The sequence below is a fragment of the Bidens hawaiensis genome, unplaced genomic scaffold, assembly GCF_021521415.1.
Source record: "Bidens hawaiensis isolate Kalapana, Puna unplaced genomic scaffold, B.hawaiensis_p1.1 tig00006395_1, whole genome shotgun sequence".
Lineage (NCBI taxonomy): Eukaryota > Viridiplantae > Streptophyta > Magnoliopsida > Asterales > Asteraceae > Bidens > Bidens hawaiensis.
In genome coordinates this window covers 1,354,096-1,426,184 of record NW_027491433.1, presented here as the reverse complement: position 1 = coordinate 1,426,184, position 72,089 = coordinate 1,354,096, and the positions used below count along the sequence as shown (strand labels likewise).

General features: G+C 36.2%; 2 protein-coding genes across 2 annotated transcripts; one reads left to right on the top strand and one right to left on the bottom strand.

Moving 5' to 3' along the window:
- Positions 1-22,791: 22,791 nt before the first annotated feature.
- Positions 22,792-25,609, top strand: LOC143632523 (uncharacterized). The gene is made up of 8 exons (XM_077101022.1): positions 22,792-23,015; positions 23,299-23,387; positions 23,495-23,633; positions 23,728-23,802; positions 23,894-24,015; positions 24,886-24,961; positions 25,054-25,113; positions 25,271-25,609. The coding sequence occupies exons 1-8, from the start codon at positions 22,878-22,880 to the stop codon at positions 25,397-25,399; spliced, it is 828 nt and encodes a 275-aa protein (XP_076957137.1). The 5' UTR covers positions 22,792-22,877; the 3' UTR covers positions 25,400-25,609.
- Positions 25,610-25,655: 46 nt separating this feature from the next.
- On the bottom strand, positions 25,656-28,271 carry LOC143632522 (protein TRIGALACTOSYLDIACYLGLYCEROL 2, chloroplastic-like). The gene is made up of 5 exons (XM_077101021.1): positions 27,663-28,271; positions 27,226-27,555; positions 26,785-26,900; positions 26,618-26,708; positions 25,656-25,926 (listed from the first exon to the last, which is right to left on the bottom strand). The coding sequence occupies exons 1-5, from the start codon at positions 28,149-28,151 to the stop codon at positions 25,834-25,836; spliced, it is 1,119 nt and encodes a 372-aa protein (XP_076957136.1). The 5' UTR covers positions 28,152-28,271; the 3' UTR covers positions 25,656-25,833.
- Between the last annotated feature and the right edge of the window lie 43,818 nt (positions 28,272-72,089).

Below are 72,089 nucleotides of genomic sequence, written 5' to 3'. Positions count from 1 at the left end.
TTGTAACTGTTTTGAATAGTTGTGTAAATTGTAAATTATGTAAGTTTTATACACTTTAGATGTTTGATGAAATGCTTGAGTGAATGCAATGTGATGTTTTTTTTTAATTTGTTGTTGTGGTTAATTAGATGCTGAGGTTGTCGTACCAAAACATGTTCTTTATCTTATGCAAACATCATTGCTTTCAAGTACTTAGTTTAATAAGTTTGTTAACAAATTTAACAAGTTCATAAATAAAAATATAAAATGGCAAGACTTAAGTCATAATTGTTTAGTACCACATGATTTTGCAATTTGGGTTTAATTAATCAATATATGTTGAAGTTATGATATACTTTTGTGTATTTTAAATTGTTTTTATATGATAGAGTGCAAAATTGAATATGACTGTTAGACTAAGTTTGGGTCATATTTGTTTGTCAGTTCATTGCTGATAGTTTATTGAAACGTGCCAAAACGAACCTGAATTGCAGCAAAACTAGTAAAAAACGCGCTGAAACGAGCCATTTTAAATGCTGAAACGAGTTGAAATCTGCCAGAACCTGAGCCTGATGATTCGTTGTTGATTTGTTGTTAAAACTGCTGCAACACATTGTTTAAGTGTTGAACTGCTGATAATCGAAGTGTTTTCTTGCTTAAACGAGCTGAAAACGCATCGAAACTGCTAATTTTGCTGATAAACGTGTTGAAATGAACAGTTTTAAGTGCTGTAACATGTTTAAAAGTGCTGAAGTACACGGACTTTCAGCTGAATGTTGCTGAAACAAGTTGTTTAACGTGCTGAAACGTACCGAACTGTTGAAACGAACTGATAAACTTGTTGTTTTTGCACCGAGTATGCTGAATTTGCTGTTAACAAGCTGTTGTTTGCAATCGTTCGCGTTCTGAAGTTGTTTGAAGTTTGTTGGTTGACCAGAAAACACAAACGAGCCTAAACGAAGAAAAGTCTGACATTTTATGTAATACAAAACCATAAATGTATGATAACGGATTAATGGACACCACCAAAGGCATATTAATGTTGTTTAAGGAGCTCTAAGGACCAAATAAGAAATGAATAATTTTAGTTTTTTTGCTTTGCATATCGTATGCAATTTCGAACCATGTATTACATTCGAGTTTTAAGACACTTTATGATATCTAATGTTTTTCTTTTCTTATTACTGCTATAAAATATGAAACGTTAGCATTTTAAACGAAAATACGTAACTCAAGTGATATAAACATAGAATGAATTTAAGTAGGTATTAAGTGGACAATGACTTACCTCATATTCACATGATCAAAATATTAACATTCAAATAAGAGTTTTATATAAAAGCCCACTAGCATAAAAAAAACAATCCCAAAAAGTTCTAAGCCCAAATATATAAAAGCCCACAAACATAAAAACACTTCTTAACAAACTTAAAAAATATATAACTTAAAACCATGAAGTTAAAAGACATCTTCTCAACCTCCTTAGAAATATGCTATGTATGGAACTCGAGCAAACCATGCACTTCGAGCAAGGTATTTATTCGAGTAAGGTTATCTTCAAGATATGTTATGGAACTTGGGCAACCAGACACTTCGAGCAAGATATTTAGTTATTCGAGCAAGGTATCTTATTGTAGTAAGGTTAAGTGTCAAGCTTCGACCAAGCTGCACTTAGTCGAGCAAAGTTGTTCTTCAGTCGAGCACAGTTTGTGTTAGAGAAAACATTTTACATATCCAAGCTTAAGCCAAGTTTTCAAGTGATTTGGTCGGTCGAGAAAAGATACAATAAGACCTCAAGCATACTTGTGATAAGTTAAATAAGGACTTCTACGAGCATAGTTCAATTTCAAATAAACTACAGTACCCGAGTATACTATGCTTGTTGAAATAAGTCTTTATATTTTGATTTAAATTTTAATTAGTTTTGTGACAATCGTCAATTTCAGGTTAACTCCGTTAACTCAACTCCGTCAATTCAAACTTAAGATCACTGAATCTATAACGCACACCTCATTACATTTAAACTAGGGTTTAAATGACGCTTAACACTTACTACATGTGTAGTCTTTCGGGAATTACACCGAAACGCAAACGAGTTGACGCAAACAATTGGTGAATAAACGAAAAACGTCAAAACAGTAATTATGTGATAATTATGTGTTAGACTTATGTGTTGTGTGATAACATCGTTATAAACACTAACTCAAGATGTAAACAAGTTAGTTTAAGCTAGATAAGTAATACTTAGAAGTGGAGGGGCCTAAGTGTAACATAGTATTATTATAAATAATAATAATAATAATAAACCCTAACTTATTCTTTCTCTCCCCACACAATCCCGATCGGACCTTCTTCCCTTGGCTCCCTTGGCTGCCGCCACTCATACACACACATACAACCAAGATTTCAAGCCTTTGATTGAAGATTAAGGTGCTAGGAAGGTATAAACGACTATCCTATGCATCCTTTATACTTAATTTCGATGTTTAATGGGTTAATTGAAAACCCTAGAGGCCGATTTATGTGTGTATGTAATTCATATGATTGTTGTTGATTTGATGATGATTTGATAACTAGATTGGATATTGTTACATGTTAATTGCTTGTGTCTTTGATTTGAGTTCAAACAAAAACCCTAATCATGTATGTAATGTGTAATTGATGTGCATGGATAGTGATTATGGAGTCTAGAGTGTTATATGAATGAATGATGGTCCGTAGATAGTTAATATGTTGAGTTTGGATGCAAACAGTTTCTGGACAGATTGTGTTATTGATGTTTAATTGACTGTAACGAGGTGTAAATGTGAAAATTGGTTGAGATTATTGATACTACAGTAAACTAGGTTGAGTCTAGTTTCTAAAGAATATAAATTTGCAATTTTTGGACGTGAAAAAGTTAACTTTTATGATTTTACAAAAACGTTGTGCAAAGCTGAGTTGTTAGACCTGCTGTTAGGTTGTTTTGTAAATATTACATCTCATGAACTACGAGACCAATTGGGTTGGTTCCACTTCTGGAAGTTTAATTATTGAGTTAGGAACCTAACCCAAGTGGTCTTGCATTTATTGGATTTTTAGTTTAACGGGAATTTTAAATAACATTCTGTTGCGCATGAATTTGACTGTTATGAGTTTGCTGTAATGATTTGATGATTGTGAGAAACTTATGTGGAATAAAAATATAATAAAATATGTTCAGGAAACCTAAGACATATATGCTTTTGTGATGATTTTTGGTAAATTAATTGTGATGCTATGATCGGTGAGATAGTACAATCTTTCAAGTAGAATTTCTGTCTCGGTGAAACTAGCTGCTGAATTTTGTGAAAATGCATGAAACATGATACTTGCTATATAATTGTTATGTGTTGACCAAATTGCCCTTGCGGGGAGTAATTGCTAGTGATGTAATTTATGAATACATGACACGTAAATAATTGCTTACACATGTAACGTATCACAAATACATTTGTTAAAGTCACACACGATTCACAAACGAAACACGAAACATGTTATGTGCATAGGTATTATGTGCCGGGTCTAGAGACTCGATAATATTCCGACACTTAGAAAAAATCTCTTTGTTGTTTTAGAACGCTAGATAGAGTTTTTCTGTGACGCGCATCTTGGTGAATTATTTTGGGAATACTTCGCAAACAGTGAGTTTCACTTTCCCCTTTTAAACTTTTTAAACGCTTTTCACTTGGGGGAGATAACATACTCCGAAACGCATTTAAGATTTTGTTAATATAGATTATATATCACTTGTAAAGACTAAGTGGCAAACGCAATAACTAAAGTCCTTCATTCACATCGAACCGTTTAATATTGGATAATAGCGAGTCATTGTTGAGTAGTACTACTGGGTTTGACAAACCCCACCCAACGCTAAACTCGACTGGAGGTCGAGTGGGTGTAATCTTGGCTAAACACATACCATGGTCGGGATAGACCTGGTGGCAAGGCAAATGATAAACAGTCAGCTTCGGTGTCGAACACTTAGTGATACTTGTTTTATAGGCTAGCTACCTATAGATATATAATTGACATAACACTATCTGGTAACGCAAAACGCTGTAACGCAAAACGCTGTAACGCAAAACGCTTAACGCAAAACGCTGAACGCAAACGTAAACGCTTTATTTTATATAAACTTGTGAACTCACCAACCTTGTGTTGACACTTTTAGTATGTTATTCTCAGGTAGCCGAGGCGGGCGCGCGGTTTAGGATCATGCATTGCTTGAAACACTTTTAACTATGCAAACTTATTTTTAACTGTTATCATTGGGTTTTAAGTCGTCATGCGTGACGTAACATTGTTTTCTATGGTTTTACACTTCCGCATTTAATTACTCGTAAACGTTTTCATGGTTTTGAAACTTTGTTTTATGGTTTGATTATAACTAATGATTCCGATCCTGTTAGTTCACACCCTCTGACGGTAAAACTCCGTTATTGGATTTTGAGGGTGTGACAGATTGGTATCAGAGCCATTGGTTATAGCGAACTAGAAGCTGCATGCATACTAGACTATAACCGCGACGACCCATTAGTTATAATGATACGCACTGCATAGATTTGTGTAGTCTTTGTTATCCTATCTCTTTACCTCTTTCACTCATACGCGCGCGCATACACGGCTTACCTGTAGGAATGTCGACGCCGCCATCATCATCATCATCCGATCCGATGACTCATGCTCACGGGAAGGAACCGCAGTTACCTACCGCATCGCCACCCCGTGTAGTCCCGGAACTCGAAGCTCCCGCACCGAAGAGGTACCGCTTATCCGGAGACATGTACGAAAACGAAGTTAGCTGGGATTGGTACCCTAATATGATCAGACGTATGGTCTATCTAGAACAAGTTCCCCCGTTACCTCACCCGAACCACCCTGCTTATCCCAACACCCTACCACCCATAACCGAACCTGTAGAGCGAGTTCTCGCAGCTGTTGTTTCATGTTTGGAGCGTGATGTGGGTTACATGCGCTATACGAGAGCCAATGTTTCCGGACTGTTAAAAGACGGAACCGAGACTTAGGAGGAAATTGCCCGCATGGCAGCGGCAATGAAGGAAATGCAAGAGACTAGTGATCAACAGATAAAGATTATGAGAAAGATGCAAGCCGAGATGATAGACTTGCAAGAGCAACTCCAAGTAGCAAGGACCCGAACCGAGATAGCTCTAGAGCGTTGCGATGTCTTACAAATGCAACTTGCTCAGAACACAGCCGAAGCTGAGGCAGAGCCTGAGGCAGAGCCTGAGGCCGAGCCTGAGGCAGATCCCGAAGAGGAGCCTGAGGAGGACCCCGAGGAAGATCCCGAGGAGGAACCTGAAGAAGAACCAGAGGAAGAACCGGCTGAGGAGGAGGCACACTCAGAGGTGTCCTCAGATGATGACATCTAGTGATGATAACACCTAGATGGAGGGGTTGTCTCCATCCGAACTATTATTTTCTATGATTTTAAGGATTGATTGGAAATACTTTGTAGCGAATACAATGGTTTTAATCATGAATTATTAATTAGATTAATATATGGTTGTGATGTGATGTTGTTTCTTATTTCTTTCTTACTTATCTTTTTATTACATGTATGGTGTGTTGTATATGAAAGAAAAATTCATGTTTAACATTTTATACTGTGATTCTAGGAAATGGCTGGAAGAAACGCTGGACACGGACGTGTTAACATCAACTTGACTGCAGCTGAACTCCAAACTCTGCTGAACGACCATGCGGCGGCCGCTCTAGCCGCACACGTTCAGAATCAAGCTGGAGGTCCAACTGGAACGTGTACTTTCAAGAATTACCTTGACTGCAAGCCCAGTACGTTTAAGGGCATCGAGGGAGCTATAGGCTTCCTGCGTTGGGCTGAGAAGGCCGAGTCGGCATTTGAGATGTGTAATTGTCCCCCTGCCAGTAGGGTCAAATTCGCTGCTGGAACACTTGAGGATTCTGCCCTCACTTGGTGGAATTCAAACGTGCAGATCCTTAGATTGGAACTGGCTAACGCGATGAACTGGGAGGAGTTCAAAAACATGATGCGAGAAGAGTACTGTCCGAGAGAAGAGATTTCAAAGTTAGAGTCAGAATTTTGGTCACTGAAGATGGTGGGCTCAGAAATCGAAGCCTATACTACCCGTTCTCACGAGTTAGCTGTGATGTGTCCGCGGATGGTGGATCCGCCGAGTAAGAGGATTGAAATGTATCTTGATGGGTTAGCACCGCAAATTCAGGGCATGGTGACGTCTTCCAGACCAGCCACGATTCAACAAGCGATCCGTTTAGCTCACAAACTGACGGATCAAGCAGTGACCCAAGGTGCGCTACCACCAAGGGGTTCAACCGCTAAAGCCCGTGACAACCCGAGTAATGACAACAACAGCAACAGCAACCCGAGTAGCGGAAAGAGAAAGTTTGACAACACCAGATCCTCATCCTCGAACCTCCCACAGCAACAACACTACCGTAAGCCCGAATTCACTCGGAGCTTTAACAATCAGAGTCACAACAACAATAACAACGGTAGTGGGCAGGGTTCGAGCGGATATGCTGGGAAATATCCGAAGTGCAATAGGTGCAACTATCATCATATTGGCCCATGTGACCGTGTCAAGTGTCAGAGATGCGGAAAGATGGGTCACCAGGCGAAGGAATGCAGAGGAGACCTTGCGGCAAAGGGTGCTCCTAAACCACCTATGACGACGAAGGGATGTTTCGAATGTGGGCAGGAAGGTCATTTCAGGAAAGATTGTCCCAAGCTGAAACAGAACGACAACAATGGAGGTAATGGAAGTGGCAGTAGTGGTGGAAACAATGGCAAAGGAAGAGCTTTTGTAATTGGGTCGGGTCAAGCCCGCAATGATCCGTGCGTGGTGACTGGTAAGTTCTCTGTGAACGATTGTTTTGCTTCTGTATTGTTTGACACTGGAGCTTATAGGAGTTTTGTGTCGAAAGCCTTTAGCCAACTCTTAGACTTACCTCCAACTCCGTTAGATGCTAAGTTTCCTGTTGAATTAGCTGACGGTAAGACTATAGTAACGACTCATGTACTTGCGGGATGTAAGTTAAAACTGTCAGGTCATGTCTTTGATATCGACCTTATTCCTTTTACGCTTAGTAGTTTCGATGTCGTGGTCGGCATGGACTGGTTATCCGAGAACCGAGCGGAGATTATATGTCACGACAAGATAGTCCACATTACTACCCCTTCCGGCGAGATCATTTCAATTCGAGGTGAGAGAAGCGGCATGACCACCAGCGTCATTACCCTTATGAAGGCGCAGAAGTACCTACGAAAGGGTCATCCGGCAATTTTGGCGCAGATTGTTGAGAAACCCGCGGAGGAGAAGCGAATTGAAGATATACCGATTGTGCGAGAATTTTCGGAAGTTTTCCCGGAGGATTTGCCTGGACTCCCTCCTATACGACAAGTCGAATTCCAAATCGAGTTGACACCCGGTGCAGCACCCATAGCACGAGCCCCGTATCGGCTCGCACCGGCGGAGCTTCAGGAACTGTCCACTCAGTTGCAAGATTTGTTGGATAAGGGTTTTATCCGACCTAGCTCATCGCCATGGGGAGCCCCTGTCTTATTTGTCAGAAAGAAGGACGGGACTTTCCGAATGTGTATCGACTACCGGGAGTTGAACAAGGTGACGGTCAAGAACCGTTATCCTTTACCCCGAATTGATGATTTGTTTGACCAGCTTCAAGGATCGAGTTACTACTCGAAGATCGATCTGCGATCTGGTTATCACCAATTAAGCGTGCGCGAAGAAGATATCTCAAAGACGGCTTTCAGAACACGGTATGGTCACTACGAGTTTTCGGTTATGCCTTTTGGCCTAACCAACGCACCAGCCGTATTTATGGATCTCATGAATCGAGTATGCAAGGCGTACCTCGACAAGTTTGTGATTGTTTTCATTGATGATATTCTCGTCTACTCCAAGAACGAAGCTGACCATGAAGAACACTTAAGGGTAATTCTGGAATTGTTGAAGAAGGAACAACTGTATGCTAAACTCTCGAAATGTGAGTTTTGGCTTCGCGAGGTTCACTTTTTAGGACATGTGATCAACGAGAATGGTATCCATGTCGATCCCGGTAAGGTAGAGGCCATCAAAAACTGGGAAGCACCTAAGACTCCGACTGAGGTGCGGCAATTCCTAGGACTGGCCGGCTACTACCGACGTTTCATCGAGGGATTTTCAAAGATTGCTCAACCCCTCACCGCTTTGACTCACAAAGGCACTAAGTACAATTGGGGTGACACGCAAGAATCCGCTTTTCAACTGTTGAAAACCAAACTCTGCAGCGCCCCTATTCTAGCCCTCCCCGAGGGAACGGAAAATTTTGAGGTACACTGTGACGCATCGATACAAGGTCTCGGTTGTGTGCTGATGCAACTCGAGAAGGTTATAGCTTACGCCTCTCGACAACTACGGGTTCACGAGAAGAACTACACGACCCATGATTTGGAACTCGGAGCTATGGTGTTTGCCCTTAAGATATGGAGGCATTACTTGTACGGTACCAAGTTTACCATTTACACCGACCACAAGAGTCTCCAACATATCTACGATCAGAAGGAGCTGAACATGCGATAGCGTCGTTGGGTCGAGCTTCTCAAGGATTATGATTGTGCCATCAAGTATCACCCTGGCAAGGCCAATGTAGTGGCCGATGCCCTCAGCAAAAAGAAACAGATAAACCCAGACGAGTGCGAGCATTGCAACTCACGATTCATGCAAACTTACCCGACCAGATTCGCGAGGCGCAACACGAAGCTTTGAAAGATGATAATCTTCCATCGGAACTCATGCGGGGCATGAACAAGCAACTTGAAACCAGATCGGACGGGGTCCGATATTTTGAGAACCGGATTTGGGTTCCACGGTTCGGAGAGTTGAGAACTCTGGTGATGGACGAAGCACACAAGTCCCGATATTCTATCCACCCTGGCTCAGATAAAATGTATCATGATTTAAAGGCACTTTACTGGTGGCCGAACATGAAAGCCGACATTGCCACCTACGTGAGCAAATGCTTGACTTGTGCCAGAGTCAAAATAGAATACCAGAAACCATCTGGTCTACTGCAACAACCGGAACTCCCAATGTGGAAATGGGAACACATCTCAATGGATTTTATCACGGGTTTACCTAAGACACCGACGGGATGCGATACCATCTGGGTGATCGTTGACCGGTTGACTAAGTCTGCACACTTCTTAGCGATTAAGGAATCGGTCAAAATGGAAAGACTGACTCGCGTCTACATGAAGGAAGTAGTGTCTAGACACGGAGTGCCTGTCTCAATCATTTTTGATCGAGATTCTCGTTTCACTTCGCACTTTTGGAAGTCGCTGCAAAGCGCACTAGGCACCCGTCTTGATATGAGCACAGCATACCATCCTCAGACGGATGGGCAAAGTGAACGAACTATTCAGACCCTGGAGGATATGTTGCGTGCATGCGTGTTGGATTTCGGAAAAAGTTGGGAACCTCACTTACCTTTGGTAGAGTTTTCGTATAATAACAGCTACCACGCAAGTATTAAAGCAGCGCCGTTTGAAGCGCTGTACGGACGGAAGTGTCGATCACCACTCTGTTGGGCAGAGGTGGGTGACAGCCAAATCACTGGTCCAGAACTGGTACTCGAAACTTCGGAAAAGATTGTTCAAATCCGAAATCTCATGGCAGCAGCACGAGATCGCCAAAAGAGTTACGCCGACAAGCGCCGAAAACCTCTCGAATTTCAAGTGAACGATCGAGTGTTACTCAAAGTCTCACCTTGGAAAGGTGTGGTTCGCTTTGGTAAGCGAAACAAACTCAACCCACGATACGTTGGCCCTTATCGAATAACTGAGCGCATTGGTCCGGTGGCGTACCGACTGGGCCTACCAACGGAACTCAGTGGCGTACACAATGTATTCCACGTATCCAATTTGAAGAAATTCCTAACCGATGAGACTCAAGTAGTCCCTTTGGATGAACTGCAAGTTGATGAACAGTTACGTTTCATTGAGGAACCAGTCGAGGTTTTGGATTGGGAAACCAAAACGCTCAAGCACAACAAAATTCCAATCGTTAAGGTTCGTTGGAACTCGAGACGTGGACCAGAGTTCACGTGGGAACGCGAGGATCAAATGATGAAAAAGTATCCTCATCTTTTTGAAGGGCTGACCAAACACAGAAAACCGCGAAACCCGGCAAACCGTCAGAAATCACTGGAGGTATGAATTAAACTTCGGGACGAAATTTCTTTCTACTAGGGGATGATATGACAAACTGAAAATTTTTCTTACTTTTTCAGACACTCATCACGACTTGACTCAAATTTTCGGGACGAAAATTCTTTAACATGGGAATGATGTGACAATCGTCAATTTCAGGTTAACTCCGTTAACTCAACTCCGTCAATTCAAACTTAAGATCACTGAATCTATAACGCACACCTCATTACATTTAAACTAGGGTTTAAATGACGCTTAACACTTACTACATGTGTAGTCTTTCGGGAATTACACCGAAACGCAAACGAGTTGACGCAAACAATTGGTGAATAAACGAAAAACGTCAAAACAGTAATTAAATTATGTGTTAGACTTATGTGTTGTGTGATAACATCGTTATAAACACTAACTCAAGATGTAAACAAGTTAGTTTAAGCTAGATAAGTAATACTTAGAAGTGGAGGGGCCTAAGTGTAACATAGTATTATTATAAATAATAATAATAATAATAATAATAAACCCTAACTTATTCTTTCTCTCCCCACACAATCCCGATCGGACCTTCTTCCCTTGGCTCCCTTGGCTGCCGCCACTCATACACACACATACAACCAAGATTTCAAGCCTTTGATTGAAGATTAAGGTGCTAGGAAGGTATAAACGACTATCCTATGCATCCTTTATACTTAATTTCGATGTTTAATGGGTTAATTGAAAACCCTAGAGGCTGATTTATGTGTGTATGTAATTCATATGATTGTTGTTGATTTGATGATGATTTGATAACTAGATTGGATATTGTTACATGTTAATTGCTTGTGTCTTTGATTTGAGTTCAAACAAAAACCCTAATCATGTATGTAATGTGTAATTGATGTGCATGGATAGTGATTATGGAGTCTAGAGTGTTATATGAATGAATGATGGTCCGTAGATAGTTAATATGTTGAGTTTGGATGCAAACAGTTTCTGGACAGATTGTGTTATTGATGTTTAATTGACTGTAACGAGGTGTAAATGTGAAAATTGGTTGAGATTATTGATACTACAGTAAACTAGGTTGAGTCTAGTTTCTAAAGAATATAAATTTGCAATTTTTGGACGTGAAAAAGTTAACTTTTATGATTTTACAAAAACGTTGTGCAAAGCTGAGTTGTTAGACCTGCTGTTAGGTTGTTTTGTAAATATTACATCTCATGAACTACGAGACCAATTGGGTTGGTTCCACTTCTGGAAGTTTAATTATTGAGTTAGGAACCTAACCCAAGTGGTCTTGCATTTATTGGATTTTTCGTTTAACAGGAATTTTAAATAAAATTCTGTTGCGCATGAATTTGACTGTTATGAGTTTGCTGTAATGATTTGATGATTGTGAGAAACTTATGTGGAATAAAAATATAATAAAATATGTTCAGGAAACCTAAGACATATATGCTTTTGTGATGATTTTTGGTAAATTAATTGTGATGCTATGATCGGTGAGATAGTACAATCTTTCAAGTAGAATTTCTGTCTCGGTGAAACTAGCTGCTGAATTTTGTGAAAATGCATGAAACATGATACTTGCTATATAATTGTTATGTGTTGACCAAATTGCCCTTACGGGGAGTAATTGCTAGTGATGTACTTTATGAATACATGACACGTAAATAATTGCTTACACATGTAACGTATCACAAATACATTTGTTAAAGTCACACACGATTCACAAACGAAACACGAAACATGTTATGTGCATAGGTATTATGTGCCGGGTCTAGAGACTCGATAATATTCCGACACTTAGAAAAAATCTCTTTGTTGTTTTAGAACGCTAGAGAGAGTTTTTCTGTGACGCGCATCTTGGTGAATTATTTTGGGAATACTTCGCAAACAGTGAGTTTCACTTTCCCCTTTTAAACTTTTTAAACGCTTTTCACTTGGGGGAGATAACATACTCCGAGACGCATTTAAGATTTTGTTAATATAGATTATATATCACTTGTAAAGACTAAGTGGCAAACGCAATAACTAAAGTCCTTCATTCACATCGAACCGTTTAATATTGGATAATAGCGAGTCATTGTTGAGTAGTACTACTGGGTTTGACAAACCCCACCCAACGCTAAACTCGACTGGAGGTCGAGTGGGTGTAATCTTGGCTAAACACATACCATGGTCGGGATAGACCTGGTGGCAAGGCAAATGATAAACAGTCAGCTTCGGTGTCGAACACTTAGTGATACTTGTTTTATAGGCTAGCTACCTATAGATATATAATTGACATAACACTATCTGGTAATGCAAAATGCTGTAAAGCAAAACGCTGTAACGCAAAACGCTTAACGCAAAACGCTGAACGCAAACGTAAACGCTTTATTTTATATAAACTTGTGAACTCACCAACCTTGTGTTGACACTTTTAGTATGTTATTCTCAGGTAGCCGAGGCGGGCGCGCGGTTTAGGATCATGCATTGCTTGAAACACTTTTAACTATGCAAACTTATTTTTAACTGTTATCATTGGGTTTTAAGTCGTCCTGCGTGACGTAACATTGTTTTCTATGGTTTTACGCTTCCGAATTTAATTACTCGTAAACGTTTTCATGGTTTTGAAACTTTGTTTTATGGTTTGATTATAACTAATGATTCCGATCCTGTTAGTTCACACCCTCTGACGGTAAAACTCCGTTAGTGGATTTTGAGGGTGTGACAAGTTTTCTGTCACATCCCAACTTAGGGCCTAGGCATGTGACCACAAGTTGGCACCTGTTTTGTAAATATATCAGAGTTTACGGGTTAACTTTAGCGGAAGACTTAGGTTACCTATAATATTAATTTACATTGAAAACATACTTGGGAATTAAATACCCAAGTATCGGTTTACAAAATATATGTTTCATATTACAAGGGTTATATTTCAAAATGGAGCCATCTCGTCACGCGCTTCTATCTTCAATATAGACTTCAATCCTTGTTATTGTTACTTATGCTTAATTACCTGCAATGGGTTGGAAAAATACGTCAGCAATGTGCTGGTGAACACGTATGACTCAATAAAATATTTTGAATGACGATTACAATACAAATATAGTTTTCTTGACAAACTCAGCGGAAGCATTTCTACTTCTAGTATATGTACCACTGCCCTACACACATAACGGTATTCTCCGAGCCACACGGCCCTAAATAGAAAACTAGTCATGACCGTTTAACTCGCGGCTACCTTGCCTTTGATTGAATGATTGGGTTTAACAGTTATGTTTGGATCAAGACACATGCGTATTTGGTCTGAGTTGATTTTATTCTCTACTTTGTATTATAACGTTTTAGAGATCACATAATCTCATATAGACTTTGATTGACTCGTTAAGACAAACACCCGTTCGTCTCATTGAGTATAAATAAGTTTTGACTGATTGAAAAGGTTAACGTATTCACCTGTACAGTCGGTGTTGAAAACCTTAACTGATTGATTGAGAATGATATTTAACCTATACATAAATAGGTTTGTATAAATGTTTTGAATGGTGTTTCTTGATTAAGCTATGATTGTAAGCTTAATCTTGAAATTGTTTATCTTTGATTATGAATGAAAACACTTAGTTTTATGTGATGTTTGATGTAGCATGCTTTGGCTTAATAGGTTCTATCACGTTGGTAAGTTTCTCCAGGTAAGTAAACGGGTCCCTCGGTTGATTGAGATTTGTACGAATTACTTTTCCTTAGTCAAGAAATTTACTACTAGTGATATCCTCCTTACAGGTACTACATGCCCATCAAAATATATCTTTTGTTTAGCATTACTTCATCATGAAGTAACGTTTATGAAAACTTGATTGTGAATGTTTATAAAATGTGATCAAGGTTAAAAACCATAGATTGATTAGTCTAAGCTATAATTCAAATAACTTAAATGCAACTCCTACCTTAACTCGGATTCTTAGATTGATAATAATAAGAAAAAGGCAGGATCTTGATCTACTCGATTGTATGATTACTAGCTTGATTATAACTTCATTCCTTGTACGAACTACGAAAAAAATGACACGTCGGCTTGGCACGGCAATAGGGCACGCCTTTCTAGGTTAAGTGTGTGTAAATGGAGGTGTGTTTGGGATGAGAAGACCTCAAACCCGTCATCCCCTTTTATAGGCTGATTCAGGACCCCATCGCGATACGCGATGGGTTCCTTGTGACCCGTCGCGTATCGCGACGCTGCAATGTGACGCCTCCTTATCTGCTCGTGACACGTGGCCTGTCATGTTGTGCCACGTGTTGACACGTGGTTGGACATGTGTCCACGTTACTTAGCCCGATCATCGCCTTGGTAGTTAAGCAGTAGCGTATCGCTACACCACCCATTTCTGGGTTTATGTGCAAGGCCATCGCGCTACGCGATGGGCTTATGTTTGCCCCGTCACGTATCGCGATGGGTGAAGTTTTCAGAATACTCATTTTTGGTTCTTATACTTTCTAAGTTAATATATTAGGCCTAAATTGTACAGGGTAAAAGACGCGGTGTTACATTTTCTTTTGTAACCATTTTATATAATAATGACATGTTTTGCTACAAGTAAGTCGGCTTATGGAGAAAACAAAAAAACTAAAAGCAACCCGCCTAACACGCGAGGATTAAACTAGTATACACTATTTACTTCAAACAACAAGATTATCTAGATCTAGCTCGAGTTCGTAAAAGATACGTTCTCTTGTTATGGTAGATTGGGCCCTCTGGATCGTTCAAGTAGCAAACTTGAGTTTAAGTCAGCATAGATAAGAGATCTCACAAAAAATAAAACCCGCACCTAAGTTCCATTATGAAATTGAGTTCAATAATGAAAATAGTTTATCATGTAAAATAGGGTCAAAATAGGGAATTAAGTTGATACTGTAAAAAGGTTCAGCTTTTAAAAGAATGTCATCTTGCAAATTGGGGTTCATCTGCGAGAAAGGGTCCAGCTTGCTAGAAATAACCTTTTTCCAAGACGAACTGTTTTGCGAGATATAAATTGTTTTGCTACAGGCCAGCCTTTTTGCGAGACATGAACTTATGCTAGATGAGGGTTCATTTGCGATATAAGAACGGTAAGAACCTCCTATGAGATAGTGTTCATCTACAAGATGACCCTAGCCCACGAGACCTTCTGACCCGAACATGCACCGAGCCCAACCCATCCAAATAGCATACCTTTTTATCAATGTTTCAAAGTAGCGGTGATTATATACCATGCACAATGCGAAAACAAAACAGACACCAAAACATTATCACATTTAGTTTTACTAATTGATTACGGTTAAAACAACACCATGTTAATATATAAAAGGTAAAACGAAACTCAATTATGTTCCTAGGTTTCGATTTTCACAGGTCGGGTTGTTTGGGTTTCGGACTCTGGTATTGTTTTATCAGTTTTTTGTGTAAGTGGGATGTTGCTTACTCAGGTCTCTGGTGGCATCAGCTGGGTTCGGGATTCAAATATTTAGGTCATTACTGTAATAAAAATAATAGCAAATGAATTATTTTCTAATGATAATTAGCAGATTAATTAACTGTCATGGGTCAGCCATTTTATTTATGAAGTGTCTAGTGTAACATTACACGGAAATATACATGTAATATAATTTTCAACACTTGTTTTTGTACGTAATGTGTTTGTCCGACTCTCGAATTACACAGATTCATTCACATTTGTCCATCATGTTAGCAGTATATATCAGCCAATAATAATATCGGCACTTGTTTTTTTATGTAATGTATGTATCCGACCCTCGAATTACACAGATTCATGCACATTTGCTTTCACATTTTTACATACTCGTTTTTCTTAACATCAATTAATAGCAATAAAAATTAGCCAATAATAATATCATCAACGCTTGTTTTTGTAAGTAATGTATGTATCTGACTCTCGAATCACACGGATTCATGCGCATTTTCCCGTCACATATTTGCATACTCGTTTTTCTTAACATCAACTATTAGCAATAAAAAATAGCCATTAATAATGACCAAATGTAACTCAAACTGTACCAAGTTAGAAACTTTTTCCTAAAACAGTGTCCACGTGTCCTTCACATTCCAACCATCTGATTATTTTCACATAATACCCGAAATCCCGATTATCGCACTCTTCCGGTTCATCCTCATCAAGATTCTTTTTTGATGACTTTGTTCGTGTTTTTCTTGCCAAGATCGAATCTTTAACACTTTCCGTCTTGCAGGGGATGATTGGTAATTTAGCAGAAGTAGTGGGGGCAAAAGGGCCATAATCTTTTTCGTTATTTTCATCATTTATTGAATCTTTAAATACTTTTCTTGATGTTTACAACATCAGTGGTTACAATCACCTCTTTATCCGTCTGTTTATTATTATTATTATTATTATTATTATTATTATTATTATTATTATTATTAGGTAGTGTTTGTTATGGAGGAATGGAATGTGGAATGTAATGAGTCATTTCAAAGGAATGCAAAAAAACTTGTTTTGTTACCATGCATGAATGGAATAGATCATTTCACAAGGAATGAAACTTCTTCCTTTTTTAGGATTTTCATTCTTTTAGGTATGAGTGTTTTTTTTCATTCCTTCAATAAATGAAAAAGTCAAAAGAGTTAACAATCATTATTTGTATTATATAACTATAATGATATTATTATTATTATTATTTTTCATTTATAGTTATTAATTATATTATTATATAATTATTCATTATTTTTTTGTATATTTTAATATAACTATTATTATATTAGAACTATTACTACATTATTAATATTAGTTATTTTTTTAAATTTGACGAGTTAACATTTCACAACGCACATACATGATTCAACGTTGTTATGATTATTTTTATTCCGTTTAAAGATCCCGTTGTAGCACGAGGGTCCAAAAATTAGTTATTATGAATATTCATATTATTATTAAAATTATTTATTTATTTTATTATTATTACTAATAAAAATATTAATAATAATAATAATAATAAAGTGATTAATCATTCCATTCTTACATGATAACCAAACATGACAATGGAATGATAATGATCTATTTCATTCATTTGTCGATTCCATTACCATGTTCATTCCATTCCCTCATCTATTATATTATCATCTATCAAACATGCCCTTATTGTTTTCATCTTCAATTGATGAGAGATTCGAAAGGTTGCTAGAATTCGTTAGTGGGCTTTTTTTTATCATCAGTTGTCGTTTGAAACAACATATCATTTATTCCAAGTTCGTGTGTTTCCAAAGTGAACAACTTTTAGAACATATTGTGTTGATGAAGTTAAACCCGAGAGTAAGAACTTAGTACAATTTGGTGCGGATAATGTATATGCCGGCTTTGTAGGGTATTCTGTTACTTTGGCTTTTCGGTGCCATAATATGTGTTGTGGCATTATCTGTAACGGGTTTATCTCAGGTTCCCATAATTATAGAAATTGACGTGGGATAAATGTTTTCAAATTTGACATATGGTGTCAAGATTTTGGGATATGTTGTAATCGCAAAAAGAACATCAATGAATCGGGTAACGAGTCAATATGTGTCAAATGGATTAGGTTGAGTCGACCTTAAAAGCTTTTCGTCAAATAAGTTAAATTTCTAATTAATAATTCGTATACCGAATATGAACACAAAATAATTAATTGTTAATCATCTTTAGGATACTTTCGACCCATTTTACCCTTTTCCATTTAGAAGTAAAGAAAATAATATTTTAAAAAGCATACAATTTTTAACTTTGCAAACTTTTAAAGAACATAATGTAATATATTAGAAGTTCAAGATCAAATGAACCAATTCCTAAAAGAGAACTTATGTGAAAATTGTAATTTTCATTGTCGAAAACTCAAAATATTGGATTAATAACTTATACCGGTTTGACTTCAAAGGTCAAACTTTGTGCCTTTAGTGGGGTGAATAACACATAGCCTAAAAACATAGACTCAAATGAGGAAAATATCTAAAACACATTATAAATTAGGAAGAAAATGGACCAAGTAATGAGTCAAAAAGTGCCAAATTCGGTGCATGCCAAAACGGGTCGGGTAAAGATAACCTTAAAATATTTTTTCTGAAAACTATTTAGTGTGTCAAATATTATCATAACTGAAGAAACGTGGATCTACTCACTGGTAGCAGATCTACTTTCCTCGGGTTTGATTATACTATTTCACCGATGGTTCTTCTGGATCAGTGTTCTTCCACCTACAAAATGAACAGCGCCGTTACTTACCCCTCAGAAAGGGACAGAGGGGTCCTCTTTGGGGTAACCCTCCGGCGTGAGAATCAGTATATTTGTGGAGAAGATAATAATGTGTGTCAGAGAATCTCAAGAGTATTGCTTAATTGCTCAATACCCTTTGGTTGTGAGACTCTGTGATTGTATGTAACTGACTGTGCATGAATGTGATTCAATATGATTGAATATGTGATCACTGCTTGTAACTGTCAATGATTGAGTATGAATGTATCATCAAAGTGGAGTTGATGCTGTATTTATAGTGCTAGGGTTACCACCGGTTGGGCTCAACCTCGTTGGCTTCCTCCAATCGCACTGCGCCACGTGTCCTCTGGGACACCTGGCGCTTTCTCGTTGGTTGTAATCACGTGGTAACACATGTGTCATGCTGAGTTGTCGACCTTTCATTTGGCAGCTATCAACATCAGCATATCCTTTCTCCTTAAAAAGATACCTTCTGGAAGGTTGTCTGACGTGCACAATCAAGGTTGCCCTAATCCTGATTTGGATAAGGACGAGGTTGATTATGCGCACGTGTGATATGCGCCCATCCTGAGGATGCGCGAGGTCTTCTCTTTATTCTCACGCGCAGATATTTCATGCGCAGATGTGATATGCACGAGCATGTGATATGCGCCGCGCGCTGATGCGCTGCGCGCATATGTGATGCGCGAGCATGTGTGTCTGGGCAGATGTGATATGCACGAGCATGTGATACGCGCCGCGCGCTGATGCGCCGCGCGCATATGTGATGCGCTAGCATATGTGTGCCTGGGCATATGATGCCTGAGGATGTTTTGTATGCGTCATGCGCATAGGTTTTGGCTTTGTGCCTTCATAATGTCTTTATCTTGTGGGTTGACCCGCCTTGCTCGGTGTTGAGGCGGGTACATACCTCTTCAATAACATTTTAACAATTTAATCATCATTCGATTTAAACTACTATTAAGATCAACCATCTAACTCATAAGTTCAAAGTCAACAGTTTCTTTTTTGTTAAAATTCCATTAACATGAAATGTTGAGTTGAATGTAAAGACAAATCCATATCAAGTTTGACAATGAGCAATTCGGATTGAGAAAAACATCCAAAATATATATAAAAAGGGAGGGAAACGTACCACTAAATGCCATGTTAGAGAGAAATGAATCGAGTGATTCGACTGCAAAAGTACAAGGTTTTTGAACCTCTTGTCCGGAAGAGAACCGGTGTACCTTAGCCCGTTTGACCGGCAAAACAGAACATATGTTATTTTTATAAAAATATCATTTAATTATTGTAACCCATATATTTATAACAAAAAACAAATTCAGTTGTCAAAATCCAACACTTTTGCTGTTGATTCAGTCACTCGATCCTTTGCCGGAAGCCTAACATCAGCGACACCAATGGTGCTAGAATTAACTTTGACAAGTACAAATGACTCGGTTACTTTGACCCTTTCTTGATCCATCTATGGTTAACATGGTAAGGGCTTTTGGACTTGGTTTGAAAGAATTAACAACTTGTAAGGCCCCGTTACCGGTGCCTCACATTTGGACGTTGGTTTTACTCATTCACATAGTTCTAGTCATCAGAGTTAATAAAAACATTCGCGGAATATAAAAACTTTCATAAATTATTACATAACGACCCATAACATGTCTTAAACACCCATCTTGTATTTAGAAAACTAAGTAATTAAACATAAACTGATAAACGTCGTGAGTCTTCGGATGCCAGCCTCTTATCCAATGCCACGTGTTCCCCTCAAGCGAGCTGCCTCATCTTACTCACATGCGTGCATACTAAAAGTCAGCTACGCTGAGTGAGTTCTAGTTAATCATACAACATACAATCGGTTCACATACTTGCACACATGCCAGAAGGGGTGTACATTATTCATACTTATTTTTCATGCATAACGATCCATCCTATTTAAAGAGCCTTCCCCCCTATAACCTCACAGATATTATAAGGGTCTGGTCCCTAACATCACAGATATTATAAGGGTCTGGTCCCTAACATCACAGATATTATAAAGGGTCTGGCCCCATCATCACAAATATTATGAGGGCCTGGTCCCTATCCTCACAGATATTATGAGGGTCTGGTCCCTATCCTCACAGAAATTATTAGGGTCTGATCCCTATCCTCACAGATATTATAAGGGTCTGGTCCCTATCCTCACAGATATTACTAGGGTCTGGTCCCTATCCTCACAGATATTATAAGGGTCTGATCCCTATCCTCACAGATATTATTAGGGTTTGGTCCCTTTGTTTCGTGCAACTGTACCATACCTGTATTTACATACTTTCCATGACAACACGTGCAATATCCGAAGATCGTTCACGTGCCATCAACATATCATACATACATCATATACATTTATACATTCATCATTCATACATCATATATGTTCATACATATATCATTTATACATCTTATATATTTATCATATCTTTAACTTCCACCTGACGGTACGTTCAATATCCGAAGATCGTTCACGCACTGTCAGGAAATCATCATACATAAATCATGCAAGGCATACACTTACCACTCAAGGTAAGTGTATTAACTATCACATCGAGTATTGACTATAAAATCAATATAGTCAATAACAATAGAATCTACACACCAAACATCAATAAAAACATGTACTAAACCCTATAAATCGGAACATGTGTAAAGGATTTTGAGACCTAAAATAAACAAAGTTGAATTAGACAATATATAGTGCTGAATGAATCTGACCTTGCCCGAAGAATTCATCAACAACCTGCACACACACCGGTTTGATCTCAGGTCATCAATAACCTACAAACCCTTCGGTTCAAAACCCGTACAGCCGCATGGAAGGAAGAAGATGATTAGAATCTGGATTCGACCTAGATATATGGACATGATGAGAAGTTGAAACTGATTATCTTTGATTGCTCATTCATTGGAATTTGTTGTTTGTTCCCCCCCCCATTGAGTGGGGAGAAGATAACCGATTATGCACAATTTATTGGCGTCTTAAACACAAGCATTTGCATTCAATTTCAATTCAATGGCTTCATCTTAAAAAATATGGATAGATATTTCAATCTCAAAGGATTAAATAGTAATTTTAAAGTTTGTGAAGCTTTATGAAGTTGTATAAGACGCTTGAAGAACGAATCGAGGTATTGAATGATTACTTTTTCTGCCAAATTATGAAATGACGTTTTTACCCTCGACCTCTAATTGTGAAATTACATTTTCGTCCATCACTCCTCCTTAATGATATAATATAATATAATATAGATTTTGGGCTGGTGTGCATATGTGTTAGGTAAGATATAGTTAGATAGTTATTATATATTAAAGCGATTAGTCTATCTTTGTGGTGTGTGCCAATAATTGCAATTACGTACGTAGATGACTTTGATCATGTCATGGTAAGGAATGTTATATAAATTGACAAGATTGGATTGACTTGCTTTAGACACGATGAAGGAAAGATTATGTTTTGTGCTCGGCCTTCAAATGTTATTATTTTAATATAATAACTATTATGAATGTTAAGCTAGATTATGAATTTTTTAAAAGAAGTTTTTAAGAAAATGTTAGGATTGACTTATGTGTTATGGAAAGCCAAAATGACTAAAAATGACACTCTTTTAAATATAATATCTTTGTGGTTTTGAGGGTTCGTATGGTGTAATAGGTAAATCAAACTCATTAAGTTAATAAGTTAGAGAAACCTAACTTTTCAAAACCCCTTTATTTTGACTTATTCATAAGTTAAAATCGATAAGGCCTTATAATTTGTCATACACCTTATATGACTTTTCAAAAATTTTATAAGTTATAAGTTGATGAAAATAAGAAATCTCGAACACCCCAACATGTTTAGGTTATTAATTTAGGGCTAGTAAATGCAAAAGTGTCCTAAAAAGCCGAAAGGAAGGAAGTTGTATAGATTTGTTTTGCTATATGCTTAATCAACTTGTACCATACAATGAAAACATATATTTATTATGTTATATTCCACTGGCTGGCCTTTGTGTCACCAGAATCTTGATTCTTCTCTTTGACGCCAAATACAAATACTCCGTTGAACTAATATCAATCAGCGTTTAAATTACATTAACTGATTGATTGATTATTGCAATCACTCATCACCGGATTTGATACTAATACTAATAATAATAAAGGTATTACATTTTGTCTACTTCCGATTGTATGTGTTTTGCCCTAACTATATCACTGCCTTATTGTTTGTGGATCTTGACTATTTAGGTGATTATTATTTGTATTTGTATTTATTTACGACGTTGATCTAATCCAAATACATATGTGTATATATATATATATATATATATAAAGATTTGCAGGATTATATTATGGATACACCAAGATCTGATTTATTATTCACACAATAATCAAATCAAATCAAGATCTAAATAATCAATATGGTGGTTTCCAAGAAGACATCATTGGCTTTCAAGTCCTACCAAAACCAGGCTCAAGTGCTTGTTAAAACCTACCTTTTAGCTGAGGCTTTTATGCCATACACTTCTGTTCTTGGTGGCGCATTCGCTTCCAAATTGGTTCGTATTCCTTTTCCGAATACTAACTTCTCTAAAATTCTTTAAAAATTTAGCACTTCTTAAAATGATTTTATTCAAAGATTTAGGTTATCATTGTAGTAATATTGTAATTGTGATCACAATTAGCACATTAATTATACTATAACGTGTACACCTAAAGATTTTGATTATTATTGTTACATTATTGTCTTTTAATCATAATTATTCAGATTTTTGAACTTTAGCCTGTTACATTTAGAAAAAAATTAGAATAACCACAAAATAATAATATGATTTTCTTCAGGTTTATGATCTTACACAATTGATAAGCACTTTTTACTTCAGAACGTATGCGGGCCTTACAAAAATTCAGCGGATTGAGTGGAACAATCGGTAAATGCAATTTTGTTCTCTTTATTTTCTCATAAGGTTTTACTGTCTATTATTTCCTTCTCATTTTGTTATGTCTTTACGCCTCTTCGTATTGTTTTTTCATTCAGGGGTATGTCTTCTGTTCATGCCATTTTCATTACAGCAATGTCTTTGTACTTTGTGTTCTGGTCAGATCTTTATTCTGATCGGTACACTGCGGGTCCCATTACTTTCAGAAGCTCACCACTCTCTACATTTGCATTAGGGGTAAGTGTTAATAATATAATGATTTAATAATTTTTTAGGAACAAGATCCGGCAATCGGTCTCTCCTAATTTTTTTCAGTATAATTTTTATACAGGTTTCTGTTGGTTACTTTTTGTCGGACCTTGCAATGATCTTTTGGCTATATCCTGCTTTAGGCGGATTAGAATACGTAAGTTCATCATCAAGGAGGAAAATTTTATAGAAAATATATATTCTTTTTGAGGCTTTTTATGGAATTTATCTGTACTCTCGGATTTCAGGTTGTTCACCACACGCTTTCAGCAGTTGCGGTATCATATGCCATGTTTACAGGGGAAGGACAACTGTACACATTCATGGTTCTTATATCTGAGTTGACAACACCTGAGATCAACTTGAGATGGTATGCGTGTGTAAATATGTTCAAATAAGAGTAAAAATGTTGAGAATTTCGAGAACCGCATAGTACAGTTGTACTTTTTTGCTTCAAGTGTGATATACATATAACACCGTCACATTAAATTATCAATGCATTAGGTACAAGTACGTAATGCGGTTCTCGCAGTTGTCAGCTTAAAACTAGTTATGAAAAGAATGTGTTGCTATAGTACAATTGTACACATATTTTGATATGTGAAATAGTGTTGAATAGCATATATGCAGTTGTTTGTATTGTATATTTGTAATAGTGTTATATTATATACAGAAATTAAAAAAAATCGATATAGTGCATGTGCATTAGTGTTGTATTACGTATATGCATTAGTGTGTATTGCATACAATAAATAGTGTTGTATTGCATATATTCAATAATGTGAATTGTATAATGCAATTGTGTTGTATTATATGCAATAACACTATTGTATATATAAAATACACATTTTTGAATATATGCACTACATCGACAGTTTTTTTTTGTTATTTTTTAAGGAACAATATCAACTTGTTAGGAAGAAACAAAAAGAAATCAAAAAATATTTTTAAAAAAAAGTTAAAAATAGTTCTTTATTAGTTTTCTAGTTCTCTCTTTAAGAGGAGTTCTCTCTCTCTCTCTCTCTCTCTATATATATATATATATGGGGAGAGGATCAAGAGAGAACTAAAAATGCTTTTTCTAATTAAATTAAAAATATTTCTTTATTAGTTCTCTAGTTCTCTCTCTAAGGAGGAGTTCTCTCTTGATCCTCTCTTTCTCTACACACACACACACACACACACATTTTTTTATTTGTATTAATACTTGTGAAATTTAATCGATTTGTGAATGGATTAGGTATTTAGATACTGCTGGTTTAAAAAAGTCTAATGCGTATCTAATAAATGGCGTGGTGATATTCTTTGCCTGGATGGTGAGTATAATTAATTAATTACTTTTTTCGTATAATTGGTAATCGTGCTATTTATTATACAGTAGTTTCATGAATTTATCTGTTTAATGCAGGTGGCCAGAATTTTGCTGTTTGTTTATATGTTTTACCATGTCTATCTGCACTACAATCAGGTAATTTTGTGTTGCGCTTGTATCTTTTTTCACACCCATGCTGTACTTAAGCCTGGCAAAACGGGTGGGTCAGGTCAGGTCAGTTAACGGTTAGAAAATGGCTGTTTTATTTAAGTATCAAATGAATTCTGAACATGCTTCCGAAAATGAGGTGCAGGTGATCGAGATGCATGAAATTGGGGTACTTTTGGTGTTTTTGGTTCCGTCGGTGCTTGGTGCCATGAACTTAATGTGGTTTGGAAAGATTGTTAAGGGTATGATGAAGACGTTAGCTAAGAGGCTGTAAATTCATTCTTTTATGTCATCGATCTTGAGTTGAAAGAGGAAACTTCAGTTGTTGTAAATAATCTTATTTGTCAGGTAGTAAATCATTCGGGAACACAAACTGCGACGCCTGTGTATAATATAGGTCTTGATTGCATGATGAGTTTTCTTATCTGTTACAGTATGCTTCTATTTTTCATTTAACATACATGTATGCATTTTGGGTTCATAACCTTGGGTTTAATTGTGAAATACGAGTTGTTCATAAAATGCTGAAAAGCAGCTAATGCAAAGTTTCAATATTCGTTTCACTCACACGTTCAACAAGATTTGAAAATCACGGACTCTAATAACGAAACATAGTATCGTTGAGCATACTAAGAAAAAGAATCACAACAGGATCTATAAACATTTTCACTATTAAGAAATTGCGGTGGTAAATTAAATTCAGGGTCTTCACAATAGCCTACTGAGTGACTTGATGACCAACTTCAAGTTTTTTCGGGTAGCTTCATCACCCGTGAATCCAAGAATATCGGAGCTTAAACTCTGAAAATCACAAATGTTCATCAAGATATATATGTCAGGTTGCGTTTTTATCTTGAAAATGTCAAATCAAACAATTCGGTCATAAAGAAGTTGAAATTCATCCAAAGTCTATCTTAGAGGCGACCAACCTCCTAATCAGGTTATTCACCTTATCGTAATTATATTTTTTTGCGTAATTATCATTAGCATATTAGTTATTTCATAGGAAATTTGACAATGAACAAAATATGTTTGTGGTAAGGGTGTTCACAAACCGTTGAAACCGACCGAATCAAAACAAATCGGTGTACGTTTGAATTTTGTACAGTTGGGTCACGGTTTACGGTTTGAAAAACTGGGCTTGGCGGTTTGGAACTTGGAACCAACTATTTAACTTTATTAGTATTTTCTTTCTCAATTTTGGAACGCTAGTTATACATATGTATAATATTTTCTTTACCATCTTCAAAAAAAATTAGTCCAAACTAACGCTGCAAGTAAAATAAAAACTGGTTCAAACCACCAAAACGAACAGTTTTGGCTGGTCTGACGGACCCAATCAACCCACTGGTCAGACCATGAACAACCCCAATTTGTGGATCAATCCGACCTGACCTGACCTGACCCATACCAAAACGACCGGTTTCAATCCGACCCCTGTTAATCTGTAACCAACCGACCCATCAGTAAATACAAGTGTAAGGTCACTAACCTCAATGTTCTTCAAAGTAAATACAAGTGTATATATAGATTTCTGAATCAACTCAGTGTTCTCTGGAGTCATAATAGATGCATGCGTCTTTCTGTCAAAACCAAAACACAATATGTAAATTCAACAGTTTACTAAAACAGCACAACGATACTTGAAAATACAAATACCTCAAATCCTCTGTTGCTTGAGCGAGACTTTTGGTCAAACTTTCAACTTCCTGCAACAAACCACTATCTCGAACCTCTGACAGCATAGGTTGAACATCCTCGGCCATTGCCTGGATCTGAGACAAACTTGGTGCATTACGATACATTAATAATATTGAATTCACATACTATATTTTTGTTTTGATAAGCAAAATTTACCAAATATCTGTTTTTGGCAAGTGCAACATTTACAAACCTGGTGCATTAAGATGTATTCTAGTCTATAAATAAAATTCCATTGTAATTTTAATCTTCAACACCTCATAATATTACTGGCTCGCTAGTGCAACCGTGGATGTAGATCAAATTAAGTATCGTGTTCTCTTAAACTTATCTCTAAAACAAGCATAGAGTTAAAATAAGCAAAATTTACCAAATAGATGTGAAATAGACATATCGCACCTTTAATAGCAGGGGTCTGGCTTCTTCAATAACCGCCGCAGCTCGTTCCGCCAACGCATAAGTATTAGCCACACCGATCTGTTCCACTTCTCGTCCAAGACGGGTAAAGATCCCAATTAACGCATCCAAACTTACACCTTGATATCCTCTTAACTTCTGTCGATCACACACGATCACACCTTCTTTAACACAATCCGGATCCAATGGACCAAACGAAGGCGTTGGAATCGGATCTTGAGGAGTAATATCAATCATGGTCTCCATTAAAAGACCCGATTGATTCACCTCAATCAAAGCATTTCTCGGTATTATTGTCTTATCATCCTCTACCTACATTGCACATACACTCAATAAATTATGTTGGTTCACATTCGCTCGCTAACATCTACTTGACTAATAGCGTTTTATTTATAAAAATAGAAAGAGAAAAAAGTAACCTCAACAACAGCTTCAATACTTTTCAAGGAAGGATTAACTCGAATAACATTACCAACAGTAACCCCTCTGATCCGAACCTGCGTACCCGTTTGAATCCCACACGCGTGGGCAAACTCGAAAAGCGCAACGTACTTTCGGAACCTAGACTTGAAGTGAAATGCCCTTAACCAAAGCAAGCTCAGGGCGAGTAGGACCGAGCCGGAAACCAGGAACAAGCCCACCCCGCCTTCCCAAATGCTCCTGCGACCGAAGCCGAAATCGCTGAGCGGGCGGAGGGTTTGTCTCCATAGGTTTCGGGGCACATCAAGAACAACTGCAAGTGGGTGTTTGGAAGAGGGTCGCTGGGTGTCTTGAGAGGCTTTGATTGGGAGTCTTTTTTTTCTTTTTGTTGATGGGAATGTGTTTAGGGTTTGGGATTTGGGGGAGAACAATTTAGGGTTGTGAATTGGGATTGAATTCATCATCATCATCATCATCATCATCATCATCAATCAATCAGAAGAACAACAAGTGGCTAGTGATGAAACAAAACAATTGAAAATGAAAATTTTGTGCTTTTGGATACAGGAGTGCATCACTATCATGCCATTCTTACTACCCAAACAAACCCTACAAACCATTCTACTCTTTCGACAATAAGCTTAAGGCTAACACTATATTTTTTTAGGATTTTATTCAAGGAACCGGAAAAAAAAAAAAAAGATAAGAATTTATTATTGAGTTTTTTTTTTTATTAAAATAAAAGAAAGAGTATGAAAGAAAAACTAGGTTTTTTTTAAAAACTTTTCTGTTAAATATGGTATAATTGTAAATGAAAGTTTATAGCTAATTACAATATTACTAATTTATCATATCTTAATTCTTTTTTTCATGTTGTTATGAGGACATAATTGTAAAGTTACAATTTTTTTCTTATCTTTTTATTACGATCTAACTCAAGAATGCAATTAACACCTCCTTTTATTTTCTTTTATTTTAACTCGAGAATTCATTTTAAGTATATAATTTCTTTTTCTTTCTTCCTATATCCAATCTTATAATTTCTTTTTCTTGTATTTTAAACCTGAGAATGCAGTGTAAATGTAACCAAGACTAACATTGCAATTGCAAACAATTTGATTTATTTGACATTATTAAATACTTAAGAGTCATTTTATAGTTGTCATATAGTATTCAACTTACTCTTCAGAGTTTCATTTAAAGAGGAAAAAGAAAAAAAAAGGAAAATATAAAAGAATGGAAAGGATCGACTTATCTCACTATCTACCTCGTGACCAACAACTTAATGAAGACAAGACGGTTACGAATAAACTAATGTAAAGACACAATAATTACTAAATGCAGGTCAAGTTATTCTACAAAGAGAAATAAAATTGAGAAGTATGAGAATGATTTGTAGTCATACAAAAAACCCCCTCAATAAATAAATAAATAACTCAAAATTCAATAAAAAACGAAAAAAGTAAAAACACAAAAATGTTTTCACCGTCTTTCTCGTTCTCACAAAAAAAAACACAATGGTAAGTGAAAAAAGTCGTTGTGTCTTTTTGTTTATCATTGTGTTTTGTGTTTATTTCATCATTGATTGTGTCTTTTTTCCTTAACATTGTGTCTTTTTCTTTTCTTTATATTGTGTTATATTACTCAACATTGTGCTATATTTTGTTAGGCATTTTCTTATATTTTGCGATCTATTGTGTCATTTTTTAGTTATAATTGTGTCTTTTGTTCATTTTTGTCATTGTGTCTTTGACCTCGGCATTGTGTCTTTTCGTCAATTTTTTTGAACGGGAATGATGGCGGAAACATATTAGTTTTTTAAATTTTTTTCGTTTATTATTTATATTTTGAGTTATGATTTTTTATTATATTTTTTGAATTTATTTTTAAGAGGTTTTTTTGTGTTGTCACAAATCCTTCTCACACTTCTCATTTTTGTCTCACTTTGTATTTTTTACCCTACTAAATGCGGAATCAATGGTAATCAAAATGTTGCTAAAATAATACAAAGATGACAAACACACAAGAAACTCAAAATATTTTCATTGATATTAATCAATAATACAAAGGAATAACTTTAGGGTTTCTAGGTAGAATGTCATGTGCGCTAATTTCCGCACAAACATATTATGTCTGCTAAGAAAGTCTCTAATCAGCCGTTTTTCACCGTTGTCATAAATGTGACATAGTATTTCCTTAAATAGCCACATCTGAGACCTTCTAGAAACCCTAATCATTGTTAAAACATATTCAAACGTATTCAAAGTTATTACAAGTGTCAGATAGGTCTTCGAATAAGCTTTTGTCTTTATCGAGCAAACCTTGTAATCCATAAGTGTGTTGGTATTGTTCTACGAACAAGCTTTTACTTATAAATATTTTCCTTAGAAAAATATTCTTCAATCATACTTCATTCTTCATGATATAATCAAACTTTGCTCGAGAATATCCTACGAGCAAACTTGTTCTTCTTGATTTCTTTAGCCTTTGTCAATGACTTATTCCAACAAACTAAGTGTGCTTGGGTACTGTAGCTTGCTAGAGGTTGAACCTTGCTCGTAGAAGTCATCAATAATAAATCTTTTAACTTCTACAAGTGTGCTGGAGATCATTGTTATTGAAATCTTGCTCGGCCCACCAGTTTTACTTGGTTTAAGCTTGGCTAAGTCAAGGGTTTGCTCTGAAACAAACCTTGCTCGAATGAAGAACAATCTTGCTTGATGAAGTGTAGGTTGCTTGAACTAAACACTTAGAAGAATTTCAGAAGATAAACTTGTTCAATGTAAGATACCTTGCTTGAATAAGTATCAGGCTTGCTCGAAGTGCCTAGTTTGCTCGTATTCCATACTTAGCGAATTTCTTGAGGAGGTTGAGAAGATTCCAATATTCCTTGATCATTTTTTGTCCCAACAATCTCCCTTAGGTTGGAACAAACTCAGATGCAGCAAAACACCTACAGATTACATACATTTGTTTAAAATACACATCAAATTCTTAAAATCAGTAAATTACATTACTTAAAAGAAAGAAATATTACAATAATCAGAATTCTGTCACAAGGACATTACACATCAAAATACATAAACAACAATTAGTCAGCTCCTTGAGCTTCTCCTTTCTTCTGTCCTTCTTTTCAACCTTACCGCAACAACTTTTTGTTGAAAATTTGAGATCTCCACATGGGATGGATGTTCTTCAGGAAGGTTCCATCTCATGATATCATGTAGATCATCCATATGGAGATACTCCAGATCAGTGTCTTCTTGTATAATTCCCAAAGCAAGGCCCTCAGAGTTTCTCAAGATAAAGCTGTTAGTCTTTTCTTCAAAGTAAATTTCAGCTATTCTTCCGTTTTTCTTCACCTCTGTGTTAGGCCTGCTATTTGTTTCTTCATACTTATACACTACTTCATGTTGGCATATGGATTAGTGACTTTCTTGGACTTGCCAAATGATAGTTTTGTCATTATAATGTCACCCGATCACATTTGCCTTTACTTATTCTCAGCTTCAGTGTATTCTAATTTTCTTTTCTTGTTTAACAAAGGAAAGGCTGCCCTTGCTTGATCTTTCAGGTATTTGGACAGGTCATTCCTATTTTGGATAAAAATCAACTAAGGATGATGTATCCAAATCCGTAAAAGTGAGGTATAGTGCAATGATAATAATAACGATTATGTGAACGAAATAATGAAGAACACCGAGATTTGTTGCGAGGAAAAACCCCTTGATCTTGATCAGATCAAAGGAAAAAAAACCCCGAGTGATGACAACTCGTCGATCACCAATTTATTAATCACAAAAAAGGTTACAAGTGTTTTGGAGATTACGATCAATGTTACAATGAATGCTAGTGTGTAGAGAGAATTATGAGTTTTGCTCTAGTGTGTGTGAATACAAGTGATTTCTAATTGATCGTTATCTCGATATTGTAAAGAAAATATCAACTAACAACATTTCCTACTAATCCGCCACTCTTCCATAACTCCTTCAACCTTCATTGACCACGTGCTGGGAGCTTCCAGTAGCGAATTTTGAGGTAGACTGAGTCTTGGAGCCGTTGCATTCATTAAATAACAACCTACACACATGAGACAATTGTTAATAATATCAACTGCTGAGGACCCTTGATCCTGTCATAGCTCTGGAATTCTTCAGAAGGATAATTGATCTAGACGCGTCTTCAAGGATAACATATCCTCAGTATAGAAATTATCTTCTCTAACAATTGCCCCCAAAATGGCGGGTGTTTATGCTTTATAGCTGGCATTTTGAAATTTGAATATTCTGCAAAAAGTAGATGATTAGACAGTCGCCAGAGATATTTACTATCCAACCCTTGATATTAATCATAACCGCCTATATGTGCGATCCCTATATTTCTTTTATAACCACATATCCAAGCAGATCATCAGGTATCCTTTCTTCTTTCTTTGTTTTCTTTATTTTACGATTAGTATGTCTGTCGCTTCCTCTTCTTCACCTCCCTCTAAGTCGTCCGACCAATCCTCTAACGACTCCGGGTTGACGGAGATGCAGTCCCAAAATCTTTTAGCCAATCCTTCGATGGAGATATGCAAGTTTACCGATCCTGAAATTGACGAGTTTCGACCGTTGTTTCCGCCAGAAACCGTTTTCTGGCCATATGACTTCGGCGTTCGATGTGATATTTATTCTCAAACCTGGGTATGCTTTCCGGCTTGTCCCTTCCTCATCGGCTACACTTATCCGTTTCCCCCTTTCACACAAAGATTCTTTGAAACCACCGGCATATCTTATAACCAAGCTATGCCCATGATTTGGAGGGTTCTAGGTACCATTGAAAGGATTATCGAGGAAGAAAAAATTGATTTCGGCGTCTCTGAACTATCTCACCTTTATGCCCTAACCACCCACGGTCCGAGTCGGTTCATTTTGAAGTCCAAACCTCGTCAACTCCATCTGATCTCTAAAGTAACTCTGAATAATTCCTTTAGGAGGAATCAGTTCTTTTTTGTAAATCGCAACTCCATACCTGGTGGGGCTGATTTACCTTTAAAGTGGGCCAGAAAGGGTAGGACCCTGGATCCTTAACAAAGACATGATCCGTGATGACTGATCTAACTCTGAATTTTTTTTATTGTTTGCAGTTGAGAACTTTGCTTCCCTGGCCAAGCTACCTGGAACAGAAGAAAAAACAAAATGGTTCCTTGCACTGGATACCGAGGTCATAACTTTTCAAGCCCGTTTGATCGAAGTTTTTTGTGATATCTCCTCAGATTCCAACATGTCAAGTAAGATTAGTGTAATAATTTGAAATAAATAATGATAGATTAATACTTATTTGTTAATTTATTCTTGCAGGTGCTAAGAAATCTTAGAAATCTGCTAGCAAATTCTCTTTGGAGGACATTGATAGTATGATTACTCCTCAAGATGTCAAGAATGAGGCTTTAAAAGCAACAACCAATTCTGAGCCAAAAACTACAACTACCAGAGCCAAGTCAGCCGCTTCCAAGAGAAAGAGATCCTCTGAGCCCGAAACCCACTTTGACGTGATCCTCACTGTAATTATCATGTATCCTGCTATTTTGAATTTAAGGATCCAATATCCTTCTAATCCTCACTTAATTGTTGGTTACAGGCTGTGAATGCCTTCAAAGACCACTATGAAAAGATTGTGAACCAGATGAGTGAGAAGCTGTCAGGGATGGGGAATGTTGTGGTCACCAAGGATAAAGCCTTAATCCAGCTTTCAAAGGACAAGAAGCAGTTGGAGGATCAACTATCCACAGCGGAAGCTCAGTGCCAAGAAGAAGTGAAGCAGGCTTCAGAAGAGGCCAAAATGTGGGCTGCCATGTCGGTGCTCCAAGCAAGGATTAAGATGGCGACGGAGGCCGGTGATCCTACTTTTGATAAAGCGACCTGGAATGTGAAGAAGTGGAATACTGCTCTGGGGGCTCTTGGTGGCTAAGAGGATGTGGAGATGGCTGAGGAGAACGAGGCTGGGACTAGCGGGATCAAGGATGTGGTGGAAGCTGGTGAAGGAGCAGGTGCTGTGGAAGGAGAGAAACCCGTGTGAATGGGCGATGAAGGATATTGAAGACAAGGCCCGAGCCCATTTTTTTTATGTTAATGTTTTTATGGATAATTTGGTTGTAACAAACAATAGTAATTAGGATTTAAGGATCAATGATCCTCAAGACAATTTTCAAGGGTACCAAAGGTGGATGGATCCTCTGTTTGTGGGGATGAAGCCTTTGGTGTCTCTGACTTTTATTTTCCAGCGCTTTAAGAACAATTAGTAACACCTGCTTAACCCGGGTGGATGGTCCATTTTTCATATGGTGAAATCCGGGTTAAGGATTTTGGGTAAGTCCAGGTGACTTATGTTTAATAATATAAAGCTTTTGACTATTTGCTTGTTATTGTAAAATTTGATTGATATTAATTTAGTCTTGTTGAAGAATTTAAAAACACCTTTGAATAAGAATTTTGAGGATAGAATATCCTTGAATAAATATAGGCTAGGAATTTCATATCCTTAAACAATAGAATTTACAAATATCTTAACCAAATAAATGTAAATTGACAAGTAGAAATCATACCATAAGATCTAATTAGATCTAGGTTACCATAAGTGATGAGCCTTCTGTGATCCTTGTAAAAGCAATTTAAGGATTTTGAATCCATAAGTTTTGATCTTCATAATGAACTTAGAAAATCTGTTGCAAACAACTCATAAATCGTAGGATCCTCCATATAGCCGAAGACAACGAAATTGTCAGCCAAAAACGTGTACTGGTCCCGCTTCCCCGGACTATACGTTGGATAGCGTGCGCTCTAGGCGAGAGTGTAGAAACTCTAACTTATAAGAAAGGTGAGAACCTTTAAACCTTATGGGATATGACCATCGGGGGTCATATCCAATCGTGGGCTAGGCCAAGGGAAATAGTAAAGTACCTTAAATGTAAAGGAGATGTGGCCAACCTCTTGATCATCAAACATATTATCTAGAACCCTGCGTTGTTACTTAAAACTTGGAAGAAACAAATCGCTAAGAATATATTATCCTTGAATTAATAATAAGAAATTGAAAAGAATAAGTAATCAGATAGATATTACCAATTTTGGGATCCTTGGTCCTCTAAGGATAATAGATCCTCAAAAGACACTTGATTCTGATCAGAAAAAGTACTTCTTGATATGGATAGCATTCCATGCTCTTGGTAACCTGTTGCCTTCCATAGTGAGCAAATGATATGTCCCCTTTATTGCCTCTGACTCAATCAGATAAGGACCTTCCCATTTGGGTGCTAACTTCCCATATGCCGGATTGGTTGTGTTTTGGAAGGCTTTCCTCAAAACTAAATCTCCTTCTTGAAATCTTCTGATCCTTATATTTTTGTTGTACGCCCCAGCTACCCTTTGTTGATATACTGCCATTACTGATCTTGGCTAGGTCTTTGAGTTCTTCAACAGTATCCAAGTCTTCAAGAAGGATTTCTTCATTGGCCTCAGGATCACGGATGCTTGTTCTGGCTGTAGGAACCACCATTTTCTGTAGGGATAACTGCTTCTGATCCAAACACCAATGAGAAGGGTGTTTGGCCTGTTGCATTCTTGGGTGTTGTCCTGTCAGCCCAAAGAACATAAGGTAGCTCTTCGACCCACTTTCCTTTTTTGGATCCTAGCATTTTCTTCAAGTTGTTGATGATTATCTTGTTGCTTGATTCTGCCTGACCATTAGCTTTAGGATGCACTGGAGTAGAGGTAACCATCTTGATGTCTCAGCTGTCACAAAAGTTAGTGGTTCTTTTCCCGATAAACTGGGAACCATTGTCACAAATAATTTCTGAAGGGATACCAAATCTAGTAATAATATTTCTTTTATTGAAAGATATCACCTCTTTTTCCCGTACTTGAACAAAAGCTTCTTCTTCTATCCACTTTGAAAAGTAATCAGTCATTTCAAGCATGAATAATTTTCCTCCTGGTGCCTTAGGTAGTTTACCCACAATATCCATGCCCCACTTCATGAAAGGCCATGATGAAGATATATGATACATAGGTTCTGCTGGTTGATGTAGGATATTTGCATGCCTTTGACAAGCATCACATTTCTTTGAGTATTCCATGGCATCTCTCTTCATTGTTGTCCAGAAGTATCCTGATCTTAGAATCCTAGAAAACATGGCTCTACCTCTAGTGTGATTACCACAATCACCTTCGTGAAAGTCTTTGAGCACCTCTTGGATTTCAGGGTCCTCAATGCATCTCAAGTATGGATCTGCAAGAGATTTCCTGTATAGCATATCATCTAATAAAATATATTGTGATACCTTGAGTTTGAAAGATTTGGGATTCTCCGTGGCTGGAATCTCTCCAGTTTGAATGTATTTCTTGATTGGAAGGATCCAGGATCCTTGGTTGTTTGAGGATGATGGATCCCAAAGTACGATTTGTTTGTCAGTTGTTATCTCCCCAACTTCTTGTTCTCCTATTGCTGGCGAGAGTATATGAATGATTGGGATCTTCGTGTCTTCTGGAATCTTCAAAGTTGAGGCTAAATTTTCCAAGGCATCTTCCCAACATTCTCTTCCCTTGGTACCTGTACAATGCTAAATAATTCGAAGGATTTTGCTAATTCCTTCACAACATCTAGATATTTGATTAGTTTTTCACCTTTAACAGCATATGAGCCATTAAAGTGGTTAGCAATCAATAATGAATCTATATATACTTGAAGATACCCGATCCTCATGCATTTAGCTAATTGCAAACCTGCGATCAGAGCTTCATACTCTGCCTCATTGTTCGTGTCTTGAAACTCACAGGCTATAGACACTGGTAATATGTCTCCCGGTGGTGACTTCAGTAGGATCCCAATCCTGTTCCTCTTACATCGGAAGATCCATCTGTAAAGTGGATCCAAGGATCCTTGGTTTCTTGTAGTTGTTGGACCTCCAAGTCGGCTTCTTTCTGCATGTCGCTACTGAAATCAGTCACAAAGTCTGCGAGTGCTTGTGACTTGATGGCTGTTCTTGGCTCATACTGAATATCGTATGCACTCAGTTTTATAGCTCACTTGGCCATTCTACCTGATAACTCCGGCTTTCTAAGGACATTCTTAAGAGGATAATTTGTTCTCAAAATAATAGTATGAGTCTCAAAGTAATGTCTTAATTTAGTAGAAGCCATAATGAGTGCAAGAATTAATTTTTCTAAATGAGAATACCTGGCTTCTGCATCCAAAATAATTTTACTTACATAATAAACGGGATGTTGTTCACCTTCGTGATCCTTCACAAGGACAACACTTACAGCATTCCCTGAGACAGCTAGGTACATGTATAAGTATTCTCCATCCACAGGCTTCATCAGAGCTGGAGCTGAGGATAAGTAATGCTTCAAGGCTTTGAGTGCAGCCTTATGCTTTTCCATCCACTCGAACTTCTTATTTTTTCCTAAGAATGCCATAGAAATCTTTGCACTTCTCGGAGGATCTGGAAATGAATCTGTTGAGAGCGGCTATTCTTCCTGTCAGCCTTTGGACATCTTTAGCATTTGCAGGAGACTTCAAGTTGATGATGACTTTTATTTGCTCGGGGCTTGCTTCTATCCCTCTTTTAGTCACCATATATCCTAGAAACTTTCCAGCCTTAACACCAAAATGGCATTTTGACGGATTCAGTTTCATGTTATATTGATCAAGGATATTGAACACTTCCTCTAGATCTCTGAGGTGATCCTTAGCTTTCTTTGACTTCACCACCATATCATCTATGTAAACCTCCATATTCTTGCCTAACTGATCCTTGAACATCACGTTGACTAATCTTTGATACGTTGCCCCTGCATTTCTTAGTCCAAATGGCATAGCAATATAACAGTATATGCCGGTAGGGGTCATGAATGTTGTATCCTCTTGATCAGATGGTTCCATATGAATTTGTTGAAATTCAGAGGAAGCATCCATAAAGGTAAGCATTTCTTGTCCTGTCGTTGCATCCACCATGGAATCTATATGTGGTAACGGGAAAGGATCCTTGGGGCATGCCTTGTTTAAATCGGTAAAATCGACACACACCCTCCACTTTCCATTCTTTTTAGAAACAACAACCACATTAGCTAACCATCGAGGATATTTAACCTCTTTGATCATACCGGCCTTAAGAAGTTTTTCAACTTCTTCTTGTATGATCGCGTTCCTCTCAGGAGCGAACTTCCTTCGCTTCTGATGGACGGGTTTAACAGATAAATCAAGGCCTAACTTATGAGTAATTACCTTCTTAGAAATACTTTTCATTTCTGAATGTTTGAAGGCAAACGTAAATTTTCTTCGCTTTAAGAAGGATATCATATCCTCCTCGATTTCACTAGTGATACCAGATCCTAGGAACACCTTTACATCTGGATCCTCGGGATCCAAGGATACTTTGTTAATGTCTTTCTCCCGAGCTTTCAGTACGTCCCTAGGATGTTGCTGTGGTTGCTATGCTATAGTTTGCTTGGCTGTCGGCTTCATTGATGAAGAATAGTAGTTCTTGGCCTCCACCTGATCACCGTCTATCCTTACTACTCCCCAAGGGGTAGGGAGTTTAATGCATTGGTGGTAAGTAGAAGCCACCGCCTTCATCCCACCTAGGCCTGCCTAAAATAACATTGCAACAAGAAAGGTTATCAATAACCCAAAATCTTTGATAAGAATTTAACCGTTTGATGTATATTGGGAGGTTAATGTCCCCCAATGTCTTCTTGGTTTCTTCACTGAAACTAACTAGCACCGATGTTCTTGGGATGATCTTCGAGTCCGGTATGTTCATCTTCTGAAGAACATCAAGTTGGATGATACTGACCGAGCTTTCTCCGTCTACTAGGATCCCACGTACTTAATGGTTAGCTATAAATAAAGTAACAATCAAACCGTCATGGTGAGAATCCTGAATGTTTGATTTATCTTCTTCATCGAAGAAGACCCTTTTGTCAGTGGTCAAAGTGGTGGATATAACCGGTCGGTCCCCGTTATCCGATTTGATCTCCTTGGCGAGTCTCTTAGCTGCAGAGAAGGAAATGTCGCATATGTATGATCCTCCGGAGATGAAGTCGATCACACACGCATCCGTTCCGTCATGGTAAGGATCCTGGATACTCGTCTTACAAAGAAGATCCTTCTGTGGGTTGTTAAAGTAGTGGGAATAAGCGGTCTTTCCCCTTCATCCAACTCGGTCTCCTCTGCGAGCCTCTTTGCTGGAGAACAGAAAGTTTGAAATATGTATGAGCCTCTAGAGATGAAGTTGATCACGTGCGCATCTGATGGTGGTGGAGTTGCTTTTGGTGGAAGATCTTCAGGATCTTGGATCTTGGACTTTTTTCTTCCCAAAAGTTCTTTGAAGTGGACCTTGCTCAAGAGGTATCCAATTTCCCTCCTTAAATCGTTGCAATCGTCCGTCATGTGATCAAAATCCTCGTGGAAAGCACACCATTTGGATTTGTCTCTGAAGGTGGTTAACTTCTAGTTCTTTCGGGGCCACCTTGCTTTCTCCCCTAGATCCTTCATGGGACAAATCAAGCCATAGGTATCCACGGAGAAGCAATACTCTGAGATGCAGGGATAGTCTTCATCATCATCTCCTTCTTCAACTGCTCGAACGTTCTGGTTGTTGAACTTGGAATACGGCTTTGAGTTGTTGTTTCTGTATGAGGATCCTTTATTCTTGTCAGGGGATTCTTGCTTCGTCTGATCCCCCAATCGTTCTTGGATCCTTTTGTCGTCTTCCAGCCGTATGAACCTTAGTGCTTTGTTCCTTACTTCATCTAAAGACCTACAAGGAGTCATCACAAGATCATCATAAAAGGGGAAGCCCCTCTGAAGTCCCATCTTGAATGCTTCAACAGCAGTAGCCATGTCAAGATTGGGGATTTTCAGAGCTTCCCTGCCGAACCTCATAACAAAATCCCTAAGGGATTCATCACTAGGTTGGATAATTCGGTATAAATCACTAGTTAACTTCTCAAATTTCCTACTACAGGAAAATTGACTGTTGAATAAGTTAACTAAGTGTGAGAAAGAAGTAACAGAAAATGGAGGAAGACTTAGCAGCCATTTTAATGCAGATCCTGTCAGTGTGGATCCGAAACTCTTGCATAGACAAGCCTCCTTGAGTCTCTCAGGTATTGGATTGATCTCCATCCTCTCCCTATATTAAGCAACGTGCTCCTCAGGATCAGTGGTCCCATCATAAGCCTTCATGTTGGGGGTTTGGAATCTCTTCGGGATTTCAGCATCACAGATAGGTGGAGCAAATCTGGATAACTTGTGGCTCCCTTCTGGTATTTCAGGAATTGGTCGAACCACCCCTGGTACGCTGGATATCATATCCTTAAGCTTTTGTAGTTCCTTAGCCATAGCTTGGTTGATACCTGCATCTTGCATGGAACCACGATTAGCATCTAAGGATATAGGATCATATAAGTTACCTCTTTGTTGGGTCAAGGTTGGCATTCCGGATGAGTAGCTGAGGTAAGAAGCGTCTGCTACAGGAGTTGGTCCTCCAGAGGATATGGTCTGCATGGGGATTATATCTCCTTCATGTACTTCGAGGATCGTTGATGTTGAACTCATAAGGATCCTTGATTCTGAAAGAAGGATCATTGAGGTTGTGAATTATAGGATCCTTGGTGATATACCCCAGAGGATGGATGATCCTTGTTGGAAGTATGAGGATCCTTGAGTTTGCTGACCCATGGACCCCTGTTGAAGGATAGATGATCCTGGCTGAAACAACGAGGATCCTTGAGTCTGTTGACCCATGGACCCCTGTTGAAGGATAGATGATCTTGGTTGAAACAACGAGGATCCTTGAGTCTGTTGACCCATGGACCCCTGTTGAAGGATAGATGATCCTTGTGTGAACTGAGCCAAGAATCCTGGAGTGGTGAAATACAACATCCTGGGCATCAAGGGAGTGTGATCCTCCGCTGGCCTCTTAGGCTTCTTGAGATCTTCTATCTCACGAAGGATCCTCTGGTTCGTCTTGTTCTGCTTCTCCATGTATGCTTTAACCTGCGAAAACATAGATGAAACATAATTGTTAGTATTAACCACCGAGGTGGCAGCAGCGGTTTTCGAGCTCTGGAAAGTGGTAGTTGCGTCTTGTTTCTAGCAGAAGTAGGCCGTGGTGCTCCCGTGATTGGAGGAGGCATCGGCGGCAAAGTTCTTGATGGGAGGGGAACCGAAGACGACATGGGTGGTGAAGCAGAGGTTGATTGAGAGGCCATTGATAGTGATATGGGTATGAAAGGCTAAGAATTGATAGGAAATAATCTGGATTATAGCACCAATTGCCCCACGGTGGGCGCCAAATTTTTTTGGATAAAAATCAACTAAGGATAATGTATCCAAATCCGTAAAAGTGAGGTATAGTGATATGATAATAATAACGATTATGTGAACGAAATAATGAAGAACACCGAGATTTGTTGCGAGGAAAAACCCCTTGATCTTGTTCAGATCAAAGGAAAAAAAACCCCGGGTGATGACAGCTCGTGGATCACAAATTTATTAATCACAAAAAAGGTTACAAGTGTTTTGGAGATTACGATCAATGTTACAATGAATGGTAGTATGTAGAGAGAATTATGAGTTCTGCTCTAGTGTGTGTGAATACAAGTGATTTCTAATTGATCGTTATCTCGATATTATACAGAAAATATCAACTAACAACATTTCCTACTAATCCGCCACTCTTCCATAACTCCTTCAACGTTCATTGACCACGTGCCGGGAGCTTCCAGTAGCGAATTTTGAGGTAGACTGAGTCTTGGAGCCATTGCATTCATTAAATAACAACCTACACACATGAGACAATTGTTAATAACATCAACTGCTGAGGATCCTTGATCCTGTCCTAGCTCTGGAATTCTTCAGAAGGATAATTGATCCAGACACGTCTTCAAGGGTAACATATACTCAGTATTGAAATTATCTGTTCTAACAATTCCTTTGTTGACCAGCAAACCTATCCCTTTATTGATAGTCATGAAGGTGTTTGACCTGTTGCGTTCTTGGGTGTTGTTCTATTAGCCCAAAGAACATAAGGAAGCTCCTCAGACCACTTTCCTTTCTTGGATCCTAGCTTCTTCTTCAAGTTGTTGATGATAATTTTGTTGCTTGACTCTGCTTGACCATTGGCTTGAGGATGAACTGGTGTAGAAGTGATCATCTTGATGCCCCAATTGTCACAAAAGTTAGTAGTTCTTTTCTTAGTAAACTGGGATCCATTATCATAAATAATTTCAGATGGGATACCAAATCTAGTTATAATATTTCTTTTGATGAAGGATATAACTTCTCTTTCACGGACTTGAACAAATGCTTATGCTTCAATACATTTTGAGAAGTGATATGTCATAGCAAACATGAAGACCTTTCCACCTGGTGCCTTGGGTAGCTTGCCTAAAATACCCATCCCCATTTCATTAAAGGTCATGAAGAAGAGATAGGATACATATGTTCTGCTGGTTGATGAAGAATGTTTCCATGTCTTTGACAAGAATCACATTTCCTTGAGTACTCCATAGCTTCCTTCTTCATTGTTGGCCAGAAGTAACCTGTCCTAAATATTATAGAAAACAGTGCTCTGCCCCTTGTATGGTTACCACAGTCACCTTCGCAGAAGTCTTTAAGCACTTCTTGTATTTCCGGATCTTCAATGCATCTCAAGTAGGGACCTGCAAGAGATTTTTTATATACAGTATCTTGAAAAATTATAGGTTGTGACACCTTAACTCTGAAAGATTTTGGATTTTCCCCTTTAGGGATTTCTCCATCTTCGAGGAATTTCTTGATTGAAAGGATCCAGGATCCTACTTCTGGACATGATGAAGGATCCTTAAGTTCTCCAGGTCATTCCATTGTTATCTCCATTGTTTCCTGTTCCCCAATTGCTGGAGAAAGTATGTGAATAATGGTTATCTTTATGTCATCCGGGATCTTCAAAGATGATGCTAAGTTTTCTAAAGTGTAACAACTCGGGTTTTCGAATTTATACTTTTCTTTTTAAAACCCGACCCGTTTCGATGTTCGGGTTATTTTCTTAAAATTCGTGTTTGTTGAGAGGATTTAATAATTAATATAATATTAACTATTTATAATTATATCTTTACTATTTTGGCATTTTCAGCCCAAAATATAAAGTTTAATCCTCTTTTGTACCCATCCTCAAACATCAGGGACTATCTGTTATAAACCATATTATCAAATGGATAACCATGACCCAAACCAGAATCCATATTCAATTTCTTGTACCCGTTTATCAAATTGGTTATCTTGGACAACAATCTTCGTAATAAACTTGGTAATTGAATCAACTAATATTGTGTTATTGTTATAATCGGCCAAACCAACACCCATATTATTTCGATCAATTTTGATCCGTTTTTCCTTTACAACCAAACCGAAAACCTATATCTTGTTGGACACAAAAAGAAGAGATAATCAAATTAACCCTATAAATAATTGTATTAGTTTCATCGTTTACTTGTCCATTCGTCATCGTTTTTGGCCGGCAACTGTCACACGCAATAAACCCATCTCCACTTAACGTTTGAGGTAATTATTAGGTCCATCATGATCGCAATAACGATATTAACGAAAGCCCTATAATCTATTATCACAACATCAATCAGATTAACCGATTGATGTTGTTAGGGTTTGTTCTTGATTATGTTCATGCCACGTTTGTTTATAATTTGTAAGGCCCCGTTACCGGTGCCCTACCTTGGATGTTGGATTTACTCATAAACACAGTTCAAATATCAGAGTTAATTAAAAACATTCGCGGAAAATAAAAACTTTCATAAAACATTTCATAACAATCCAAAACTTGTCTTAAACAAACAACTTTGTCTCTCAAAAACTAAGTAATTAAAACATAACACGTCTTGAGCCTTCTGATGCCAGCCTCTTATTCAATGCCACGTATCCCCTCAAGCGAGCTGCCTCATTCTACTCACCTGCGTGCATACTAAAAGTCAGCTACGCTAAGTGAGTTCTAGTTAATCATATAACATACAATACATTCATAACTACATACTTCCATACTTTCGTTTATGATATACTTACTTACCTTCGCACTTTCTTTCTTTCATACACTTACCTTACGTTTTAAAGAGCATTACGCCCTATAACCTTCGCATATATTATTAGGGTATGCAACCCTTTAACCTTCGCATATATTATTAGGGTATGCAACCCTTTATCCTTCACATACATTATTAGGGTATGCAACCCTTTAGCCTTCGCATATATTATTAGGGTATGCAACCCTTTAACCTTATCTTACCTTACCTTTCATTATCATATCCGTACAATTAATACCATGCACAACATAATCGTACATACTCCGTTATTCACATACACATTTCATACATACTATACTATACTTACCTTAATAATACATGTAATACCCGAAGGTCGTTCATGTACTGTCAAGCATACATACATAACTATCACAATCGTCAATAAGACATACACTTACCATTTAAGGTAAGTGTATTAACATTCACATCGAGTATGCACACAGCCCCGAAAACATAACCAGGAAAATGGGGCTTGGAACTCACCTGAATGCGGTTACGTTCACCGTTAACGGTAATCCCTTTCTTGAGCCGTGTACGACTAACTGTATAACAATTACACGTATCAATTAACTATTACTACTCATATCGTATTTCTATCTTTATTTAACCCACAACGCACGGGGGTCCGGGGGCAGCGCCCCTGGCAGCGGGGTTCTAGGGGCGGCAGCCCCTAGCAGGGTCCAAGGGGCAGAGCTCCTGGCTGGGGTTGAGCTGCCAGGTCAGCTTGGAAAAATTTTATTTTCATTAACTGTCTTAACGCATTCTCCATTAGGATTTTAAGTTACTATTTTATTCACCTACTCATTCGTTAGCTTGATTCGTTACCTTAAAATGCATGTTAAGCGAACTTAACTTAAGCGAACTTATATACAAGCGAAGTTATATACAAGCGAACTTATATGAGGCGAACTTAATTGTAGGCGAAATTCATGTTTGGCGAACTTAGTCCTGGCGAACTTGAAGTTTGGCGAAATTAACTTGGCGAACTTGTGGCAGCGAAGTTAATCCACAAACGAACTTATGCCCAGCGGACTTATCGTTAGCGAATTTATTCTTTAACGAACTTATCCAGCTGCGAACTTTATCAACAGCGAAGTTGATTAGTTGGCGAACTTGCTTGCAAGCGATCTTAAGCTTTCAGGCGAAGTTGTTCAGTTGCAACTACGGTTCATCCCGAAACCTCTATAATCATCTCAGTTTTATCGTTAAATTCTTGGTTATGATTTTAACCAACCCGCGATCTTTCCTTTGGTAATTTTTAATAAGATTCGAGCCGAAAAGGCATAAAGGTTGGACCTTTAAGCTAAAACGTTCGATACTAGGTTTAAAGGTTTATTAATCGAGCCGCATAGGTCTATGGTTTCATTTGCTTCGTTTTAGCATCAAGTTTACAACTTTACGTTCCGTTTATACCCGATCTATTCTCGTTCTAAGTTTCAAGGCTAAACGTTTATAAAAACGTAAACTTTAAAAGGTCAAGAACATACATTTAGTGCTCGTTTGGATCTCGTTTAACTTGTTTACGCACCCTAGATCTCGTATATAGATCGTGTAATAAAGATCTAATACCAACTAACGTTCGTTTGGCCTCAAGTCCCTCTCGTCACTCTCGGCCGCGTATATGGTGGTGTGTGGTGTGTGTGTTTTGAGTGTGTAGAGATTAGGATGGAAAGAAATGAGGATTTAGGGTTTTAGGGTGGTTTAAGAGGATATTTATATCCCTTAAAGCCCATGGACCTAAGGCCCATTCCCTTTAATCCATCTTAATTAGTCCAAGTCCATGATCTTTATTATTACTAACTAATTATTTAGGCCCAATAACTAAACGCGACTTTCTTTTATTGAATACGAAAATTTTAGGATGTTACATAATTAATTGTTCCTAATTTATAGCGCACACGCTGGTTAGCCCAACTGGTTAATACATTGGTTACGGAGTGGCAGATCGCGGGTTCGAGTCCCTGCCACCCCGTTTATATATTTTCGGTATCTTTTGCTTTTAAAATCATATTTTAACAACTAATAATTATAATAATAAATTATTTTATTAAAAACTGACTATGATACTCGTGTTTCTCGTATCTTTTCCTTCATGTATGTACACATATGTGTAATTAAATATACAAATATGTATATATAATACCACATAAATTAATATTCTTGACTTAATATATATATATATACAAAAGGCAAATATTATATACTTATATACTTTAACGAACTAAGAATTTTAAAAGATGTATTTTACTCATATAATATTTTTATAATAAAATATTATAAGTATGATTAAAAAGGATTTTTAAACTAATAATATAATTAAATTATATTTAACTATCAGATCCGATCTATTTCATTTACTTAGAATATCCGCTTCCCATTTTTTCCTTTATAGGCTTTATCGTCAACGCATGATCCGCAATCATCATTCTTAATATTCTCTTTTCACTTTTGCTCATCTATTAAGGTGAGTACCACGTTCCCCTATTTTACGTGTATTAAACGTTTCGGGGACGTATGCGTTTTATATTATTTCCCTACTATTTAATACACAAACTACAACTATTGTCACTTGTGTTAACAATTTGTATCTTATTTGTTATATGCTTGCATGATTTATGTGAACCGAATTCGGAGAGGTCCAGCATAATCTCATATTAGTATGATCATACGACAATCTTAATAGCCATCGTCCAGTTAATCTGGCATTGTGCTTATCGACAGCTCATTTATTTTACTCATTGGTTGAATTGCTTATCTCACTTGACTTTATTGCATATTTATTTATCTATTATATATACATCAAAAATGGTGTGCTACTCACTCAACCTTTTGTTAACAAATCTACTTTATTCTTAACGCATATGCAGGTCATCGTGTGATGTGAAGTTAAGTCAAGGTTTGAAAGAGAACTTAGGATTCAAGATAGAGAAATAAACAAGACTTTTATATTTTGTTATATGTTTGTTTGGTGAATTATTTGATTTTGGATATTTGTATTGAATATTTGGTTTTTAATTGAATTTAACTTAATAGATATTGAAATGTCCAATATTGCATGATAGTATCTTGAGAGCTGTGAGTAATCAAATCATGCCCCGACATTTCCCCCATAGGTTGGGGTGTGACAGATTGGTACGAAAGCCGAAGTTTAAGATAGGTCGTTAATGGTGCCTTAGTAACATGCTTAGGAGCCTCATACGTTCTTATCGGTTTACCTTATGTGTTCGAATTAATTGTTTACATCTTTCTTAGATAATTAATTATTTATTATTTATTATTGTATTGTTATGCACACACACGCACAACTCCGAGGCTATGCCTCAACCTTCAAAGAAAACCTTTCTTAAATTAGATTGCCTTTTATTTTTGGGAAATTTATTAAGAATTCCCTACTTTTGTTTTTACTCTGCACCTTAAGGCTAGGTAGTGTTACAAGTTTCGGTCGTAATTGGAAGGGGGAGAGTACTGTGAGTTGGGCCTTGGCAAAACGGTTCCGAGAACCCAAGGTAAGACGCTATTCCTTACCTGGAGGATAACCTGGCCACAATACTCGAGCTTATAGGCCAAAACGGGAACACAACTGTCATACGACCAACACCTTAGGTTGTTTTTAAACCGAATTCACGGTGGTTCATGGCTAAATTCGGTTTTCCGATTATTGTGTTTTGTTATTTAAATGGTTAGTCGGGTGAAAAATCCGTGGAACCCATGGGCACTCCTACTATCTATTTTCTTGTTTGTTTTATGTTTTATTGGAGTTCATCATACGTGGTGGTTCACGGGATGCTCCAACTACTCTTATTTCTTTCATTTATTCGTTATTTAGTTTTGTCGGTCAAAACGCCATGTAACGCTCATGGGCCGACAAACTCCATTGTATTGTTAATTCGTTAATTAGTTGGGACAATTAAAACGTCATGGGCTGTCAAACTCCGTTGATTTATTCGTTAGTTCGTTGGGACATTCAAACTGCCATGGAAAGCTCATGGGAGGCAAACACACAATTTATGTTTCGTTAGTTTATTGTAAAGTAACTTAATCAACCAAATAACTTTTAAACTGACCTCCTCTAGTTATCACGCATTAATCACTTCACTACATCAACTCATAAATATCTACGCAATGTACCCCTTATCTTTTACTTTTATTCCTCATAATATCCCCTATTCGTTAGAGCAAAGTTATCATAAAACAACTAACCTTCTATTATTTAAATGATTTCTTCAACTTATCCTTCATCTTATAAATACTTATTTTTGGTCCCTATAGAATGTCATCTCTAAGAAACCACCGTCGTCATCAACGTTCCTCTAGTTCTCACGATCGTCGCTTGGCTGCTAGGATCACAAAGGAATTTTCCGCTGCTATGCCTACAGTTATCACTCAAATCCAAAGCCTTAACTACAACGGATTTGCCACTTCGGCCGCACCAACCAACTATGATTTCCGCAAATTTCTTAGCACTAAACCCCCATCCTTTCTTGGTGAAGAAAACGCCACCGTGTTGCTACAATGTTTGAAGAAATGGAGAATGTCCGAACGCCAAACGGACTAAGTTCGCCTCGAGCAAGTTTGAGGGCCGAGCAGTCACCTGGTGGAATGCTCTGAGGACTGACCAAGGGTCTGACTTGGTCATATCCACGCCTTGGGAAGAACTTAAGCATGCAATAAAGAAGGAGTTCTGCCCGGAACATGAACTGCAAAGACTTGAGGCTGAGTTTTGGGAACTCAAACAGGTTGGTGGGGATAACTCCACCTACTCTAACCGTTTCCGTGAGCTTAGCAGGATTGTGCCCCACTTGGTAACCCCCGAGACTCGCGACATCCATAAGTACATTCGCGGTTCACCGATCATTTTCCGTGATGATGTGGTGAGTCGTGACCCTCTAACCATCGGTGAGGCGATGGACCTAGCTGCCTCTCTCATTGATAGCCATGTTCGGGATGGAACCTTGGCTCGCAAGTGTAACATCTGGCAAAAATTTTCACTAATGTAATCACGTTTACCATCCTAATATCGTTTTATTGATAAAATATCTCTTTATTAAAGTTCAATATCTTGCAAAGTCAACAAAAGTCCAAATTTCGGCACGAAACAAGAAAAACATGCAAAAACGTTGGGCAGCGAGCCAGAAAGTAAATAAATCATTAGATGGATTAAATAATCCCAAAAATTCAAAACATATATAAATCATGCGAGACAACATAAAAACATCATTTAGGAAGGCTCGAATCACGAAAATTAGAAAATAAATAAGCACGAGCCAGTACAGGACCCATAAATGACCCCACACAAACTATTTTCAAAAAAATAGTTTTTATGATACATATTGTCAGGAATTTGATTTCGTTCAAAGTCTGACAAAAATTATTAAAAACGGAATCCATTTGGTTATCTAAATCACGCAATACGTTAAACGATTATTTGGAATCACCTAGTTATTTAACAAAGACCATTCCCATACCCCCTTTGGCCGCCCCCCTTGACAACACAACCCCCACCTCCCAAATGCTCCAATCCCCTCCTTACAACTCCCCACACCAATCATTAGTTCTTCTAGAAACTAGGTGAGTTGTTGAGCACACAAACCATCCACCAGTCACCCTATTGTCCAACACAACACTCTACTACCCCTCTCCCTCTCCCTTTATCTAGCTCGGCCGAACACCCCTCCCAACACACCCAAACCCAATTCAAAATCAATATTAACACACACACACATAATCAAGAGTTATGAAGGTTTAAATCAAGAACAAGAGAGATAAAGCAACTAAGAAGAGATTAGGAAGGAGGCACATTACTTTCACTCACATAAACATCACCATTTTCATCTTTCAAATCTCCAAGAACAAGTAAATTTTAAATTATGATTGATTACTAGATGTAGATGCATAAGATTGTTGTACTTGAGATTGTTGAAGCTTGAAAGTTTGAAAATATGGATGGGTATGTATGTATGTGGATGCCTCATGTATGTATGTATGTGTAAGATGGAGGATCAAGCTCATTTACACATGCATACATTCATCCTAAAGATCCTACATTGGTTGATAAGTTTGATATTAGGTGTTGTTAATCTCTTGAATACTTGAGATGAACTTGAATGAACTTGATGTTAGGGTTTGTTGTTATAATGAAAGGTAGATTGATTATTGATTATTAGCTTGTTAGTAAGTATTTAGATTAATGAAAAATTGTTGTTAGAGATGAACAAAACAAGAATATGTTCATAACTGAAATTTGGGGATTTTTGGATATGGATTAATTAAGGGGTTTTGAAAGGATTGTTGAATCAAAAAGTGATATGGGATAACTTAATTGAAAGTAAGAGAAGTTATATGCTAGAATTAATAGTTGGAACTTGAAGATTAACAAAGATTGTTAAAGTTATTAAATAAGGAAACTTTAATTTAAGAAAAGTTGAAATTTGGATTTTGATGTGGATACTTGTGATGAATGTGATCAATATGTGATTAATGGCAACTTTAAACTAAGATATGATGCACGATTAAAGGATTGATTAGCTAACACATTAATTGAATTAGCAAACAACTTACTAGATATAGAAACTTTGTTGAATGGTGAATTGGAATAGAACACTTAGGATGCATGAAACCCTATCAAACTAATTGAATGAATTAAAATTTAGAATTGTACTTAATCAAAGTGGAAGAATTGAATCAATTAGAATTCAAATATTAAAAGTTACTATAATAGGAAACTTTGTTAGAACAACACTTAGAAAATTCATAAAATTCATGATCTTGTGATTTGAATGATTGATTAGAGATTGATGAAGATAGAAATGATGTAAAGTAAATAATCATAAAGAATAGAATCATCCAAAAGTACATACTTGACTTTGTTGAAAAAAAGACAATACTTGAATCATGAAATTAGATTCTTCTAAAATAAAATAATAACTCTTTATTAAAAAGTAATATATTGGCTTATTATGAACTTATAAAATAAGTTCAAGATCTGGACTTTTAGAGTATTTAATAGTATATGCACATATAAAAATAACAAGCTTAATTAGTAACCTTGTTAATAAACCTATAATATGAACTAGAAACTTAAAAACTTGTTTAAATGTGACTTATAAATGTATATGATCAAAACTGGAATTTATGGTGAATTATGTGTTATTATATGTGTGATTAGTTCATAAGATGATTAGTGTAGACTTGTTCAACTTATTTGACTCGTCGGTAACGTTAACGGTCGAAAAATTGACTTTTTAAACGAAACCGACATGACTATTAGGGACTGTTTTAGAACAGCCCCTAAAGTGGTAAAATACTCATGTATAACATAATTTAATACATGAGAAAAGTACAAGATAATAAAACTTAGTCCTAAATGGTTCGTGTCGCGAAAATCGACACGAAAACGTTAAAAAGTTGCTATTATAAGAAAATATTAACAAAAATGAAAATAATATATTTTTACAAGGTAACTTATAAAACTTGACTAATATATGTGTAATAGGTATTTTTCCATGATTTATAAGTTACATTTTACACGAAAAACCAAAACGAGTCGTTTAAATCATAAAACCGACAAGATTTATGAAATATAAAAGATTAATAGTTTCTTAAAACTTTCCAGCAACTAAAACTTAAATATTTTATTATATTTTAATTGTTTATTAATTGATTTAGTTAATTAAATAATAGTTAACGGAAAACCAAACTATGTGTACTCGTTAACTTAATAGGAACATATTTGCTTATGTGCTTATGTGGACACTAGATTAGGATTAATAAACTAAAAAGGGATTTTATAAAAACTAAAACCAAGTTTTTATTATAAAAACATGTACTAATATAGGACACGAGATTTTGGAACGAAAGGCTACAAACCGTGAGTTTCCTATCGAACCTCCTCGTTTTTAACTGGAATTTTTTTCAAATCGATATTTAATTGTGTTTTGGGGGAAAATAATATTCTTTATTACATATGGATTTCATTGATACTTTAAAGGCATTTTATTTTACAAACTGTGTCAAACACGGTATGAGTCTAGTTGGCTAGATAACGGTTAGCCTTAGAAAGGGGCACCGAAATATGGGTAGATCTATCAGGGTGACGCCCCCTACTTCCATCACGTTGGGTTAGAAGTGGGCGTATTTTGAGTCTGGTATGTGTCAGGTTATCAACTATGATAGTCATACGCAATGTTGTATTCTTTGCTCGTCTACAACAGCACAATTTGTTTAAGTAAAATGCCTTTTGTTTTGCGATGTAACAACGATAGATCATTACACACGGATTTGTGTTATAATGGCGGTAAACCATTATACATGGGATGTTTTAAATATAATTCGGTGTGTAGTGACGATTACTCACGAGTTGATATTGGATATAATGACGAGAGATCATTATATGGATTTTTTTTCGATATATATATATATATATATATATATATATATATATATATATATATATATATATATATATATAGATATATATATATATATATATATATATATATGGACTATTTTATTATAAAGGGAAACTCACCAACACATCGTGTTGACCGTTATTTTAATATGCTTTTCAGGTAAGTGAAGGTTTCAAGGAAGGCATGAAAAGGAGGACGGGTCGTTTTTGAATAGTGTTGAAATAAGACCATGCGATGACACGTGTATAAAACTCTGATGATGTAATATATATATTTTCTTTAATAAAAGATCATCTTTTATTATTAATTATTCTATTGTTATTGGCTATCGGCATCTGTCATAACGCGAACAACTTAAGTTAAGTCTTCCGCTGTTTTAAGTTAAGATTTTTGGGGTGTGACAACAAGGACTCCAAGCCTACTCCTGACAAGACTAAAACCGACTCCTCCACCAATGCCAAAGCCGAAACTAAGCCTGCTTACAACAACAAACGTAAGACCAACCACCAAAACTACTCCGTCAACCAACCCAACAACCAAGCTCCCAATGACCCTAATGCCCCAAACAAGAAGACTTACTTTGGTCCTCATCCCCTTTGTGCCAAGTTTAACTGTCACCATCCTGCTCAATCCCGTTACCGACTGTGCACTCAATGCAACCGTTACGGTCACTTTGCTAACACTTGTCATGTCCCACCTAATTCGCAGGCCGCCCCACATGCTCAAACTGGTGTTCCTATTACCCGGGCTTGCTATCATTGTGGATACCCAAATCATCTTCGTAATTTGTGCCCTCAACTTATCCATACCCATCAAGCCCAAACTATAACTACACCCGACTACTTGACCCATGCTCTCCAAGTTCAAACCCATCAACCCCATATCTTTCAAGCTCCTCCCATCAACCAAGGTCAACTGATGTGCTGTGCACGTGTTTGATGTATAATTATGAAAGATGGGATGTTAAAGCTTTTGCACAAGATCGTGTTTTAAATTTATAAAAGTGATTTCTACAAAGACTAAACACACACAAAATAGGCAAGTGTACCTATCGTATATGTAGAATAGTATTGGTAAGAACCAAGTATCGATCCGTGGACACAAATGTTTCTAATAATAAATCCTTGTTTTACTTCAGTCGGAGGTTTTAATCATTTTGGGGTTAATTTTTGAACTTTTTTATAAAATATAAATACTTATATATAATATATAGGTGACCAAGATGAGAGATTCTAAGCGAGTTGTTCAATTATGCCAAGGTTACCATCTAAGATCAAGAATCCACTCCATTTTAGCATTGATAATTAATGTTTAAACATGTGATAAACTTGCCCATAGCAATATATGATAGATAGCTTCTTAAGCCTTAAGTGAGCATCTTTGGCACTAAGGAGGTAAAATGCGCATTTTAAAGTCCACCATTTCCTAATGTCACGCCACCTCAATAATGTCAATTTAAGTTGGCAAGTAGTTTCGTAAAGTAGAAAGATTAGGATTGACTTCGATTTCTCAAATACCAATTCTAACAACTTCGGGTGGTTGTAGTTAACTCACACAACCTACCCTTGGTTGATTAATGTAGGTTATAATTACACATTCCGTTAACATATGATTACTTTAACTAGCATGATATCCTAAGTAAAGCCATTTTCGGATTACCAAGACTTAGAAAAATACATCATAACTATCTCATCATTTCTAAGTACAATATAAGGATCCATGTTTCGATAATGTATCAAAGTATTTCTATCTTTCAAGAACATGAATCGATCATGAACGATTGCCAATAGTATTGACAACCACCAACTTTGAATTAGTAATTTAAGTTGGTGAAACATTTCTCATCAAAAGATAATTGTAATATAACCATGTACTTTACTAGACTACACCGCATGTTTTGTATAATTATCAAGTAAAACAAAGCTTCTTCATAGATTTTAGATGGTAAAAGGAGTTTAGTTCATAATGAGCATGATGATAAACATTAAGATGAGTGATGATAACAAATACATGATTAAACTTGGAACAATCTAACCAAATGTAGATGAATCTTCCTTCTTAATGGTGATGATGATGGATGATGATGATGGTTGATGATGATGACCTCCAAGCCTTCAAACTCTTCACTAAATCTTCTATGTGAGTGTTAGTGTGTGTTTTTATAGAGAAAACCGGATAGAACTCTTTTCAAGGCACACCAAATGAGTGCAACATGAGCCACTATTTATAGGCGATCTGGAGTGTGAAGCACGACCCCGTGCTTACGTGGGCACGACCCCTGTGCTTTTTAGTGACATGTGCTAAATTCATTTTATCTTTTCTGGTAGACGTCCACGGTCCCGTGGTTGAGAGGAACGGCCCCGTGCTTTTGTTCCCAATTTTTGTCTTTTCTTGTAGATTTTTGTCTTTTTTGGTGTTCAGAAGCATGGGGGCGTGATTATTTCCCCATTTGATCTATTTATGTTCTATCTCATGAATAAAGTCCCTTTTGTTTAAGTACATTGTTTATTAAAGCTTACTTCTATCTTATTTCCTTACCTTCATTAACGTTAACTATTAATAAGTTATCTCTTCTTCAACTTTAAATACTTATAGTTTTGCGATGTCTTGGAAATTTCCTTGCTTTAGTAAAATCCACTACAACTTTTGGAATTGTTTTATACATTGGTGATTTTCTGATTAAAACTCCTTAAAATTTTTGTTTCCTCAAAATCATGTTTTACTCAAATGTTTTGTAACTCACACAATGGGACGAGTTATGTGGACCATCCGACGATCTAAGTAATTATGGATGTATACGTAATTACCAAAGTCCTCGCATGGAAATCATAATCTGACAAATTGTGTGTCATAATGAGGAACCGAAAGTAGTTTAGATTACGGTACAAAGGTAAAGATGATAAGGACATGGTGGATACGCCGCGGCTACATCCTATTTATAAGTGCCCTTATCGGATTTTCATTTGGAGCGTTGCTTCAACTACTCAAAGTTCTGTATTATGAATTAAATTTTAAATTATACTTTAAAACTTTCTTTTCCTCAAAATATAATTGTGTTTTTATAGTGTTCTTTAATTTTGGGACGAAATTCCCTAAAGCAGAGGAGACTGTAACAACTCGGGTTTTTGAATTTATACTTTTCTTTTTAAAACGCGACCCATTTCGAGGTTCAGTTTATTTTCTTAAAAGTCGTGTTTGTTGAAAATATTTAATTATTAATATAATATTAATTATTTATAATTTTATCTTTACTATTTTGGCATTCTCAACCGAAAATATAAAGTTTAATCCTCTTTTGTACCCATCCTCAAACATCAGGGACTAAAAGGAAAGTTTTATTATAATTCATATTATCAAATGGATAACCATGACCCAAACCCGAATCCATATTCAATTTCTTGTACCCGGTTATCAAATTGGTTATCTTGGACAACAATCTTCGTAATAAACTTGGTAATTGAATCAACTAATATTGTGTTATTGTTATTATCGGCCTAACCGACACCCTAAACATGTTATTTCGATCAATTTTGATCCGTTTTTCCTTAATAACCAAACCGAAAACCTATTAATCTTGTTGGACATGAAAACCGAATAGATAATCAAATTAATTACACAGATACGATCCTCTAACCCTAACCGTCCTTAACCCTATATATAATTGTATTAGTTTCATCGTTTACTTGTCCATTCGTTATCGTTTTTGGCCGGCTACTGTCACACGCAATACACCCATCTCCGTTTATCCTTTGAGGTAATTATTAGGTCCATCATGATCGCAATAATGATATTAACGAAAGCTCTATCATCTATTATCACAACATCAATCGGATTAACCGATTGATGTTGTTGGGGTTTGTTCTTGATTCTCTTTAGGCCGCGTTTGTTTATAATTAATTGTTCCTAACTTATTGCACACGTGTTGGTTAGTCCAGCTAGTTAATACATTGGTTACGGTGTGACAGGTCGCGGGTTCGAGTCACTGCCACCCTGTAACATTTGTTACTTTTCAAACCCGAAAATCCGACCCGTTTTGAATTTTCGGTTTTGTTTAAGTATATGTATTAATATAAATATTATTCAAGTTTCATTTTATGTATTTTTATGTTCGTCAACCGACTAATTTTGATGTTTCGATGCATTCGTATCATTCGTTTATTATATATAATTATCGTTTATTTAATAACAATTACGACGCTTAATAGTCATTATTCGTTCTTTTTTCTATTTCGTATGGTTCAGTAACGAAACTCCAAGTTCAAACATGCATACTTGAACGAGTCCTGAACTATCCGGGTATAAAACGAAAAATAATCCAACTTGGTAACTTATATAACCTTTAATACAATATCTAAAAGTATAAGGTTTAAATTGTAATTAAATTTTCTATTATGATTTAATATAACTTGAAACATGAAGGACCAATGTGTAAATACAATTAAAATATAATAATTTAAAAATCCCAGCCCTCTTCCTCCCGTCCCCTATTCCCGTATTTCCGGCAGCCGCGCCGACGGCGGCCTAACACTTTCCGGCGACCATTTAACTTTTTTAAAAAGTGTGTTTTACCCGTTTGAAAGCTCGTAACTCGTTGGACTATAACGGCGAATCATATTAAGCACTCATAACTTGTCATAACGTCGTATAATACGTAAATTAATCCGGGTAACCGCCGGATAATAATCAAAAACTCAATAATTAGCATTTACATCTATACGCTTCAATTGATAATATAAATAGGACTCTTAACATCCTCTAAAGTCGTCCCTATCAACAGATTAACTAAACAAACTCTCTAAATCCCGTAAATATTCGTCCTAAGTCCGAACTCCGGCGAGCTCCGTTCACCATCAAATATTAACATTTCCAGGTAATCTTTATATGATTTTGATTCATTTTAAGCCACAAAACAAAACCCCTAACTTAATTTGATCAACCATGGAGCGGATTAACAGTTTTGAATTTCTAGGGTTATAATGATGATGATGAACTTGTAACATGTATTTATATATATATTTGTTTCTGTTATCTTAACAAAATTAATGAGTTGGTCTGTTGGTTAGTTCATGAATGTTACAACCAAAGAACCCGGGTTCGGACCCGGGTCAGAGCATTTTTGTTGTTTTGTTTGTTTTTATTTTTAAGTTTCTATTTAATATATATTAATAAATATAAATTATTAAAAATAATTATAAATTAATTAATATCCTTTTAAATTTAATGAAATTAGTTATAACTTATATTTATCACTTTTCATCTAAAACCCAACTTTCGTTTTCGTTAAGTTTTCGGTAGAAACCTGATTAATATTATATAAATAAATATTATTTCGTTAAACTTTATAGCACGCCAACGTAATTATTTTCAAACTAAAATTCCATTAAAGATCCATAATTCATAAACATTATAAATCTCAAACCCGTCAAGTTTGTTTAAAACTAGTTTCACTTATATATATGTATGCGTATTTTCTTTCATTAAACTTTAAAATTCGTTAACATATTCGTTATTCAAAATAAAATATACCTTTAACAATCAAAATTCCGTAACATTATAATATTCAAAATTAATATTAATCTTGTAATGTAAACTAATATTAAATTAATAACTTCATTAAAATTCGTTAATGTATAGTTGACATATAGTTGATTCCTAATATATATCATTTAGGAAATTAGGCAAAGCTTTCTCATCCATTTTTTATAACTCCTTTATGGATAAATAGGTTATTGACCCATGGGCGCCACGGGTGGAAAATATAAATCATGTAACATCCACATATTTTTAGCATCAACTGATATATAAATCATGTAAAAACATAACATTCAATTAAAATAACATCCATTTTACGATTATAATTAGTAAATAATTAAACTAAAATAACATTCTTAATGTTTGTCAACTTAAGATTTGATTTGAAGTCAAAACTTATATTAGGTCAAAAAGTATTATCATTTTGTACAATAAAAATAGTGATTAAAATACAAGTTAAAACATAAATTAGTAGATGATATATATGAATATTGTTGATAACTATTAAAGAAACTTTATAATTAGAAACTTTATAATTAATTTTATTTAAACGAATATAAGTTGTAGGTTACAAATAATTTTGATTTCCAGTTAGAAAGGTATTGATATATTTTAATACCATAACTGAAAGTGTAACAATTACTAAATAAATAATTAATTACGGCGAATCAATTTTTTAAGTAATTGTATTTCATATATCGATAATTTTGGTAACACGATTATTATTGATATAAAACGAATATTAATTTTTGACTCTAACAATAATGGTTTTTTATTTTATAAAATATTGTAACAATAGAAAGTGAGTTAATTTGATAATAATGATGCAATAACAAAATGCTTAACGTACATTAATTCAGGAAGTCAATTGATGCCATTTTTAGGCATATTCATCTTCACATTTAGACGTAATTATAAAATTGTCAAATAAAATAATGTAAACTTTTCTAAGATTGGAAAGTATCAAAATCTTTTAAATGTCAATGAGAATTGGTCAAATAATGTTTGCCGAGTTTGAGATACGACTACAAATAGATTATATTGCTAGAATTTGACAAATTATAATTATAGTGTTTGTTAATAGAATTTGAAATGAAGAAAAAATACACGTTTTGTATATGAACAAAAACATATTATTATATAAAAACTGTAATAAATAAATATACAAATTGCTATAAAATAAATATTGTTTTAACTTCTGAATCAGACACATTCAATAACGTTTTTTGTTAGATCTATTGAATGCAATGCTAAAGTTCACTTTTATGAATAAAAAAATTATTAGTAAACTTCAAAAAAAAATTTAGTACACTTGTATTGTAATAAATAAACTTTAAAAAAATTTATTTTTTTTATTTTTGTAAAATTCAAATGGGGGTTTATTTTATTCATTAATTTTGACATTCAATTTGTAAAAGCTTGTATTTAATTTGTAAATTCCGCATTTAATCGGTTATAGAAAATATGAGGAAAATGATCAAATATAAAAAATAGAAATAAGGGTTTAAATATGTTATGAATATTAACCATAAATTAAATGTATTATATAAAAACCGAATTAAATAAATGTACATTTTATTATATATTTTATTTTTGATATTTAGGAATAAATATATTAATAGATTTAGTTGAAATTGACATTAAAATCATAATAACTTTAAATATTTAGAAATAGTTATTAAAAATAATTTTTTTTTTATTTTAAGGCATTAATATTGAAAATTTATGAAATGGTCAAATTCGTTAAATTTCGATTTTTGAATAGCTGGTGAAAGTTAAACTATATAACACATTTTTATAAACTTCACATAAGTAGTGAAAATCCAAATTTGAATGGTGAAAATCGGTTTCTAAAATATCGTATTGAATGTGTATTATTTTAAAATGTAAATACGATAACATTGGAAAGTATAATAATGTTTTAAATTGCGTTGACATTAATGATTTAATTGGAATTTGAAAAAAAAAACAATATAAGATTGATGATCTTACTATAACTAATTTAATGTATTAGAGAATGATCAATTAAATTTCATTTCCGGATTATGTAATAATCAATTAAATTACATGAATTGTGAAAAAAAATACAAGAATAATAACAAAAATATACATTAAAACTAAACAAAAAATAAGATATCTTGTCAACAAATCCTCAATCCATTATATAAAGTTGGGGACAATAACCTGAAATGATAAAATTAAATATTAATATCAATATCACATAATAAATAAATTACCAATTATGGAAGATTTGAGTTATGTGAACAAATGTAAACCTTACCTGAAAACGATATAACCTTACAGGAAAAACATATAAATGTGTATTAGTACACAATCGGTGAAAACCTAACCAATAAATATAAAAACATTCACCATCCAATAATTAGTACAGAATTGTGTAAATAATATACTAAAATTAATGAATGTGTAATTTGGAATAAAAATAAAAGTCCGGATTATTAAGCTATTTATTTTTATGTAACAATATCATTTCATCTTGCAAAATCATCTCTATCGACCAATCCTCTCCGGGCTTGTTATTGTCCCTGAGACGCCCTAGTTTCAAAATACGAACATTGAGGGCACAGTCGTTATTAAGCACATCCAATTGGTTCAACATTGTAATGTTTGTTGGCTCCATCTTTCTGGTGGTGAAAAATTAAAAATAAACAAACTGTTAATTTTTGAACAATCATACTTTAAACCGAACAACTAAACAACAAAATGAATTATATAAGCACGAACAAACTATATGCCTTACAAAGAAACAAATTTGTTTTTGCTAATTCCGGTGTGATGGTGTGAGAATTATTGTGTGAAGGTTGGAGTATGTATACATAAGTATTAGATGTTTAAATTTTTGGATAGGTGAATAAAAAAGGAAGGTATAAATGTACTTAATTAAAAATAATAAAATTAGAGATTTTGAATTAGCTTGAAATATGGATGAAAATTAGGAGGTCATTGATTACGGATTTTGAAATTTTGAAATATTTGAATTTAATATTGTTAAATTATATTATTATATTATAATTACAAAATAAATAAAATTAATATGATTAAATCTACACCATATTTCAACATACAGCATAAAGATAGTTATGTACAAAAATATGTAACTAATTTATTTTTTATTTATTACCATTAATAAAATTAATCATCAATTGAATAATTACATAATTGATATAAGTTGTAGATTTATGATAATTTTAGAATCCCTATGATAATTGTTTCTTGTATAATGAATTTTATTACCATCCCTAAAATTAGAATCATTATGATAATATTATATCCTTAATCGTATGGTTGATTTGATGATTATGTTAAAATCATTCATACCACGTATATATCATAATTGATTATAATTTTGAAATTCTGTAATCAAAGTAATCCTTAATCATATGGTTGATTTGTTCCTAATATAGAGAAATTTACTTGCAATTGATTACGGATTTCAAGTTTACTTGCAATTAATCGGTCAAATCTCATAAATCTAAAATTATAACCATTATTTATCAATTAATAAATTAAACAATTAAACATTAAGCAATAATAATAAAAAATAACAAATTGACATTTGATCGAACACCTGGTGGGTAGCCTAAATTAGTGTATTAAATCACAATATATATATATATATATATATAATTTCATATGAATCAACATACACAACATAATGCCTAATGCTTTAAGTGACCGGTAGAAACGTTAATGGTTTGTTAACACAGTCATGGGTAGGCCGAATTGCTGTAAATTAAACGTCCGGCTGGTTAACAGCTTCATCGACGGTGGACGGTCAATTTGCCGGATAAATGAAATGAAGATAGAGATCCGTGGAAGAACAAGATGGAGGCGTGAAAGAGGGGAAAATTGATTTGGGTTTAGGGTAAAATACGTTATAATGAATAATGAAAAAGGAATAATATAAATGATATAAATTAATATTAATAATCAATAATCATTTAATAGAATTTATTGTCTAGTATTTTTATTTATTTTAGATTTTTTTATTCACATCAAAAATAGAGAAGTGGTAGATAAAAATGGAAAGTTTAAGAATCCACCAATAGGAAGAGGCCTTGTTGAGTTAAACTCATTTATTCTAATATTATAGTTAGATGTGATATGTATATTATTAACATCAAACTAATAGACTATAATTAAAAGTTCTACTTATAAAAAATCATCTTTGGAAACAATTAAATTTAATTTAAGTATGTGTGCAAAACAATTATAACACGTCACCTTTGGACAGAGTGAGACAATTATTTTAATTATGCACATGCTAGTTTTGCTTGATAAAAATGTAACACGTCACATTTGGGCAAAAGTGAGACATTTATATCATGCTAGGAAAAAACTAACAAAAGCTTTGAGTTAGACTTAATGTAACTCATCATCTTTGGGCAGAAGTGATACATCAAAAGTTCATTCAAGTTAAGCCTTTATGTTTTGTAAAATTTTATAATATTTAAGTATTTACACAACAAGTTAATGAGTTAACAGCAAAAACTTTCTAGGTAAAATTAAAGATTTTGAGAAATAACGTTTTCGGGTAAATTATAGTTTTTGGATGATATGGGTTATTGGTTAATAGGTTTTCGAGTATTATGGGTTTTCGGGTAGAGTAATGAGTTTTCGGAAAATTAGTGTTTTTGCGGGAAAAAGAATGGAAAACTATTCCAAAAAAACCCGTATAAGGCTATAAAGTTTAAAATTCGAGAACTCTAAATCCAAAAATTAATATTATACTAATTAAACTGAAAACACAAAAAAATTAATAAAACCCATACAATTAATTCCGTAAACTAGTTTATCCCTAAACTGAATGGAAATCTAAAAGGATAATAATAAGATTTGGGTCAAATCTTTTAAGAATTAACAATTATATCTATTTCCTATTTTAATAGGATTCAAATCTTTTAAGACTATACCAAAACTTTTAATTTATTCAAGATTTGAAAAATTATATCCATAAATTAACTTTAACAGATTTTAATCCATATTTGAACCAAAATATGTTATAATTTTCAAAGATTATGATGAACACGAAGAAAATTCTCGAAAAATTTAATTATTAGACATATACAAAAACTGGAATCGAAATCATTAAACATGATTTTAACAGATTTTGAATACATTAGGGTTTATTAAATATGAATTTTAGCGATTTTTAACAGTTTCATATATTGTTTTCGTAATAGAACATGAAAAAGAAACCGAAAAAATTAGGTTCTATCTAGTTTTAGTTCATGTCTTTTAATTCAATTCCAGATTTAGAAAAAAACATGAAGAACTGATTAATTAACATCACCATGATACCACATGTTGATCAGTTCTTCATGTAACAAATAGAAAACAATAATAATAATAAACCTATGAACCTGCTACAACATGGAGAGTAGTAATCGCAGCTGAGTATGATGTAGTCGACATGTTTGTCATCTTGATCGAGTTTCCCTTTAGGATGTATAGTTAAGAATGGTGTTAGAGTTCTTGAGAGGAACCCGGTTTAGAAGAGAGGAGGCACATAAAATTGTTATGTGTGTTTGATTAGGTTATGATGTTAATATTTCTCTCTTTATATACACCCAATAGAAAACACTTTATTAGTCAGTATGGGTAATATGGTCCATCAACAATTACCAAACTAATATATAATAAAGTATAGTTAATATTTTGATATATTATAATATATTGATTATAATGGCTATATATATATATAAATATATATACCTATACTAATAAAAGAAAATAATTCTAACGCATGTCATTCTAAGGTTAATTATCATTATCAAATTCCCTCCAAAATCACTTATCTTCTATTGATGAAAAAGAATTAAAATCATCATCATCATCATCGTACTCAGTATATCCCACCAATAGCAATGCTATGGTAGGGTCTGAGGAGGGTAAAATGTAGACAGCCTTACCTCTATCTCATAGGGATAGAGAGGCTGCTTCCGGTGAGACCCCCGGTGTAACACCCCGTAACCGCAGCGGAAACGTACACGGGATTCAACAGACACATCTGATATCAACATCATTGCTTATAAAGAAAATATCACTACATTAATTTATAACATATTACATTGTTGCGAGTTTCATTACTGTCTAGGTGTTACACACATATTTTACCGATAAGACATTAATAAATTCATTACAAAACAAAGAGCAGCAAGCTTCCAACAGGTAGCACAGATAGTTAAGCAAACATCAATCAATCCAACTTGGGCATACCTAGAAAACATGTAAAGAAAACGGGTCAACTACGAATAGTTGGTGAGTTTCACTAATTTAAATAAACACTGACAAATCATTTTAATAATCATTTATTAACAATATAATCATGCTGGGAACTTTGTTACCCCAGAACATTTCCAATAACTTTCTGGGAACTATGTTACCCCAGAACAATAAATACCCCTGGGAACTATGTTACCCCAGAACAATAACAACCCCTGGGAACTATGTTACCCCAGAACAACAATAACCCCTGGGAACTATGTTACCCCAGAATAATAATAACCCCTGGGAACTATGTTACCCCAGAACAACAATAACCCCTGGGAACTATGTTACCCCAGAACAATAATAACCCCTGGGAACTATGTTACCCCAGAATAATAATAACCCCTGGGAACTATGTTACCCCAGAACAATAAATACCCCTAGGAACTATGTTACCCCAGAACAATAATAACCCCTGGGAACTATGTTACCCCAGAATAATAATAACCCCTGGGAACTATGTTACCCCAGAACAACAATAACCCCTGGGAACTATGTTACCCCAGAACAATAACACATTATAAACATTTTATATATTCTATGCATCAGCCCATATATATATAAATGTACAAGTATTTCCATACGATCGGTATGTACTTAAATACTTTAAATAAGACATGTTTTCCGCCCCGGGAAAATATAATTAAAACAATTCATTAAAAGGGGCTCGTGAAAACTCACCTTGTTGTGAGTTGGTGAGTAATATAAGGAACAGCTACGTGCCTGGATCTGTAATATAATATCTAGTCATTACTATATAATTCCCATAACTTAAATACATAGCAATCGGTACATCTGGGAACATTGTTAACCCAGTACTGTACTCGATTCGGGGACAATGTTAACCCCGTGACACTTCTAAGGACTCAGATTGACATTGCTTAGAGTTTGACAGTCAATTTAGTTAAGGTGATGAAATTATAGCTCGGTTTGACACCCCGTTTGGCCGCGGGGCCCGTTTCCGGTATTTCGGTGCCGGAAACGGTAAAATCGGGTAAAATTACCCAAATCATCCGAATTATTTTCGGATGATTTATTTTTACTTAATTTACTTAGATTTATGAAATAGTCTATTTTTAGGGTTTTCATGTACCAGTCAGCTCGCTTATGCGAACTTTGCCGGTTTACACGTTTTAAGCTTTAAAAACTTGTTTTTATGTTCTTTTTAGCACCAATAATTACCCGATTAGTCTCGGGTCTTGAAATTTTGCACAAAACTTAATTTGACAGAAAGGAATTTTGTAAAAATTTTCCAGATTTATTTTCTTATATTTATATTTATTTATCTATTTTTAAATCTTATTAAAATACTAAATATATCAAAAATACCAAAACACTTTAGAAAAATCCCAAGTTTTTCTGGGATGATCTTTATCATCCTCATAACTTTCTGGAATTTTCCCAGATTTATTTTCCTACATTTACATTTATTTATCTATTTTTAAATCTTGTTAAAATACTAAATATATCAAAAATACCAAAACACTTTAGAAAATTCCCAAATTTTTCTGGGATGATCTTTATCATCCTCATAACTTTCTGGAATTTTCCCAGATTTATTTTCCTACATTTACATTTATTTATCTATTTTTAAATCTTGTTAAAATACTAAATATATCAAAAATACCAAAACACTTTAGAAAATTCCCAAATTTTTCTGGGATGATCTTTATCATCCTCATAACTTTCTGGAATTTTCCCAGATTTATTTTCCTACATTTACATTTATTTATCTATTTTTAAATCTTGTTAAAACACTAAATATATCAAAAATACCAAAACACTTTAGAAAAATCCCAAATTTTTCTGGGATGATCTTTATCATCCTCATAACTCCCTGGAATTTTTCCAGAATTTAAAACTTATTTTTCAAGCCATTTTCACCCAAAACCGAGCTAGGAAGCCCTAGAACTCGTTTCACCGAAAAGCCTACTTAGACTTTTCCAACTGAGCTCAAATTTTGTGGGTGACTTTTATATGTCATAAAAAGCTTATCTTAAATTTTCCGGAATTTTTCATCATGTTTTGCTATTTTTCACTATTTTTGGCCAAAACCGAGCATTAAATTCACCAAATATTCATCTTTTATCCAAAAATTCACAGATCTCATATTTTCATGTGTAGATCATCTCTGTGAAATTTCGTGACCCGACTCTAAGCACACGTAAATCTGTCCATTTTTTCATAACACACGAAAACCGAACTATTTTGTGTTTTCTAGCTTTAGATCGCAAGGATCTCGGTTTCTAGCCTTTGCTAGCCGCTAGATACAACACTTACAAGCACAATATCACTATACCAAGCAAGTTACACCAATAATCAAACCATTTCTTTCAAAGTGTCGGTTTTTAAGTAAAAACAAAGGTTTTAACCGTAGAAATCCATTCCCGACTCTTTTTACTCATTTCTTGGACCAAGATCCCTTGTATAACATGTATACATCTCTTGATCATGCAAGAGTCGGTTCAATCTCGGTTTTTCACCCATCTTTCACTTGGAAACTCATTTTAACCGTAAAATTTTATTCTAAACACTTTTAACTCATTACTTGGATCAAGATCCTTTGTATAACTTGTATACATCCCTTGATCACACGAGAATCGGTTTCATCTCGGGTTTTCACCCATTGTTCACATGAAAACCTCCTTTTCTCAATATTGTAGAATTAGAAACAAGGATCAAGCCTTAAAACATGTATTATACCTTCACTTCTTGGTTAAAAATGGTGGATTTTGGATGAACACTTTGAAGCTTTGAGAGATTTGAGAGAGTTTTGGGAGTGAAGTGTGGTAAAAAAAAAAAAAATGAAATCAATAATAAGGGGATAGGGCCGATCGGCCTCCCTTAAGGGGTGGGGTGGGTCCCACACATCCATTCTAAGCCACATATTCGGATTACGCAATCCGGATAATGTTGTGGATAATCTGGCTCAGTTCGTTTCTCGTTTAAACTCGTAATTCGGCTTAAAACGAGCCTAAAATGGCCGTTTTTCGGGTCAAAATGAAATTTACATAAAACTGATTTAAAAACTTTAAAAACTTAACCCATGACATTAAAACATCATATTATTAATAATTACGCATCTTTTTCGACTTGATTGATCGTCTCTTGCTTGGTTTGGTGTTAAAGGTTTCGTTTAGCGTACCGACGTACCGTTAAATCGAAATCCTTTTTCTGTGCTATAATTCACCTATCCCGAAGCATTAATACTTCGTAAATATCACTAAACATTATATACATCGTCTATAATGTAATTCCCGATTCGTTCGGGTTTCAATAACCGATCAATGATTAATTGTAATCCCAATACGATTCACTATATAATTGAGTATGATTCATACTGTGAACCATATATATTCGTATCAATGTGTTATAACTCATATAATCAATATTAAATAACACGTAAATAGTATATTCCGGCTAGGGTATACCTGAATTTGCCGGAATCGTTACATTCTCCCCCCGTTATAAAAATTTCGTCCTCGAAATTTTATGCGTCAACTACTTCCTTTTGAGGAAATAGGTGGGGGTATTTCTTCCGAAATTCATCCTTTCGTTCCCAAGTAAATTCTGGGCCTCGTTGCGAATTCCATCTAACTTTGACCAACGAGATCTTATTGTGTCTAAGCTGCTTGATCTTACCGTCCACTATTTCGATGGGCTCCTCTACGAAGTTGAGCCTATCACTTATTTGAACACCCTCTAAGGGTAACACCGATGTCTCATCCGCCAGACATCTTTTCAAATTTGATACATGAAACACGTTATGAACTGCACTTAGTTCCTCAGGCAGTTCTAGTCGGTAAGCTACCGGACCGATCTTTGCAGTAATGTTGAATGGTCCAATGTATCTAGGGGCCAACTTCCCCGCCTTTCCAAATCTGACCACTCCTTTCCAGGGTGATACTTTCAAGTATACCTTTTCACCCTTCTCAAATGACAACGGTTTTCGACGGGTATCAGCATAACTCTTCTGCCGATCCCGCGCGGCTTTCAGGTTGTTCTTAATTTCAAGAATCTTGCTGGTCGTCTCCTGGACCAGATCCGATCTAATGATCTGCGGGTCTCCCACTTCAGACCAGCAAAGTGGTGATCGGCACTTTCGCCCATACAATGCTTCATAAGGTGCTGCCTTTATACTGCTATGATAACTGTTATTATAGGAAAATTCAACGAGTGGGAGATGTTGATCCCAATTTCCCTTAAAGTCCAGTACGCAGGCACGAAGCAAATCCTCCAAAGTTTGAATGGTCCTCTCAGACTGACCATCGGTCTGAGGGTGGTAAGCTGTGCTTAGGTCAATACGTGTTCCCAATGCTTCTTGGACAGCTTGCCAAAGTTTGGAGGTGAAATGGCTATCCCTATCGGAGATGATCGAGATGGGGATGCCATGACGAGACACTATTTCATTTATATAAATTTGCGCAAGTCTCTCAGTGTTAAAAGTATTCCTAATTGGAATAAAATGTGCCGATTTGGTTAATCGATCCACGATTACCCAAATCGCATCATGACCTCGGGGTGTCTTGGGGAGATGTGTCACAAAATCCATTGTGATCTGCTCCCACTTCCATTCGGGAATTTCCGGCTATTGTAGCATTCCCGAGGGTTTCTGGTGTTCCGCCTTAACTCTCGCACACGTCGTACACTTGCCGACGTATGTGGCTATATCCTTTTTCATACCTGGCCACCAGTAAAATTCTTTCACATCCTTGTACATTTTATCTGATCCCGGATGTATGGAATATTTCGATTTATGTGCTTCATCCATGATCAAATCACGAAGGTCATGGAGGGTCGGGATCCAAATCCGATTTTTGAAATAAAGAATTTCGTCCACACGCTGTTCGAAATTCTTCTCATTCTCGTAAAGTCCTTCTTTATCCAATTGACCCTCTTTCAACGCCTCGCGTTGAGCGACTCGAATTAAATCTGAAAGGTTTGACTGGACTATCATCCCCAACGCTCGCACACGTAGTGGCTTGACTCGATCCTTTCTACTCAAGGCATCGGCTACAACGTTAGCCTTGCCGGGGTGATATCGTATGTCACAGTCATAGTCACTCAGCAACTCGACCCATCTTCGTTGCCTCATATTCAGTTCTTTCTGATCGAATATGTGTTGCAAACTTTTATGATCAGTGAATATGGTGCACTTTGTACCGTAGAGATAGTGTCTCCAGATTTTAAGTGCAAAGATGACTGCTCCCAGTTCCAGGTCATGAGTAGTGTAGTTTTTCTCATGAACTTTTAACTGTCGAGACGCATAGGCTATGACCTTTTTATTTTGCATTAACACGCATCCTAACCCTCTACGGGATGCGTCACAATATACAACAAATCCATCGTCTCCGTCGGGGAGACTTAAGATTGGCGCTTGGCACAATCTTTGTTTTAGTGTTTGAAACGCCGTTTCCTGCTCTTCACCCCATTCATATTTCCGATCCTTTTGAGTCAGGAGGGTTAAAGGTTGGGCGATGCTGGAAAAGTTCTCTATAAATCGACGATAGTATCCAGCTAAGCCTAAGAATTGGCGGATTTCTTTCGGAGATTTAGGCGCTTGCCAATTCTTAATAGCTTCAACCTTACTCGGATCAACGTGTATTCCTTGGTGGTTTATAACATGACCGAGGAATTGCACCTCTTGTAACCAGAAGTTACACTTGGAGAATTTTGCATATAACTTCTCCTGATCCAGGAGCTCTAAAACTAACTTTAAGTGTTGCTCGTGCTCCTCTTTACTCTTCGAGTATATCAAAATATCGTCAATAAATACAATGACGAACTTGTCGAGATAGGGTTTACAGACTCGGTTCATGAGATCCATGAACACTGCTGGCGCATTTGTTAGCCCAAAAGGCATAACTAAAAATTCGTAGTGGCCGTAGCGAGTCCGAAACGCGGTTTTTGGGATATCCTCCTCTTGAATTCTAACTTGGTGGTATCCCGATCTAAGATCAATTTTTGAGAAATAGCTCGCACCTTGTAGTTGGTCGAACAAATCATCGATTCGGGGAAGAGGATATCTATTTTTGATGGTTAATTTGTTCAATTCCCTGTAGTCAATGCACATTCGAAGGCTTCCGTCCTTCTTTTTCACAAATAGTACAGGTGCACCCCACGGGGAATAACTGGGACGTATAAACCCCTTATCCAACAATTCCTGCAACTGGTTGGATAGTTCTTGCATCTCGGACGGTGCAAGTCTGTAAGGGGCCTTAGCAACAGGGCCAGCTTGTGGTAACAGATCGATTCTGAATTCGACCTGTCGGGTTGGCGGTAATCCAGGAAGTTCCTCTGGAAAAACTTGTGGAAATTCGCGCACCACGGGAATATCGTCCACCCGTTTTTCCTCAGAATCAGCGGCCGTCAGGCTCGCTAGATACGCCACACATCCCTGACGTATATATTTCAACACCTTGAGGTGGGATATAAATGGTATCATGGTGCCGGATTTTTCTCCCTGCACTAATACCTCCTCGTCATCCGACACCCGGATCTTGACGGTTTTCTTTTCACAGTTTATTTCTACCCTATTACGAGCCAACCAATCCATTCCCACTATCACGTCAAAACTACCCAATTCTACCGGTAACAAGTCAATCAGGAAGGATTGTTCGCTCAGAATAAAAGGGCAATTCCGAACAATCCGATTAACTATCATGGTTTTACCGTTAGCGACCTCTACGGTGTAGGGTTCTATGGTTTCACCAATAGGAAGGTTTGCTATCGAAAGGAACCTAACGGAGACAAAACTTCTATCGGCGCCTGTATCAAATAATACAGAAGCGTAATGATCAGAGACGAGGAAGGTACCTGTCACTACGCTGGGGTCCTGGCGCGCCTCGTTCGCTCCCATCACAAATGCCCGGCCTCGCGCCGGATTGGACGCCGACGGCTGACCCGCGAGTTGTCTCCCGTTTCCTCCCTGATTCAGTTTCGGGCAGTTCCTTTTGAAGTGATCCGTGCTGCCGCATTCGTAGCAAGCACGGCTAGTGGTCACCATCTGGTTTCCTTGCGGGTTCTGCTGTCGGGCTGGTTGAGTTCTAAATGGTTGCGCCCGAATAGGTTGTGGTTGACGGTTCAGGTTGTTCAGATTTGTCTTACAATTTGGTGCGTAGTGTCCAACCCTGCCACACCGGTGGCACACCACCTCCTTGCACACACCACTATGGTGGTAACCACATTTCCCACATTTAGGAAACGTTCCCCTCTGCGGTTCTTGCCTTCCGCCCGAACTAGTCATGGCATAGCTCTGGGCAGCGGGCCTAGCTCGTTTACCTTGCTGTTTCTCTCGGATCCTATTGTCATACGTACCTCGCTTTCCCCCGGCCGACTCTCCCGTCGCCTTTATCGATCCGCTCCTTAAGAAATCAAACGTGACAATACCAGCCTGTGTCACTGCACCCTCATACGTCTGGTGCCCTCCCGCGTTAACTATGCTCCTCACTACTGGAGTAAGTCCCCAAATATAACGTTCCACCCTTTTTGACTCTGGGGTGACCAACCACGGCACTAATCGTGACAGTTCATTAAACCGGTTGGTATATCCCAAGTGGTCCGCCCCATGCATCTCTAGGTTCCACAACTCATGTTCCAGTTTCTGCAATTCATTCTTTGGGCAGAAATGTTTCAAAACAAGATCCTTAAGCTCTGCCCAGGTCATGCGGTTTGTCGCCGCCTGACCTCGAGTCTGTACTATGGTGTTCCACCATGTCAAGGCATGGTCTGTGAACGTACAGGTGGCGTACTTAACGACACAATCCTCGGGACAGTTGCTGATATTTACCACTGATTCTATTTTCTCTAACCATTTCACTAACCCATTCGGTCCTTCCGACCCGTTAAATTCTAAAGGCTTGCATAACATAAAATCCTTGATTGAACAACCCCTGGATGGTCCAGTGCGGTTGGTCTCTACAGTAGGGATAGGGCCATTACTGTCGGTAGCGACCACCGTAGGCGGTGCGTCAGTACTCGGCATAGTGTTGTCATTCCTTGGAGGATTAGTATTTTGTTCCCCGTCATTATTTATGGGCGTTTGATTGCTCGGAGGGGTTGGATTGGTCGAGTT

Excerpts from the sequence above, each read along its gene's own strand:
- LOC143632523 (XM_077101022.1), top strand. The coding sequence starts at position 22,878 with ATGGTGGTTTCCAAGAAGACATCATTGGCTTTCAAGTCCTACCAAAAC. Across the intron at positions 23,803-23,893 it reads CTTTAGGCGGATTAGAATAC|GTTGTTCACCACACGCTTTC; the intron begins GTAAGTTCATCA and ends CTCGGATTTCAG. Across the intron at positions 24,016-24,885 it reads CCTGAGATCAACTTGAGATG|GTATTTAGATACTGCTGGTT; the intron begins GTATGCGTGTGT and ends TGAATGGATTAG.
- LOC143632522 (XM_077101021.1), bottom strand. The coding sequence starts at position 28,151 with ATGATGATGATGATGATGATGATGATGATGAATTCAATCCCAATTCAC. Across the intron at positions 26,709-26,784 it reads CAAGCAACAGAGGATTTGAG|AAAGACGCATGCATCTATTA; the intron begins GTATTTGTATTT and ends TGGTTTTGACAG. Across the intron at positions 25,927-26,617 it reads TTACTTTGAAGAACATTGAG|AGTTTAAGCTCCGATATTCT; the intron begins GTTAGTGACCTT and ends TGTGATTTTCAG.